Raw genomic sequence first — 72,089 nt, 5'->3', positions numbered from 1 at the left:
TTCTTTCCTGCCTTTCCCACTTCCTTACTCTTCTTGCCAGTTTCTTTCCCTTTCCCTTCTTCCTTTTTTCTTCCCCTGACTTATCCTTACTTTCCCTCTGTTCCTTCCCTTGCTTTCATTCCCCCTTTTCCTTACCCTGCCTCTCATTCCCTCGTTTCTTCCTATTCCCATATCACTTTCATCACTCACGCTTCCATTCACTTCTTCCTCCTTTTCTTTCTCTCTTGCCCCTTCACGTTCAGAGAACCTGCCTCCAACAGCCCCTTCTCCAAAAACACCCTGAACATACCTTTCACCATTTCTTCCACACCTTTCATCATTCCCTCCAACTTTTATCCATTCTCTCTTTGGACTCTTTCATCTCCCCTTTCATTTCTTCTTTTGCACTTCTTAGCATTCCCCCCCATCTCCAAATGACTCCTCAACTCCTCATTCTCTCTCCTCAGCCTCCCCATTTCTCCTCCTCCAGCCTACCCTGGGTTCCTAGCCACTCAGGTTCCTCTCTCCAGTTTCTCTATCTCACTCATCTGACCTCTTACTCTCCTCTACCCACACAAACAATCCCTACTTGGCTGTTATACAACAGCCCCACGTTGACGTTTAGCCATATATTATGTGGCGGGATTTTAAAACACAAAAAACAATACACAACACAGATACACCGAGCGTATAACCACATACAATACTCACTATGATCCTCGGTTGCTGGGAGATGGTTGAGGGTGTCCAGTCGCCAACACAGTAGACAAAATTCACAAACAACCTGGAAAACAGACTTCCAACCAAAAAAACAAGCAAAAAGAAAGAGACACATGCACAGACAACAATGACATCCAACAGAAAACACTCGACTCACGGAACATACAATAATCATACACCACCAATGTCCGCCTTGCACAGAACTCAGCTCAAGACTCTCTCTAAAACCAAAAAAACTCCCTCGACATTTGCACAGACAGACAGCACCGTAAACAACCTAACGACCTCATCCCTCTTCCAACAAATCAAGCACTCACTAACGACAATTACATCTCTCTCTCTCTCTCTCTCTCTCTCTCTCTCTCTCTCTCTCTCTCTCTCTCTCTCTCTCTCTCTCTCTCTCTCTCTCTCTCTCTCTCACAAAACGTTGGGAAATGCTAAATAAAAACAAATTTATTCATCCCTCTATAATGATAACAGTGGAACTGCAGAATTGAAGCAGATGTCACATAACTTCTTGTTTTACTTCAGATAATAAAAAAAAGAGAATGAGCTTAATCACCTGAGTGTAGCATCCCCAGAAGATGCTCACATATGAGTATGGGATGCCTAAGAAACCTCAAAAGCCAAGGCTGAAAACCGGATTTCGTTAAGTTAAAAGGAGAAGGAAAAGATAGCTATAATTCCAAGGAAGGTATAAGTTGCACGAGCACCAATGAGCAGTAATGCATGCTCAATGAAACTATAGTAGTACTGGTGGTATAGTAGCAGTCCAACATAAAAGTGGGTGTATAATATACGAGTATAAAAAACAAAAATATAAAAATGACCTTAATAGATGCTTAGCTCTTTACAGGGATACTTTCCGTACTGTGAATTTTTGCCAAGATATGGGGAAAAAAAATTTCTAGGATTACCACTAACCTAAATCCATAGCTCGTGTGTACTCATTTATATCTTTCGCAGCGACCAGAAAAGATTTCTTGGCATCCTCCAATTCACCGAAGTCTTTGTGGTTCTCTGGAGTTGCTTGGACCAATTCATACAGATATAACGGATACCTGGCAAGTGAAAAACTTTATCATTTTAGGTGCAACAGTATGAAACTGAACTATCAAACAAAAAATTACAAATGTGTGGATTTTAAACAGACAATTTGTTGGAATAACATTTCCGGTTTTCCTATCTCTACTGAGAATCAACTACCTACTTTCAACAAGTCTAATTTAATTTTTCTTCAAGATTATGTTTCATAGACACAAAAAACTGCCTAACTAAAGCCTATTCCACACTCACTTTCCCTGAAAACACCAGCAAAAAGGCACCAGTAAGAAGTAATAAGGAAGTAATTTTCATGAGATGTATTACTTCAACTGGATAACAACATTCTTGCACAAAATCATTATTAACTTTTAACAAAAACTTTAGCATGAAAAGGACACCAAAACAAGCAAAATCTAGAGCACCATTAGTAGTTAGTGAAGTTTTTCAATTAACTTTGAAAATGCTCCTCGTAAGACATTATCTCAAACAAACATTCCTTAGCAAGACTCTGAAACTAGTTTTAAATCTCATTTCAAAGTTTTACAACAAAACCACAATGGGTATAAAGTATATTCACCCTAAGATTTTTCAACTCAAACAGCTGCCAATTTGATATTTATACAGTAACTTCACTCTTCACAACACTTACTTCAAAATTCTTTGGACTGGTTTGATAAGAACATAATTCAAGTCAAGTAAATGTTGTTTATGAAGCTTCAACTCCTCAGCAAGCAGTTTTAGGGCAACAGATGTGGTTTCCTCACTTTCATACTGAAGACAAAAAGGGAGTGACAGAGTCTGGTTAGTTTATTCCTATCTGATTTTCCGATTACAGTACCCTTGATTTTTAATTGCTCTAATATCTGTCCCTCTCTTAGAAATTAATTCTTCAATTAAGCAATTTGAGTCTTAAAATTTGACTCTGTGGTCTAGTTAAACTACTTTCTAATGATGATAAAGTAATAATGTGAGTATACGATCTATAAATGAACATGAGTCATCATTTTTACTTGTAGCAGAGGTAGTACTAGTACTAGCACTTCACCTAAACATTTATGGTTCAACTAACAATTTTAACTGTACAGATCAAATGATAGAGACAAGTCTAAAAGTAATCTGCATACCATTTTTTATTACTGCATTTTACATTCAATTTTTCCTCATTTCCTTGTACTCTACTTTCAATTTCTGACATATTTCTTTATTCTTAACCTTTAGATTTAATTGTTTTCACACTAATGATGTGAACAGCTTTATATAAAAGCAACTGCTAGTGATGGTCAAGACTGCCTTAGTTTATAACCTATAGAGCATATTATATGTCATTTGCCTCCCAAATGCCCAAAATAATGTACATCAAGCACTACAAAGACCAATACTGTACCTTTTTCAGTAAGGGCAATACGTCCACGTTGTACGATGAGCAGTACACTTTATAAACTTCGGAAAGCTCATCAACAAACTGTAGAAAAATTTTCCCTACTACCATCTCCTCTTCTTTCTGATGAGCTACATCTTTCAGCTCCTGTAAAAACCTCCTAGCCACATCAATTACCTGGTGAAACCCAAAAACAAACAGTAAAAATAACCCACATTCAACAGCCCAAGAAATGTTTACATGAAACATATTTTCGTGTGATAGAGAATATCAGTGTTAAATACTTGAAACTAGGCACAATATACTCTCATTTTTCCTTATGCCAAAGGTGCATACCTCAGCCATGTTGCCCAATAAGACCTTCATGTCAAGTACATTGTACCTGTCCCTTGCTGTGTCTCCAGTGGTTAGTTCAGTGAGGAGCTCTAAGTCATGTACATACTCGAGCTCTGTTGCCACCAGTTCTCGAACTCTTTCTCCCCGATGGCCTGGAAGGTTTGTGGTGAGATGTAACCTGCATTGAAAAGCATCCTGCAAAGTAAATAAACATACAGGTATAGCACTAAAAAAAAAAATGGCCACACAAAACTTTAACTAAGAAAATAGTTCATTCTAACATTCCAAGCACTAAGTTAAAATATACTGTATTCTTGTTAACCAACAAGTATTAACAAATTTTTTTACACATTTCATGACAATGCAATTCATGATTACAAAGTAAACAAATATACAACTACAGGATTCAAGCCATAAAATCACTACACCATACTTTAGCTAAGAAAACTGTATATTCCAGGTGTTATATCCGTTAAATCTCCATACTGTATTTTAACTGTCCTAGAAACTTCATCAAAAAGTTTTTTTTTTTACCCCTTTTGGATTACGGAAATCAAATTCATGGCAAGGAGCTTTTTTATTATAAAAACTGAAAATTCAAGGAATCTGATAACTTTGGCAAAAACTGGTATAGTCATTGGAGCTTGCTAACAAAGCACTGTAGTTAATTAGCAGTAGGTGAGTGAAGGGGTTTGGGGCCCACTCACCTGCAGCTATGAAAAATGAAGGGTTGGTTATCTGCAATTATCTTGAATTTATCTTTATATGCAGACTCACTCCTTAGATGGGAGTATTATCCAAAGAACATGACTGGTTGTGTTCTCCTCACCCAGAAATGTCAGATTCCCAGCCACATATATGAACCCAGGAAAGATTACTACTGTAACCACCTGTGAGGTGACATGGCTGACAGAACCCTGTACCAGCAAGGCTTGCTTGTAACCTTACCCAGGGAACTTTAGAAGTATGGTTTCCATCCTGGATGGTAAGACCAGCTCAGAAGGTGGCCATAGAGCAAATTCAAGTAATAATGCTCTACCACCTATCCTCATCCCCTTTGTTAACCCTATGAGATTTTATGGGGTCCTCAAATATGAATCTGGCAAAGCATTAAACGACAATTACTCATTACTCACTATGAATTTATTCTTTTGATAGAGAGCTGGTTTTGCTGTTATTCTGAATTCGGATACAATACTTCATCGTACTATATTAAAAAATTAAAAACAACAAAGATAGGAAGTTTTGCTATTTAACTTACCCATACTTGGCCAGGGCTGTATCTACAGCTATATGCTACTGGGGATAATGAAGATAGATAAAGGAGAAGGGGCACCATTAGTGCAAAACTTGAGCCAAATGCTGTTCAGTTCCAACAAGCGTACCTTCTGTTCCGATGCAGTACAGTACTCCAAACCAAAATGGGTTACTCGCCATACAGGATTGAATGAACTAACTAAAGAATTGGAGTAGCATGGTCAACTTGAGACAGATAGAAAATAAGTCTCACATTTGGTTACATGTAAGTGAACAAATAAAATATGATGACTATAACAGAAACTAAAGTTATTACTTACAGAGCCAGCAGTTTCATCATCAAATTCATCAGATTCAAAGTCAGAAAAATCTGAATCTTCTGATACTTCTTCATCGCACCCAATTCCGTCACCTTAAAAAAAAAGGTTACAAAGTAAAATACCACAAGAATAACAACTATGTATACAGATCGCAAATTTTCAAAAGAATTTTTTGGATAGAAATGTATTACTTTTATATAAATCAATACTGAGCCAGGTATATACATCACACCCCATGACGGTAACAGTAGTTTTAATAATAAAATAAAACAATATACACTGGTACAAAGCTGGCTGGCACTTACTACCCCTGAATGTAAATATCAAACTGTAACCCACTTAAGTTATAGACTAATATCAGGGTTAAACATTAAAACACTTGTGAACAGTAATATACTGTAGTATGAAATAAACATTTGGAAATTTTAGTAATAAAGAGAAAACTATGTGCTGCAGCTGGAAATGCCAAAATCATCACAACCAGTTTTACAGTGAACATTTACAATACATTTATTTATAAAACTGCCAAATGATAGCCAAACGACTTCAAATCATCATCATTTTTAAACAAAAATTTGCAGATGATTGTGTATGGTGATGTAACATGAGCTGTTTACTGCCTCCAAAGTACAGTACCAAGATTTTTGCAGCTAATTTTGCAATAAATAAAACAAAGACTAAGACATAACTAATTAACTTCTTACTTCGACTGAACCAAATAGCACCAATCATCAATTGATTGTGTAAGAATTCATACATTTTTAAAGTTCCCATTTGTCTTCATAAATTTTGTAAGTTTCCATTTGATGTTTCTAACATCTTGCAGTGCTTTCCAAGATTCTTGCCATGCAGTGTCCTCTTTTTTTAAGACTTCCTCCACCCACTTTATGATCTCACCTCTTACATAATTGTTAAGTAATGTTTTTAGTCAGTGAAAAGCTGAAACTGCTCACCGTTATATTTTTATTTATTTAACAACTCACATTTTTCACAAATGTGGACAGAATAAAGTGCGGACGGACAGACAAAGCCGGCACAATTTCATGAACTGGTACTAAAGCAAAAGAAAATAAATAAATAAAAAGATAGCCTAAGCCACAACATAAGCCATAACATATGAACTGGCAAACAGCCGAAATGGGTGTATATAATACTTTGATCCTGAGGGGCTAGTGCTAAATGCAGCATCCTAGGAGCTTCCGCCATGCCTTATGGCCTAAACTTCATATGGCCTAAAGTTGCAATGGCCTAACAGGTTCATGGCTGAAAATAATACGGCCTAATTGTCCCGAACTCAATTTGACTACCCTACCTTAAGTTACTTTTAATGCACCCATCATTATCATGGGCCTATTAAGTATTTCTAAGTATTAGCTCTGCCATATGTTCAAGAAGGGATTGGCTAAGGAAATCTATTATAAAAGGAACCATACTAACCTAATGTACCCTAACCCAACCTAACCTAGGAGTCCATGTAACTTAGGCAGGGGACTGGGATAATGTTCATTTCTGGTCCTAACATCCCAACTCAATTTTTTATTATGTCGGTAAATCTATATATTAGCTCTGCGTCTGTTTTTATCTTTTCAACTGGTTTTTTCTGCACTTTTAGGGGTTCTGATACTGGCTGTGCATCTGTATGTTGTCGGCCAAATGGAATGTCCCTTCGCCGCGTTTAGTACTGGGGGGGTTGTGTACCCATATGTTAACAAGTTATTGCATATGCCGGACAGGATATGAACCGTTCGAAACAGACATACCCGCGCTCTGTCTTGTAAAGATCGCGTATGGAAACCCCTGTTGGATGGACTTCACAGGTTAATTACAGGTTAATTACACTCAAGGCACCAAAAATTAAAGGTGTAAATTCATAATTAGCCAAAAAAACTGTGAAAAAGTTAAGTTAGAAGGCAGTCATACAGCATGAGCTACTATATAGTTCTACCATTATATCTTTTGAATCTTCCTAAAGAAATTTTAAAAATGATCTATATACATAATTCTTGCAAACTAATATTTATCACAATAAAAAATAAAAAATATGTAAATAATTGAGGATTTTTTTTAAGTTTCAATGCGGTTAAAGTTCGTTTCCAGTCCGAACTCCAATTCCACATGAGGGCTAGTACTAAACAGTGATTCATGTACACTGTTTCACCGTGTTTAGTACTAGCCCATGGGGGTCAAATGTATTTTGCCATGTTCAGTACTAGCCCCTGGGGAATCAAATGTCCTTTCAAAGTGCATTTTGCAAAATTGAAGCTTGGCAAAAATCCTTACTCATTTACATGTATTTTATTTTTTATTGTGATAAATATTAGGTTTTGAGAATTATGAATAGAGAATATTTTTTTTATTTTTTAATGAAGATTCGATAGATATACTGAAACATCGAGTGGGGACGTTCAGACCGGAAACGAACATTATCCTTCAGTACTACGAAATGCACTCTGAAGGGACATTTGATCCCCCAGGGGCTAGTGCTGAGCGCGGCGAAATACGTAAGACCCCCATACGATAGTAATAAACCGGCAAAAGTGTAGATTACAGTCAAGCGACAAAAATTAACTGTAAATTCTTGATAGCCTAAGCAACCATAATAGGCCACTGTACAAAAAGTCAATTTCTAAGGTAATACCCGATGCAGAGCTAATGCTTAGTTCTACCCAAAGTAAAACTCCCTAATTTCGTGAGCTGGTACTAAAGCAAAAAAAATAAATAAATAAATAAATAAATAAAAAGATACGCTACGACATAGCCTAGGAGGCCTAGCTTAGACTATCCTCCCTGTGAGTTACTCGGCTGTCGACGCAACCATCATTGTTATAAGCCTACTTGCTTGAGAATCTATCCCAACCAATTGTAATTTTTCATCAGATACCCTAAAATATTCACTTAAAGGTAACGAATAGGTTACATCTAAGTTACAAACTGGTAAATAGGATACCCCAATAGGCCCACTGTCACGCGTTTACCTTGTTGTACCCATTAGTAACCTCGCCTCCTCCAGAAAATAAGATCCTATTTTCCTTTTGCTCTAAATTTGTTGTGTTCAAGAGCAAAATTCATTGTTGTATCATTCCCTTGCAAGAATTTTATGCCAGTAAAATATAATACTCACTCTAGATGGAAGCGTAAGTGTCAAAAACACCGGGTGATTGCAGTGATAGCAGTAGTATTAGGCTAGTACTATGGATGGGGAGGACGACGAAGGATCCGTCTCTGTAACGGCTCGTCCCTAGATAGGTTGATTGTTCTGTAGCACTTGAAGTTTAATTTTCTGTGTGGATGATGGGTGTTGCAATCATGGAGGAGAATATAGAATACGGAAGAGTGAAAGCGATGTCTCATTGCTGAATTAATTAGTGGCGAGTCAGATTCAAAATGAAAAAGTAAACTTACACATGATTAGGACAAAATGAACAAGACGTAGGCAGATTACACATAGAATAAACGAGGAGCTAATAACATCAGCCCAGATCCCTAGGCAGTGAAAAAGAGGTGACGAAAACGACGTGATGTCCGAAGTATAATACGTAGGATAATGATAAAGATTCTGTGCAACGTTGTAAATATGGCCAGTGGACATGCCAACAATGCGGCAAGCTGGGAAGGAAGGAAGGAAGGAGTAACTGTCCAGAAATTAACAGACACTGGAAAACAACATTGGTTTTGCAGTTTGAAAACTGTAAGAAAGTTTGACCAAGGGGAGGGCAGTATGACTGCGGAACTGGGCAAAGATGCCCATAGGTAGGATCATGGGAAACATGGAATAAACAGTATAACGATGAAAGAGAAAAGTATAGCTTATAGAAAAAGACCAATAAAATCTTGACTTAAACATCGAAGAATATGAAGAGAATATCAAGAAATACCTTAAGTACAAATAAAGTTAATGCTAAGATTAGTTTCTATTGGCTACTAAGAAACCAGAGGTCCACATCAGACTTCTTATCCCTGCAAAACCTCAACAGTTCGCCTTAGAGCAAACAACTTGAAAACCTAAAACCAATGACAGGAAACATTTCAGAATAAAATGTGCCGGGTAGATAAGATTGAATATGAAGATAAGTGATGATAAGCTATATATATACACCTAGTGAATTCTACTACGTAATACAACGCTTTAAATGGCAGACATTTGATAAAACAGTTCATTTTTTCATCTCAAATCCCTGAACATACTCCACGGTGCTTTCAAAATTGTTTTCTAAATAATAGATTATCCTTTTTTACATTTCTTTTAATCGTTGTTTAATTAATTCCATGAGTTCCGGCATACACTAACTGTAGACAGTTCTAATCCCTTACAGTGTAATACTCTCTATTAGTACTGTTATCGCTTCTACTGTTCTTTCTGAAGAATGACTTTGAACCACGCCATCAGCAGCATAGATTAGAAGCACAGTTAAGAAACGTTTTTAAAAACCTTTCTTTGTCTCCTCCAGATTTTTATGCAGTAAATTAACTAATATGAAGAATATAGTTGATCCATTGCATCTCACCCCACACCGTCTGTTAAATTTACTGTTATGTCTTCATGTTCTATATTATTTAAACAGTAGGCTACTGTTTTTATTGCCATAACATGTAATTTCAATTTTCTCACGACTTCTAATCCATTGGCGACGGGTCTTGTTTTTTTAATAATGTAAATCAAATTCATCATAAATTCAACTGTAATTACCATAATATTCAATTTGCTCTTTCAAGCGTGTAATTGTCATGCTGATCTTCATAAAAATAAGACTGCCTGCCAAGTGATTCACCGGTCCCAAGTGTTCAAGGCTAAAAGGAAATAGAGCAGTTTCATTCCATGGTGACTGATATTATACGTTACTTTCAGCATGCAGTGAAGTTTACTTAAGTTAAAACATCTAGGTTTAAGCTCACAGGAATTAGGGCTAAAAATTTGCATTATTGTTTACGTTTGGTGAGGCGTAGGAGTCTGAAGTGCTTGCCTTGATAGTTGTGGTGACAATGGAAACCTTGTTTACATTTTCGTACTATAGATCTAGATGTGAGGGAGGTCTTGATTCCTCTCTCTCTTTCTCTCTCTCTCACGACGCACCTATATTGGCAGTTGATTGCTAGTAATCATTACTACATTACAAAACATCGCTACACAATTATTGTAAAAATATCTCATCGTGCTTACCGAGGCCATGGGAACTTAAATATTTCACCTTTTTTCCGTTAACGGCACTGACGTTTATCAAAGTCTCTCATTTTGCTTACTAAAAAACCACGATTATGCATAACCTTACACTTGAATGTATACCACCACTAATTAATTATCACATTTACCTGCTGCATCGTTTCTTGTCCCTCTGGAGTTACTGAAAGTTAATATAGTTTCGATTTTTTTTTTCATATAGGGAAACAAGGAGAAGCCTATGTGATATGACCAAGTAAGTGGTTCCAGCAAATGATCTGGCAAATGCTTACAATTTGCGAATAGATTTTTGACATCTGGTGAAGCACTGTTTTTTATTTTTGATTCACTGAACATATGGCAACATAGGCTTCTTTTCACGTAAGTAGCTTAACTTGTTTGTAAAGATCTTAGCCTATAACCAGCACATTCTGAAAACGTTTGATATCTCTGGAACCGCATTCTAATCCTCTGATAAGGATTATTCAACAAAAGCCAGCTTTACGGCTTGGATTTGTTATCTTATAAGATAGTATCACAACTTCGATAACAAGGTCATTTTTTTAACATAAAATCGTTCTCCTTACTATTGCAATTCCAGATAAAATAGAAGACTGCGGACGAATTATGGTGTATAAAATGTCAAGGGAGAAAAAAACCAGCCATTTCTGTAGATCTAACGGAAATGCACTTCAATAATTTTTTTGTTTATAAGTTTAACATAATAGTCCTAATCCATATGATTTGACATCAGTATAATCGAAAAGACTTTATAGTGAGCCATATAACCATAAACGGTTTAAAAATTTAGTCCTAATTCAGATATTTAGCTGAATCTTCACAAGGTAAATGGGAATGTCCAGATTTACACGATTCGCACCTGGCCACTAATATAGTCTAACCCTGAGTCTAACAGACTTAATTATACCTAGTTCATAGAAATTGGATCTGTCCATCAGTAGTTTTACTGATTCAGTCCTGATCCCTATGAAATATGTGACCTTCAACGCAATCGAATACATCTATGGCCTTTTACGGGCTGCTGAAGAGCAAGAGCCCGTGCCAGCACAAGGATGGCAGAGTAACACCACCACCTATGGCCTAGATCACCAAGGCTGACATGAAAACGAATTTACTTTCCTTCGTCAGTCTGAAACGATCAGATTTTAAAGTAAAGGAAAACATGTGCTTTTTTCTTAATCCTGATAATGAAAAGACAAACAAGCATATGTAGAAACTGATGAAACAGGGGAAAAAAGCTTACTTGGCTATTCCGAAAATCGCGATAAATCTAGATCTGTGTACATAAAGTGGCAATATTCGATATAAAAACTCTACTTATTTTACGCCAGAAAATATATACTGTGTATGAAGCAGCTGGTATACTCTTTATAACAGTTCCTCATGCTTGATTCAGCAGTTACTGGGTGAATGTGGCAGTTACCAATATCTTTTTTTTCCTTGGATGAATCAATTATCTGTCCAGAAAAACAAAAGTGTGCATCTCGAAACAAAAACAACAATGTGCTGACCGTCATTAAAAATCAAATAAACAAATTAACGAAGTAGGACATACCCTCAGGTGTGACTATTTCACTTCGACGATGACTCATGTCGTTTCTTGCACCCCTTCTTGTTTCCACATTAAAAACAAAAAGTTTTTTGGGGGGCGAAGGTTCTTGAAATTCTATTTCTGCGAACGCCTCGAAATCACTGGGTGAGATTGAATGAAGCGTGAGTTATGAATATCTGCAAAATCCTCTCTTTAATATAACACCATCTGCTGTAACTCACGGTTGAGGGATAACTGCCAGTCTGCCACACTGCACAAACACACACACAAACACACATACACAGTTGGTATGATCAAGAGAACAAGTGTTCGTCCCATGGACTCCCTCCTCACTTGTGTCCCTCCCGTCTCGAGAAACTATGCCACGGCAACCTATCGGCAATAATGATAAGAAAGTGCTGATATCGGTACATGGTTCTTCACACGTGGATTAAATCACTTGCTACGGCCCCTGGGCCAACTTCCCAACATTTCCACCTCTTAAACATCAGGGGAGCAATCTCTTCTTTATCCTATCAAGATCGTGCTTATTCTCGTAAACTACTTGCAACAGAATGAATAACGCGTGCTTCCCACTTTGTTAAGGGGTTAAAAAAGTAAGATAAAGGCAAGGCATAAAGTGCGCACAAGAAGATAATGCATTTTATAGAGAAGGAAAGAAGGGAACATAGACACGAATCAAGATAACGGGAAAAAGAGTGAAGCAGCAACAAATTTGATAATATTGGGGTGTTTCAATGGCCATTTGGAATTCTTGAGATAACATGAAGAAAATTAAAAGGGAAGAATTGTACAAGACATTATAAATAATGGCAACGGAATATTGCCACAAAATATGATTAAATACCTATACAGTACCTGGGAATGAGGGAAACGCCATAGCCTTAGGCTAGTTGTTGTTAAGAAAATTATTACCTCTTCTTATAAATGGATAAGGGTGTAGATAAGACAAGGTATGTACTCTATCTAATCTTGTCCATATGTACGTAACCACAAAAACAAAGGTAGAAAATGGAAAGAACGGGTACCCCTGGTGAGAAAGTCATACGCCATTTAACAGATGAGCGCGCCTAAATGAATTAGGGAGAAGAGGGGAATGTGATAGAATTCGAAGAATGACAAGATGGAATAACTTGGTGGTGCGGAAAGCGCGACCAGGAAGGAAGCTACAAGCAGAATGAAGAAGAATGGCAGATTTTATATCATTAAAGCTAATCGGGTTCGTAGGGAACTCATGCTTACAACGCACCATTGGTTACTCGGTGTTATCGGTTGTGGATTTTTAACGTCATCTCCAAAATTTGCCATGTGAAGCTTCTATAACCTTTGGGCCTTTCAAATTAGTTCAAGATTACCCAAATTTGACCTCCACAAAACAGCTAATTGCTGAGACAACGGAATACACATTCAATAGCCTACGCAAGTAAACTAGAAAACACATGTAGCAATTCAGATTCTCAGCAATGCAAAGCACTGTTAAATCAGAGAGAGAGAGAGAGAGCACATACAAAGCTGGTATTTTATTTTATAAAATTATTCAGTTTAGGGGATCAATACAACACATCATTAGATATCTTTTTATTTCAATATAAAAATAATGCAAAAACATCAGTGAAATAACATCATGACAACTGCTTCATCTACTTACAATTACTGGTTTTAGTTTTACCCTTAAACTTTTATAATTAGCAGATGTTATCTGTCTACATGAATTTGAAAGGGCACTTCCAACAAGCACATTATAATATATATATATATATATATATATATATATATATATATATATATATATATATATATATATATATATATATATATATATATATTTATATACATTAATATTATATATATATATTATATATATATATATATATATATATATATATATATATATATATATATATATATATATATATATATATATATATATATATATATATACATTAATATTATATATATATATTATATATATATATATATATATATATATATATATATATATATATATATATATATATATTTATATATATATATTGTGTGCAACTGCTACAGTCCACTGGTATCAAGCTCCACATTTAGACATACCACCATTCAGCCCAAATCCAGCCTGTCTCACCACTAGCCTTTATCTAAGTATGCAAAATGGAGGTACTTTGGTCTAAGCTTTGGGAAGCCACGTGTGGGTCCCATAGCTGGAACTTGACATATCAAACCTCTCTCATACTATTTCCATATTTAATAGTTTGAGTAAACTACTGTTTTATATATATATAAAACGCAGAATAAATATTCTACTTTTATTGTATGCTTTTCCCCTTTGGATGGGGGCAGTATCAGGCATGAACAATTTCTTGTTCCTTTATTCTTCAGCCAAGCATATGCTGATTTCACCTTATTCAAAGTGGAAAATGGGGCCACTACATCCCTGTGGAATGTGTATTAGTATAAAGGTTCTGTACATATTTGACCCTATTTGACCTAGGCATACTGATGAAAATTACTATCTGCAACTCCTCTGCCCAGATGTATAAAAGTGTTCCCTATGAAGCAGGAGGGAACCTCCATGTGAATTGGCAGTTTTGATAACCTGTTATCATTGCATTCAATTTACATATTTTATGTGTAGTACAGTATTCTTTCAGTATTTGTTTTTAATAAAAAATTCAACTAAAATTACTTCTTTAAATAATGCATTCAATTCTACTTTCCTCTTAATACTGAGCATTTTTAAACATCAGGAGATGGGGCATTTTATTTTCATAATTGATGAAACTATATTTTTGCTGTGTCTAAGGTACATGTACAGTATTTTCTCAATTATGTTTGCATTGATATTTTTGTAATGACCCTTGTTTTTCTTGTTTTTATGGAAAGCTGTGGTTTCAAAGTGAACTACTTTCTAAATTGGTATATAAGTTGACTATTCTGCTAAAGAAAACATATTATACATAAACTTTACCCAATATTTTTTCATTACCCATACAGGCCACGAACGTTCTGTCAAGGGTCTGCGAAACCCATTAACTGGAAAGGTGGCAAGGGAAAAGATGTGTACATCCTGGGATTAAAGGATTTCTATATTTCATGACTGCATATTCTTTGAAATGTCTCCTAAACATGTCTTTCAAAAACAGTATTCAGAAAAGATTAATTCGGGCTCACACTACTTTTTCCCATATATTATCATCCCCACAAAAAATGCATATATCATGCTTATACAGCAGACTTCTGCATGCACATACACAAAAATCATATGGATTTATCATGGCATTCCTACATGGAATGGCTAAGAACTTGGTCTCAGTATTTACAAATCCTTCAGAAACAAACTTAAACTTTTTGTAACTGTGACACACCTGAGATATGGTACTAGCTTGCAAATGATTTTTCATCATTCATGCACATGTAAATGAACATGAAGTCTACCTGTAAAATAGTTTTTAGGTGGCAAACACAGGTAGACAAAGACAGCTTGAGCAAGGGAATTAAAATGGGTCTTATTGTAATTATGTCACAAGTTCAACAACCATCCCTTCTTAAACCAAGAGACTTAAAAAATTTCACTCAAAGCTCAGTAAGAGTAGGGATAACATTCAATATACAGATTACACAATATACATACAAGCAATTGTTGAGAAATCAATGATTCTGGAATATGGTGTGTGATAGTTATGCCCAGAATAAGACCAACATACAGAATGGAACACTATAGGCAACAGACTACGTAAATAAATAATGAACAAACATGACCAAAATAATGTATGTGGAACCATTGATGAGAAATTTGATTTTGGTACATTGGAGTACTAAAGTTTTCAAGGACCCTCAGAAAATGAGGACACATTAATGGACAGTCTTATAAAACAGTGTGACTTTCACATGTAAAATATTTCACATTACCCAGTGATCTGTCAAGCTGAGCTTCTTTTAATTTATGTATAAATGACAACTCAGCCCCCATCTCTCTCCCTCTATCATGCACAAAGCATAATCTGTCCACGACGACTAAAGTCAGTCTCCAGTGCCTTTCAGAGGGTCATCCTCATCTAGAGTGACAATTTCACACTCTTCATTATGAATAATTTCATCTTTCGGCTGTACACGCTCAGGTGCTTTTAATTCTTCCATCGGCTCCGGCAATGGCAGGCCTTTGCCATCCGCTGAAGCTGGAGGTGATGTGGACATTTTTTCCTCTGTCTCAAGAATAGGTTCATTTTCAATGCTTTCAGTCTTTATGTCATCAAGCCCTGCAATACTTCCACTCATGGATTTAGTTGTGGTGCTTTCTACACCACTATCAAAACCACTGTCCACACTGGCAACCTTTGTATCAGAACTAGATACCTCTGGCAACTTTGCAGATGCTACAGGCTCATACACTGAGGCTACAGGCTTAAAAGTAGGTGCTACTAGCTCGGGTGGTGTAGGTGATGGTGCAGCTTGCAAGTTGGTTATAATACCAATGTCATTTATTCTTTCTTCAGTTAATATCTTTTGGATTTTCGTCTGCACCCGCAGCGCTCGGCTGAGTGACAACTTACGCAACTGAGCAGAGACGCTCTTCCCAAAAGCATCAAATTCATCTTCAACGTACTCCTCCCTCACACTAACCGCATTAGGCCGCCTCCTTCTCTTGCTGCATGCAGGACCAGGGCGATAAGGACGTCTGGCAGAGGTTACACTTGTTGAGGGCAGAGATGTCATTTTTGATGTGTTTTTCACGTCGAGAACTGGTGGTGCCTTCTCCATCGAATCTTCATCATCTCCGAAGTCATTTTCATATATACTTGAACTGTCAAAGATAGAGTCAGCTGTGATGATGTCCTGGAAAAAATAAACACATAAAACATCCATACAGAGCAAAAGAGCCTGCATTTGATATTACTGTGGAAAAGGTTCAATGTTTATAAGAACTTGGAAAAAATGTCATCTTAATTCACTGCATTTATCCCATAATACATATATGGGAATACTTACACTAAAGTGCCTATCTTATACAACGCTGATGCAGATATTTTCCATCCCCTGATCATTTTTATAATCTTATTATGAACTGATCAGCTGTAAGGTGGGCTTTTTCTTCCCTTTCTACAGGTACTTTCTTGGCCATCATTCACTGAGCTGAAAGAAAGATTCTCTCCCTTTCAATCCACTACTCTCCACATTTACTCTTTATTAGCTACTGCAGATTTAGAATTCTCTTCTGTCTGTTTTCCTTGTAATATGTGTTCCATCCATTCCCTAGATTTGCAAAGGATATAAAAAATGGCGCAGGCTATATAGTCATTTTTTCTGTTTACAATTTGTATAATATTTTTCCAGTGGTCTGTAGGGAAATGCTGTATATATAATTATGTTAATTCTCAGATAAGGCAAAAAATACTCAGTGTCACAGTTTACCACATTCTTCATCAATTCTTAGATATGCATGGTTGTAATTCATACACTATGCTACCATGCCAAAATATTTCTATTCTTTATTCCAATGTCAAGTTAAAAAAGCTAATCAGATAACTTTTTTAATAGATTCTGTTTCCCCATATACATGCACCAATGTCTCTGAATTTATCTGAACCAAGTGGTCTGATTAGTAAACTGTTTGATAATACATAAAAGTCTGGCACCAAATTTTGACAATATATGAAGCCTGGGCTGCATGACAATGACAAGAAAAAGGAGGCAATGCACCATCAAGAATCAATTAATCAAATCCTTTCCACGGCACACATGCAAATAAAGGAAAAAACTGACTCCCCATTACAAAGAATAGTTTACAAGGGGCCCCTCTCTCCAACAAAAAACTGTAAACAGCACTCAATATAAGAATGGATAAGTCCTACAAAATCTGAAGCAGTTGCTTGAAGGAGCATATGCAGCATTTAAATAACACATCCAGTCTGTCTGAAACAGATTAAGTTATTCCGCCACATAATCTTTTCAGGATCTGCTGCTGTTTCTTGGCTCATAAGACATTAAGACCAGAGAGGTTCCATTTCGAAAACCTTAAAATATTCTTATGGAGATAGAAAGAAAATGAGACAAGGACTTAGGAAGGATATTAGTTTTGGAAGCCATAAAATGATCCAAGTTTTACCTACCCAATTCAGAGATACAGTACAGTCCAGATTGTAAAATCTGGAATGCCATAATTATGGCTAAATTAAGCATTCCTGCTCATGGTATGCACATTACTCAAGCATTGCTTCCACTTCCCTTTGCCAACTTCACAGCACTCTTTGGCTATCTGTCTCCAGAAACTCAGAAATTCATTCTAACTATTCATTTTGCACTGATATACATCACAGTTCATAGAATCTGATCAGCACAAAAGAGGCTTTCCTTCCTTTTTCAATATTTTTCCATAAAATATTTTACTTGGGATTTAATCATCATCCATAATTTTAATATGGCCCATCCAATAAAATCTTCTATTAATATAGGGACAGTGACAGTGAAGTCAGAATTTTTACTCTTCGGGACTTCCTCATTTGTTACTCTGTAATACCAACGAAGGATCTCTCTTAAGCAAAAGCAATGAAAGCTAATAGTCTCTTGTAGAATGTACATAAGTAGACCATCCCTTCATACCACACAAGTAGCATGACACAAAAGGAATGTAAACACTGACATTTATTCTACTGTAAGCATACCTGTTGAACCAAACTGCTTTACCAATTCAGGTGAATATTTCTCCATCCAAATTAAGACTTTTAGAGTAAAACCAACACAGAAAACAATAACTCCTTTACTGCACAACAAGTTTCTTAACCACTGATGAGGCCTGTGATTTTATACGGCACTGATATGTTGGGCAGCCTTTGTACGGATGAATCAGCATGTACAGCCAAACAGTACCATCAGTAGAAAGCAAACTGATCACTGTAAAATCATTATAACCTAGTATAAAACCTCCAACTATTATGTAATACCCATCCATTATAAAATGCAGGCTCTATCCTCATTACATTCAGAAGCAGACAGTATGGTAGGAAAAACAAATTTCTGCTTCATGCCACAATTTAAGTCAAAGTAATTGACTTTATATATATATATATATACATGTATATATATGGTACACACACACACACACACACATATATATATATATATATATATATATATATATATATATATATATATAATGTCTGAAGTGTAAACCATGCCTACAATTGAAAAAGCACTTCAAAAATTCCAGTGCCTCAGGGCCTACACTACTTGGCAAAATTTCTACCTCTTCACTAAGGAAGGAGATATGTATATCTACAACTGCTGCAGTCGTCTCCAGAACTTCTATTCCCATAGAAGTACAAATACTTGAAATCAATGTAATTCTGTGGCAGAGCTTTCTCTCTCTAGCTGCTTAATTACACTATAAAACTTTACAGCGATCATCGTCTAAAACCCAGAGGACTACAGCAAGCTTCCATCACTTCCATAGGATTCATCATTAGCAATTTCCCTGACAGACACTTTCACTTCACTTTTAAAGTTGGCGTGATTTCTAAATCAGCTGTCACTTTCAGTTGAAGCAAACAACTTGAATAATCTGTGAATGTATGTCATATACCAATGCAATTTTCGGAACCCAACTAGACATTTGCTTTTCCCTTCAAGATCCAACAATGGAATAAAAAGCTATTTTTACCCTAACAACAAACCAAAGCAACTCAGTGCAGCAGAGGGGAGTAAATTTTCAAATGCAGTCCATGCAAGCTGTTCAGTTGTATGCATGGTTTTAACTTCTGAAAATGTTTACAAATTTCTCCCTTTGAACTGCATTCTTCCCATCAGAGATGTCAATATACAGGTACTCGAGATATTTCTTACTCTTTGAATCTTCTTTAATATGCATATTACTATCTTCCAGCAAACAAAGTTCTAATCAGATATGTCACAACTGGCAGACTTTCTATACTAGCTGGAAGGATACATTTCAAATGTCTCTTTTGGGTGAAAATAACATCAGTTTGATTTCTACTTATTTTACCAGGGAAATATGTTTTAATTACACAAACACAGATACTGGAGCATATCTCATATATTCTAACATTCTTATCAGTTTCCCAACACCTTTTCCAAGCTGTAGTGGCCATTAATCATGATCAGAACCAGCCACAACATTAAAGTCTCCTATGATGATTAGACGTTGTCTCATTATTAACCAATTTATTTCACTTGACAGAGGAATAAATACTACTTTGCTTCGCTGTTGGAATTAAAGGTCATTCACACAAAGAAGGAAGAGGGTAGGGGAGACAACTGATCCTTGATGGATAACATTCGAAGCTGGGATAGTACCATCTATTAAAATACGTATAAACAGGTATGACTAAAACATTACATGATTTTGCAGAGTAAACCCATAATTGAACAGGTCTGGCTAATGAGAAATTACTACATACCAACCATGTTGACAGCCTTTGACATATCTGGAGTGATAACATTAAGTTCTCTGAGGTTCCTGAGAAACGATGACAAGGTATGGAAGGAAGGAATATAGAATTGAGGCCAAAGGCTAAGTGCTGGGACCTATGAGGTCATTCAGTGGTTAGAGGGAAACTGAGAACAGAAAGGTTTGAAAGGTATATCATGAGGAAAACCTCACAGTTACACTGTGAAACAATTGTTAGGAGAGGGTGGATAGTAAGATGGAAGAAAGAGAATATAGATGGAGGGGCAGTACAAGGAATAAAAGGGGTTGTAGCTAGGGGATGGTAAGGTATGTCCTGGTTACAAGAGATTGCCAGTTGAACTTGCTTTACCTGATTTATACTGATGATCACCTGGGCTGCGAGATTTTCTGTGCACCTACGTACAGTGATTAGTTTCAAAGATTTTAACTATAATAAAAGCACAGCAATAACATGATCTCTAATAAAATTAGAGCTGTCACTCTTTTCAAATCCTTAAAGGTTAAAGTGGAAAAGCATTGAGACAGAATAGAAAAAAGTGTGTGTGTGTGTGTGTGTGTGTGTGTGTTAAGCACCTCAAAAGCTAATAAAAACAAGTCCTCTCAAACTTACAGCAGCTTATAAAGGATCACATGTTTGCATGCAAAGATTCATATAACTAAGCATCACCAAACTATATCCGTACACTAGGGATACTAGGGATAACCAAAATACCCTGTGCTGGTTAGTTGATGTGTGCAAATGAATAAACAGAAACTAGTAAGAAAAAAACCTCTACACTGTTATGCTATCTACTGTATATGCTGTATACCTTTATTAAAAAGGATGTTCATCCAAACATTAAAACTCTAATTCTGAATAATCATTATCAAGAAATATCAAGCTCATACAGTATAAGGTTAAACTACTTGCAGGAAATGGAACTTCATACTAAAACTGTTATTGTATCTTATAATTTTTTGTCTATTACAATTTTTCAGTTTCTTACCGGCTGTAAATGTGGCACGTCACCAACGACATCTTTCAGAAATGAATCCATGATATCGAACCAGTAGCTAGATGGTACATACTTTTCCCCAACTGCAGCAGCAGCGCGTACCTTCTTTAACTCATTGTGGTATTTGGCGCGCATAAGCTTTATTTTTGACTTAACTGTATCAACATCCAAACCTGGCATCCCCATCTGGACGACTAGGTCAGCGATGGCAGCTTTTCTCGGGTCTCTTATATGGTAAAGATCACATTTGGGGTTCCATAAACACTCGTGGGATTTGTACGCATGTATGAATTTCACTGTCGTCACTACACTCCAGCGGCCTGCCATTCTGGCGGCTTGAGTCTTTTTGCACAATTCAGTTAATTGAAATTTCTGATAAAAACAAGGAAGGCTGGGTGAGTCACGACACATTCCCATCTGTGTGAACACTTAACGCTGCTGCACGAACACAACTGTCATCTCACCCTTCTTAGAGAATTGCCATGTGTAGTATGCAATATCTACTACACATCCACTCCAATACAGGTGCTACCTCTACATTATCCTGTCATAATTTCTAAGACTTAACTGATCAGTCACTATTTATATTAACATAACATCGTGCAAATTATGGTACATACATGCATTAGGTTTCTCTACAGTAAACATATCAATTCATATTCATGTACTGTGTAACTTGTATGATTTAAAGTGATTGCTGAAGGGATAGGAAAAAAATGTATCTTAAGCTGGTTTATGTTAGTTGACAAACTGATGCATGTTACTCAAAACATTACTCACATTTGAAGTGGAAAGGTTTTATTAATGTTTTCAAAATCAATATTCAGTCTTGCTTGTTTGTAGTCTTGCCTAAGATTATAACATTTAATAACAGATGTCACAGTGTGAAACATTGTTGAAGGATCTCAACTGAGAATATTTGGGTTTTTCTTGTTTTCGTTAATCTATCACACACGCAGTCAAAACTCCTTCAAATACCTATAAGTATTACAGTATTCGCCATACATGGCTTATAACCATTCTCTATTAATTTCACCAAGTCCTTCAAATTTCCTCAATTTTAACAATTATACTTTCCCCTCCCACTCTTGACATCTTACTAATACTGTACATACTTCCTCAATTACAGAGTGTGTCATCAGTACACAGCCACAAACATGCTGTCATGCGAGCATTATTGTAATGCTCCATCCACATGGAATTTATGTATTTTATGATTAAACCTCAGCACCTAGCCCCCACCCCTGTCCCCACTGGTTTTCCTTCAAGTTATAACGTGCTCCCAAAGTCACACATTTAATCCACACATGCTACAAATGTACATCTGGCAAAAACCAACAACCACCTCTTTTCAGTTTTAACGAACACCGCACAGAAATGTCACACAACAAAGCAATGTTTTAAGACTTTTATGTCTTATATTCAATTAATGCTGCTACATTTACCAAGTTTACTGTTTATGTACACAGATGGATAAATTTTTCTATAAAATAACAAACAGCTACACTGCATGGGAATTGCCATATTTATACCCAAACCTTATTGAATGACTGAAGTGATAATAAATGTGTAAGATTAGGTATACTGTAGTACTCCAATATATATAATGGTAACCTTCTACATATATTCCTGCAAATACACTATCGCGTTCATTTATTGGGGTTTAAACATGTCTAGTTTCGATGGCTGCTTCCTTACTTTCAGGTCAGTCAAGTGTCTTAATGCTGCACTTGTCTAAATAACGCCTCTGTAATTTTACAAAGCGTAATGCAATGTGATTTTAGTCTGCTAAACAGTCCAACATAAGGCCAGTAAGCTACACAAACAGCCTCTCTTTTTCTGTCAGGTAAAATTTCTGTGGCAAAGGCAAATACAGCGCTGCCAGTTGCATCAGTAGTTGTGGTAAAAAAAACCACAGGTTGTGTGAAGTTGCCATTGCAACCATCATTCTGCTGAGTTACAGACCTTCATGTCTTCAGTTACCTTGACAAAACCCCCTTGATTCTTGTTTGCAAGCAGACCTCCACCTAAATTCATATTATTGTCAGTAGCTTTTGTCATTGTGGGCTCAGAATTCTGTTTTCTTATGCAAACATCAGCCAGATATACACTGAATCACAAAATTACTGACACATCAGAGGCAGAGAAAAAGTGGAGAATTCAGTGCATCACAGTAGTTATGATCACCAAATCAATATTTCTATCATACTTTTCCACCTGGGTTGGGTACTGGATACAGGAAAAATCTGTGTTAGCTAAGCATTCTGCCTTCTGGTTCATGCTCATCATGAACAAGGAGTCTCTTGCACATAAATGTGAACTGAATTGCTGTTTATGCTCCTATTTATCAATCTAACAACAGCAAAAAAAAAACTTGTACAGTAAGTGGTCAGAAACTTCAGTTTTGGAGTTTCACAATTTGTGAGTGGGTTATACAGACTCTGTGCTAATGATTATTGACAGGAACTCAATTAATGGGTCTTCCTCTGTAAGAATACACCAATTGTCCATTGCTATGGGTAAAATGAGAGAGATAGCTGTAGTTCTGTTGCAAGATGTCTCACCAGCAAGTCATATTTCTTCTTGTGAGCAAGAGGATTCCTAGAATTCATCAAACCAAACATACAATCAATGTATCTAATGAATTGAAATGTAGCGTCCAACCCTCAGAACTGAGGAGTTTCAGATCTTTAGCAAAAACTTGACTGAATTCACTAAAGCTGATTAGTCTGCAAAACTGCTTTCATCCCACGTTCCCACCGCATGATGAAGAGTTTTCAGTTTGTTACGAAGGCAAAGCCCTTCCTTTAGTTTATGTGATGATCAGACATGATGCCAAACTATTTCTTATTAGTTTCAGCATATGGCACGTATCTAGAACAAAAAATGAAAGGTGCTCCTTCTCTCCTAGATGCAGGAATGATTGACTGAAATCAATAGGGGTCCCCCATGTATCAAGCATGATAAGAAGACAAGGTGGTATCGGGGAACACTAGACAAGTCTGGCCTTGCTACTGCCTTCCAAGTACAGTAATTGGTAAATAAATACCTAGTCATTTTTCAGCTGCTGTACAATGAAATCACCAACAGACTTCATGAAGGTTCCCAATTTCATACAGTACACATACACATCACAAATGTCTTTTGTAATGAAATCTTTAAATCACAGCCTGATTTAAACAGGGTAATTGCACTGGACATGGTGCATGTGCTTTTGAGCAATTACTGCATACATCTATGTGAGAAACGTACCTTCTGGAGATACAGTGGGTAATCAAAAATGGTCGGAACAGCATCTGGTCGAAGACGAACTGTTTGCCCAGTCTTGTCAAAACATGACTCCTCAAAATGGTCAGAACAGAGTCCCAAATTCTTGCTTGGATGAAACCACTTGTCACGCTTGATATTTGCTATCCGTGTCCTTAGTAGCGATCAACGGTTGAATGGGAACCTGCAGGAAATGTAACGATGAGGAAGGAGAAGAGAGTAATTCATGCAACACAATTAAGCGTGCCAGTGAAGGATGTTCGGTGAAACTTGGTCTACGAGTAATTTGTAGTGATCTGGTATACACATCTATGAGTAAAATGTTTACAACTTGCGTGCTTCTTTCCAGCCAAACAAGGTTCGTACAGAACAACACCTGCACACTCAACAGCCATTTTGGTTCCAGAAGTTGTCCCATGTTTTAGCGATACACACAAAATAAAATTTTTGTACTCAAGGCAAAGATAATTTTATGCTACGCATTTATAGAGCAATAAGTAAATCCATGAAATACAATTCTATCACATCTTTTTTTGTATTAATTTTGGAAAACATTTCTTACAGGTGTTTAATAATAGCAGTATTTTTAAATGTAGAGGCTTCCAGTCTTAAGAGAAACTTTCTACAGAGGGCATTCTCGTCTCAAATTGATACCATCGGTATCAACTGATACACAAGGAGTATCAAGGATAACTTCTGTCACCATTAAATATGGAACCTTCTATTGAATATAGAAAGAAGTTTTGCCTCTTTTTTTCGCCTAATCTTGTATACAATCGACCAAGAATGTGTTTCATCACCCATGAAAATATACTGAAGCCAATTTCATAATTATACCACACACACACACACAGGTTTTCTGAAATACTGCTAGAACAAACATTTTAAAAAAAGCCCAAAACAGTTTTGGTTTTAATATACATATATATATTATACAGTATATATATATATATATATATATATATATATATATATATATATATATATATATATATATATATATATATATATATATATACATATATATATATATATATATATATATATATATATATATATATATACTGTATAAAATTTTTCTTCTTTTGTATAATCAACAACAACATTTAATTATCGATGCACAAAATCCAATATCCACCAAAAGCAATCTATCTAAAACTGAAAGATATATATATATATAAACTGTCTTAATATAACTTTGTTCATGTCAAGCATGGGAGGGAAAAAACACAAGCTCCTAAAGACTCGACTTAGTGGAAGATGATAAATACATCACACCTCTCTCTCTAACTTCAAAACTTAAAACACCTCTTTCTCTCTCTCTCTTACCCCACTATCTCTCAACCAATGACCTTTCAAATAACTGATGCGTAAACTGGTATCCCAACTTTAAAATCTGAACTAACTCTCTTTCTCTCACTCACTCTCTCTCTCTCTCTCTCAAGAGAAGAGAGTTCTTTAACCTGCCCTAGTATTAATAACAAATTACAAACTCCACTTACTCATGAATATATGACAACGAAATGTTTTCATAAGCAGAAATTACAACTCATTTCAGACTCTCTCTCTCTCTCTCTCTCTCTCTCTCTCTCTCTCTCTCTCTCTCTCTCTCTCTCTCTCTCTCTCTCTCTCCAACAGGTTCTTCTCACACTTGATCTATTAGATCTCTATCATGTATTGTTCTGCAGTAAAGTAATTGACATGAGGATAATTCACAAATACGATGTGTGTGTGCATGTATGAGAGAGAGAGAGAGAGAGAGAGAGAGAGAGAGAGAGAGAGAGAGAGAGAGAAAAGGAACACTTCCTGTAGCTTATTCTCTGGATTCTATACTAGATTTACGTATTTTGCCTTCGGCAAAATTAAATCACACTGAATTTGAGAAACATGAAGCATATATGCTATTCCAAACGTTCACGGGAAATTATGGCTCCGCAACTTTGCTCGATCGATGTAAACATTTTACTTCTAAAGATGCTAATGGATGGGAGGGAAAACAGTATTTCATCCAGGGCCACTGTCACAACTTATTAACGCCTAAGCTTAATGTGTTGCTTAAATCTAGTACCATTACTGTGTCTTCCATGCCAGAAATACACAATTCCAAGACTAGGAAAGTTTTGTTTCTCACCACTAATATATATATATATACTGTACATATATATATATATATATATATATATATATATATATATATATATATATATATATATATATATATATATATATATATATAGCACATGCAGTGAGAAACTCAACGGCTTGAGAAGTTGCTACACAGCGGAATACTGATTTTACAATCTTGTCAGAAGGATTCTGAAAGGGTATTATCTCACATTAACTTACAGATGAAATGACCGTCCACATCCTTGGAAATATCTGTACATTTGGCTGTGGCACAGGGAAGCATTTTAATTATTCATTCACTCTCACTTCCACAATTAGGAACAATGAATGAAAATTACTGTGTTTATACTTCCCAAATTTGAGTTTACAAATCCTATTACCTCTTTTAATCAGGCTATTTTTTCTATTTCCGTTAAATGTTTCAGTGATTGTCATTTGTAGACATCCTTTTCTTTACAATTATTGTAAACTTAAGACATATATGATGTGGGACAATCAAGCACTCGATGCCTATTCGCCATATCTTGCCTGAAAAATGTTACACGATGCACTCAGGGTAATATTATAATGTTACCAGAATATCTGCAATCAATGGTAGAGTTTGCAAACACGAGTTAAATTCATTTTAAGGCCACATAACTGAACAACTGCAACCTCTGCATTACTGAACAACTGCAGCCTCTGCATTCATTGTCAATGGCAGGTATTAATAAACCTAGTAGAATTAGCCATGGGCCAAATCACTGAGTTTCCTTCCACTAAAAAAAAAATTAGCTGCATTGCCAGTTCGTTTTGTCTGTAATACATGAAGTTCCAGTATCAAATTTAATTCTGACAACAAATATTACACAATACTATGCATTACACAGCATAAATGAATTCCTGCTCTGATTCATTAACACAGTCTGCATCTACTGTAAGCATGTGGATTTGGGAGGTGTGTCAAGTGTGTGGTAACAAAAAATGTGCTTTATTTACCCACTATAATTGTTGTTTGTAATTCTACAGCTGGATATCATGACTTTTTCATAAATACAAAGAAGTTTTCAAGACTTTCGATGATAATTTGGAACATTTTGGAAGAGTGGAGTTTCTTCTGCTGGAGAAATGGTCAAAAACAATAAATACAAAACCCAGTTCCGTTATTTCGGATTAAATGAACTTTATACCATTTTTCATGTGATTAATGTGTCACCGGACATATCTCTGGTTCGTCGATCTACAAACCACTTGAAATTATGACAGGATATGGGAGGACGTATCGAAACTGAAGTTGTTAAAATATATGAAGTTTTTTCCTCGTGGCGGACACAGTGAACTCCCGCAGCATTCACAGCAAGGTCTAGACCTTATTTTGCAGTGCTCTGGGAAGGCTGTGATGACCGTCGTCTGCACAGCCATAAAATGCAGCCTTTCTCAACCAGCAGCACTGCAGAGATTGAGGAGAATAAGCAAAGGACTTCTGTTATGCCAGAACGAATTTTCAGTGTCGTCACTACACTTCGGCAACTCTGCCGGCCCTTATATTTTCACAATGAAGAGTCAGGGGATTCTCGTCAAAAGTTTTGAGAAAAACTAATACATCACATGATTAAAGGTTTAAGGTAAAAACCAACGTGCATAAATAGTCAATTCACCCAGTGTACAACCAACCTTTGACACAAATAATGACACACGAACTCAGACTCTGGAGGACAACAACAGATAATGAGATGCCTCAGGTCAGTTCGAACCGTTGCAACGGCTCTTCCTGTGCGCCTTACTTTATGGTTTCTTATCACTTTTAGTTTCTTTTCTCGTCATTTCCACATTCCTGGTTCCTAAGAGCTCACTCCATAAACACAATTGCGAGCACACTACACTATTTACATGAGGTGCTAAGCTTTATTCCCTTGTTGTTTCCAATTTTAATCGTCTTTAGTTTTACTTTACTTATAGAATTTCAAAGTGCTTTATTCTTTCCAGCAACAATAACCTCGAAATTTTAAAGATGTTTTTAAACTAGATATTGAAAAATATTTCCACTTTACCTTTAACTCTCCCTCTTTTATTTTCTTTTTTCTTTTTAACTTAGGCAGAGCCATGCTATTAACTTTGACATCCATCGCTTTCCAGGTTAAGAACATTCTTAATTTTCAGGGCTAACCTTATATATTCCCGGTTTTCTGTTAGGGGGTTTCAGGTTCTCTAAAGTAGTGTTATAACCTCTTCTTTTTTGTACTACTAAGCTTTTTGCCTTTCTTTTTAATCCTCCTTCTAGGTCTGTTAATTCAGTGAGAGCAATTCTCTTCTATTTTATTTCTTCTTCCCAGTGTCATCCTTAGTCGGGATCGCTGTTTTAATGGCAGTTGCTTCAGGGATGGATCCCTTCCTGACTCCAACCCTCCCTACCATTCCGGGCTTGGAGCCTGCACCGAATTGGGTTGACTTTTTCCCCCATATAGTTAGGTTGCCATTCCCTTCTGTTCATTGAATTTGGTAAAGAGAATTTTTCCTTTTATAATTTCCTTACGTTCTTTACAAGGGTATTGTAGATCTTTCTGCTTGCTTCGTTCATCGCGTTATTCCTTTCACTGTGACAGAAAATTATCTAGATTTTTCTCCTGCTCCACACGGCCATATTTCCCTCCACTTTCTGCCCACTTATCTGCCTTAGTTTTTTTTACTTCCTCTTTCTTCATTTTTCTATGTCCTGTTTTGTCTGAATTCTGCTAACACTTTTCAATGAATAATTCTCCCTTTGTTTTTTTCAAACGGGTTTCTTGATACCATAACCCTCGTTCTCATTACAGACTTACTTACCTTCCAATTAGAGCGAATATTGCAACACAGCTAGGAAAGCTTAGCATTTTTTTGTGACATACTACTTTCCTTCTGTTGCAGCCTTTTATTGGTTATTGCTGGCATTGCTACTCCTCCTCAGTAAGTTTTTCAATGCTATTAGCTTTCTGTAATTTTCTGTTATTACTGAGCTCACTATAATTGCTAATTTTCCTTCCTTTCTAACATTTCCATCTTCTGTTTCCTGGACACATGGCTTTCATCACCTCATTATTTCTTGTTACTTTATACCTTCCTTTATTTTTATTCCTTGTCTCTCCCATTTCATCGTTAATGCTGTTCTTGTCTTTAATTATTTCCAGTGCATAATATCTACATATCTGTACTTTGTTATTACCAGTCCTGCCGTCTGTGAAAAACAGAGATCCCTTAAGTCAATTTGACTTTCAATTTTCATACAATATTGGAGAAAAAATGTCCAATTCTTTTATCTGCTCATAACATTAGCTTATCACAGTCAGCGTTATTTACAATCATAGAAATATTACGAAGTGTTCTACGTTCCTTAAAAATGCTCACTAAGTGAAAGCATTTAAATTTACACCAGATATCTTGGGAATAATTTTCCTGTAATTGTTAGGACATCATAAAAATAAACTTATTAACAGCATAAATATTTAATTATATTTTTTATAAAGTAACATAGCTCCAAATAAAAACTAATTTTAATCCTCCGAACCAATATGTGGTTCACACCATGGCATCAATAGTAGGCAATCAAGGTGCATTAACATAGTTGATCTTTTACAAAAATACATAAAAAAACAAACATATGACTGTCTAGGCTGCATACTGTTTCATTAACCGGTTAAATTCCTCCTCTTTAGCTACAATACTATCAACAAATTTATGGGTCTTGTGTTCATCACGGAGTTGGGCCAGGTATCGGCTAGCCACCTGCAAAGAAATAACAATTTGGTACAAACATATCAAAATCTCTATCATTTCTACAACAAAAAGTTAGGTATACCTTAGTTTTACCAGACCGCTGAGCTGATTAACAGCTCTCCTAGGGCTGGCCCGAAGGATTAGACTTATTTTGCATGGCTAACAACCAATTGGTTACCTAGCAACGGGGTCTACAGCTTATTGTGGAATCCGAACCACATTATAGCGAGAAATAAATTTCTATCACCAGAAATAAATTCCTCTAATTCTTCATTAGCCGGCCGGAGACTCGAATTTCTACAACAAATTTTCCCTTTATGGATTTAGGTGTAAAATAATGCTCCATATCAAATCCTTTCATGCAGGCTTTAATAGAAATTTATGTGAAAAAAGAGTATAAATCTCATGTAATGGAGACCCACAAAAATAAAAGGGAGATATGGCCTGAAAATTATTAAGACCAAATATGATGGTATAGCTTTGGAACTCATCAGGATCTAGACCAAATTATTTTTATTTTAAACAAATGAACTTAACCATATTGATGGTGATATTCAAATCATAACTGCCATACATAGTTTTTGACAGAGCCCCTGAAATAATGCATAAGGACTTATTTGTCTGCATGATCAAAATTATATTAACACTAACAATGACATTTTTTGAAACCCTTAAGAACCATAGTTACCTCTTGCGGTTTTGCAGTGTGGTGTGCCAGAACCATAAGATTAATCAGTGTGTCTGGGTTGTTGGGGTCCTTATCCAGGGCTTCCTGAAGAGCTCCTTCTGCTTCCTCATACTTTCCTTGTCCAAGGAAACAGGCTGCTTGCCCATTAAGTAAGACAGCTGTACTGCTATTCTTATCAATCAATTCTTGGAATATGTAGTAAGCGTCTTGAAGTTTCTCACCGCCCTGTTTTATCAATAATAATCTTATTAACTCGCCAAACTGGTTTTATCATTATTTTTAACATTTTATGGATCACCAACAAAGAATGGCTGGAATCACCAAGAGCCTCATATGGAATCATCAGGTATACAATGCTCCTTGAATAGCACACTGAACTTAGTGCAGTACCAAAGGTTCTTTGCAATGACACCTTCTGACCCACCTGTACTGCTTTCTCTTTTTTACTTTTCATTCACCTCTCTAATCAACTCACAACTATTTGTCCAACTTTTGTAGTTGTACCCTGCTCCAATTTTATATCTGATTTAATAACTCAGTCAAGACTTAACATAAAGGGTTATTGAGGAGTCAAGAATCTTGAATTCCTTTGAAAGGGCAACAGAAAACAGACTTCATCACTAAGAAAAATATTTACTGTACTGAGGAGTCGAGAATCTTGAATTCCTTTCACAGAGCAACAGGAGTCAAGAATCTTAATTCCTTTGACAGAGCAACGGAACACATACTTCATCACTAAGAAAACTATTTGCTGTACTGCGGAGTCAAGAATCTTGAATTCCTTTGACAGAGCAACAGAAAACAGATTTCATCACTAAGAAAACTACGGTATTTATTGGGGAGTCAAGAATCTTGAATTCCTTTGAAAGGGCAACGGAAAACAGACTTCATCACTAAGAAAAATATAAAATTCAAAGCCAACCAGGTGTAACTGCAAAATTTTCAACCAAACATAAATTACTTGTCAATAAAATTACTTACCGTAGCAATATGAATCCATGCTTGTGCCATTTGTGTGAGGGTTGCATCATCATCCTTTTCTTGCAAAGTCTTTAATTCTTTCCGAGCAGCATCCACTCGCTCCATCAACAGGTATGTTTGAACCATGAGGGCACGGCTGTAGGTTAGTGTAAGGGTGTCATCGAATAAAATAAGATAGCCTACATCACATACACAGAACACAGCAGAGTTACTGCAGACAAGCTATAGCATAAAACATTTGTAAACTGAAATGTTCCTATCTGTTAAATAGTGCTTTAAACAGTGAGTATCACAGTACAGGTATTTCTTTTAACATTAGGTTCTACCTGTGTGTTCTTTTCTTTTATTAACCCTGGGTTAGATAAAATCATCAATTTGCCTGCTCGTCATTAACTTGACTTTCTATTTCCTCAGTATGTTATGTAAGGTGGCCAAATTCTTGCCACATTTTCTGTCCTTTACTGACAACCTAGTGTCTTTTCTGTTTAACAAAAAAAAATATATATATATATCATCGTAGCTGTAGAAAATACTCACCATTCAAGAGCATCTGACTGATTCAGTACTCTAAGTGCTGCCTCATAATTATCTTCATGGGAATAAATTGTGGCTGCTACAACAAGTAATGCAATGTTTGTTAAATCTACACTTTTGCTTAACTGTGCTTCCAATTCATTTACCACACTTGACCTGCAAAAATAAGTACATGGTATAAATTTCATGTGCAATAGAGGTAAGGGGTTATTGTGCAACTTCAGAAGATTAAAAATACCTTCAGACTTTACTTATAACCAGACAAGTTACCTATATACTGTACATTATGTGATAACTGACAGCTGTATAGAGTGTACATAATATAGGGTGTAACAATTTAACATATAGCATTGTACAAGTAACTTGCCAATCTTACCTCCCACTTGTAGACTGGAAATACTGAGCAAGCAGCTTCAAGGCTTGCAATGGGGGTGGTGCTGAAGCTTTAATCTCACTCTGAACAACTCCATACTTGCGCTGACCAATAAGTGCCCTGTACAGGAATACATCTCGCTCCAAACGCAATTCTGGAGTACTTGGCTGTTAAGAGATATCAAAAGCATTATTAATGTCCACAACAGAAAATGATCAAAATCTTCAAAGTTTTTCTAGCAAAAATTTTACAACTAATATCACGCACTAGGGTAAGGACCTTGGGTAAAACTGAAGACTAATACCACGGCCTGGTTCCTGCCACTTGCTGACTGGCATATTTACCGCCTTTGGCCTGTGTTATTAATGTTCATGTCTTCAGTCTGTTTATGATAAGTACCGTCTTTTGATTATGATTTTACGTTCCTCCCCTTGTACCTTGGACCCTGTACCTTGGGTTTGGTTAAGTGTGGTTGGCTAGGTCAGTTGCTAACAAAACAAGCGTCATAAAAGTTCAAAGAACATACTAAAACACAAGAAAATTATATTTTCATGTCCAAATTACAGTAATACTTTAAAGCAAAGGGTCGAGTGTGGAACGATGGGAACAGGTTCCTCAGAAAAAAAAAACCTAACTACCCTAGAATGTCATGTCCTGACCTAACCAGACCTTACCTTCCTAGCGTGACCTAGGGCGCCATACCCTGACCTGGCTGGGGGGGGTGGCTTCACTCCCCTAGATCCCCTAAGTAACACTAAAGATTGGAGACAATGGACTAAATTTCCATTCGGAGGCCCTGCAAACTAACCCCAGACCTTACCCTCCTAACCTCACTCAGGACGCCATGCCCTGACCTGGCCGGGAGGGGGTGGGTCGGGGCTTGTCCTCTTTACCCCCCCTTGGACCCCCAAAAGGAACAATAAACATCGGAAATGGCGGATCCCGTCGTTCTGCAAACTACCCAAAGCAAAATCTGACCTAACACCCACTTAGGGTAATGTCCCTAAGGTAGCCATGGGATACCTTTGGGTCAGCTCGGGGCACCGTAAGGTAAAACAACTTGCAGCACTTGCAACTTACCTGTAACTTTTGGGCTTCATTAATGCAGTGTTGGTAATTTCCAATGAAGAAAGAGTTTTTGACCTCAAACAGCTCGTCTACTTCTTGGCTGGCCATGTTGTATTAATTACCGGAGAAGATCAGACAGTTTGTTTTGTGTTGTCAGTGTTTTACGTCAGCTGTCCAGTGCTGACAACATGACGAATGCTTAAATAATGATTTAAATACAAATTTCTGATTTTTTAAAATAAACACAAAGTACATTGTTAATTGTTTTTAATTATATGATGTTAATTACATGGAATACATCAGTCAAATTTAAAAGTATACCATTTAAATATTACTTCGAGTCGTCATTGTTGGCATTCTTGATCTTTGACGTGTATGTTATATACATTACATGCTTTTCCAATTACAACATCCAAATGTCTATATTAATGAATCGAGAAAATAATTAATAATAAAATTTAATTGTATTATCGTATCTTGCTCTATAAAAGTATGAATTTATTTTTAGCAATCGCAAGGGACAGCTGTAGTAAGGCGCTAAACTTGAAAACGATCGCGGCCATTCGCCATCATTCAATAGTAATCATAATTTCACCGTCGTTTATGGAGACGTCGAGGAAGAGAGACCCGAACGATGATTTGAGTCGACTATTCATTAATCCAAGAATTAAAGATGGCCTGCGAAGGGGTAGACGTGAATGGTTAAACTTAACTTTTAGATTGATAAGTAACTTATTTTTATTTTGACCCAGAAGGTCGTCCATATAGGTGGTTTACTTTAGGAATATTGACGTAATTTTCCCAAGTATATGATTTTTAATAAATCACATCATAATTAGTCGGAAATAAGTTATTCAGTGGTCGCTCTCGTAAGGGGGTAGTGCTGTCAGCGCACCTGAAGCGGTGCACTGCAAGCGTTACTTATGGTTCTTTGCAGCGTTCTTCCGTAGGGCCCCTAGCTGCAGCCCCTTTCATTTCTTTTACTTTAACATTATTACTGTCAATTTATGTTTCACAGCTGAATGACCTCAAAGCCAACTGAATGGATGCTTCCTGACCTAACCTAACATAGGGTGACTAGGCCACAGGGGAGAAGTGAAAGTGGGAAAGCCAGTATCCTCCCAGGATTCTAACCTGACCTAGGGTGCCAGGTCCTGTCTGGCTGGGATAGAGCCTTTGTCCCCACTACGACCCCAGGTTATTCTAAGGAAGAGCTTTGCTCCGATATATTTTTTATCAATTAAATTTTTTGACGGAACAATGTAGAAGAGGATGTAGCCTATGTAGGCTAATGCAGTAAAGGTGCAATTATCGAACTATTTAGGTGTAATGAGAAATTTACCATCTTTTTTATATATATTTACTTTAATCTCTTAGAGCTGGTACTATAAACAGTGTGTCCCATTGATCTTCTGCCATGTTTAATATGAGCCCCTTGGGGATGAACATAAAAACGCAAAAGACGATAAATTTCTCATTACTGTATTGCAGTATACTTATCAGATTATCTCACGTGTACTTCATTGTATACATCCTTTTCTGTGTTATTCAGTAAAAAAATTCAATAAACAATGTCTCCGTGCAGAACTCTTCCTCAAAATTACCGCAACTTAGCTTGACCTAAGCTGGAGTGCCGTAGATCACAGAGGGATTCATGACATTTAAAACTAGTCTAAGTTTAGGAGACAGAAGTAACCTTGGAAACCAGGTTCTATCTGGCTGTGGACTTCTGGTTATTTACACATTTTATATTCCTTACCTTGAGTTTGGGAGATAGAAGTTCTGTGAGGTCACCTGTACCTGTTCGTTCTGAGTTATTGATCTCGTAACTTCTGACAAGCTAGCATTTGATGGTCATTCGGAATTCACTCTATGTCATGATTTAGGCTATTAAACTCAAAGTTAGATTTTGTTAAATTGAACTGATGGGATTTGTGATAAAATCTGCTTAAGGACATGCGCTAAAGTTTCAAGTAAGCTAAATCTATTGTATACAAGTAAATTAATCTTACCATCAAAGGTAGCATATTTCCTTTGTAGAATGAATACTAATGAAGATCATTGTTTGTTCTCACAGAATTTAATGAGGAGTATTATATTAAAGGGAAACAGTAAAATGTTTGTATTTTGCAACTGGTGGCATGAATAATTTACCTGCATGTGAGAAAATTAAGCATAAGGTAATCTAGCACACACTCAGGTTGGACTCCCTATGCTTCCTTGTATAATGTGGTTTTCCACACTAATTCAAATCAAATTGAGATATGGAATAAGTCAGAGGTGTGCTACAGTGTTTGGTAAATACATCTCTCTCTTTGTACTAACATGTCTTTCACATGCCATAATGAGAGAAAAATTCAAAATGATAATGACTGAAGTATTGTTGCTGAATTTAGTTGTGAAAAGAAATTGACATATAAAATATATTTCATTTTTAGAGAGTGGCTGTCTTCATTTCAGTTGTAATAGCACTGTACTACCGAAATAATACCTAACCTAATCTAAGGCACAATGCCTTACTGTGTGGGGTTTGCCATCATGGATTTCTCTTGAATCATTTTGTTTAGACTTGTGTAAGGATACCTAACTTCCAGTGATTTAGCTTTATATGGAATTTTGTCTTACTAGCCTAAGCTTACATTTCAGCCTAGCTTATGGAGAGTTAGCATAGAACCTTGCATGTAATCAGCCAAACTTATACTGTAACTTAACTAGAAATAGTCTAGAACAGACCTGCTCCTCAAATCATCATACGTACAGTTAACTGAAAGGCTATGTAGGTTTAAACCCGACCAGAAATATCGTAGAATAGGTCTGTTTCTCAAATCACCAAACTTATGATGTACCCCGTTGTCTGGAGCTTTTGTTGCGAGGGTTATAAAACTGAGTCAGGGCTGACAAAAGGTTCTTTTTTCAATTTATTTGTGTCTATAAAATATGGTAGATTGAAAATATAAGGGAGATCAAGTACAGTAAGTGTTCTTGAAACTCTGGACTATGCCTTAGCATTTACATAGTGGTCTTGCAGCAGGTGGAATTTCTAACTAGGAGGAATAATTGGTCACCCTTTTCTTAAGCCAGTTCTAATTTTTTCTTTCAAGGTTCGTTTGGGCAGGACAATTAGAGAGTAGACAGTGCCTGAGGATGATGCCTCCACCCCCGTAGGGGGTTAGTGCCATCAGTGCACCTCATGTGGTGCACTGTAGGCATTACTTAAGGTTCTTTGCAGTGTGCCTTTAGCCCCTAGCAGCAGCCCCCTTTCGTTCCTTTTACTGTAAATCCTTTCATATTCACTTTTTTCCATCATACTTTCCACCCTCTCCTAATGATTGATTCATAGAGCAATTGCGAGGTTTTTCAAACCTTTTACTGCCAATTTCCATTTCAGCGTTGAATGACCTTATAGGTCCCAGTGCTTGGCCTTTAGCCAAAATTCTAAATTCAATTCAATTCGATAATGCCACCACAAAGTATATTCTAACTTATTGTAGCTTTCTACTTGTAAACTTTAAATCTGATTTATTTGCTTTCACATATTGATCCTTATGATTCTAGTGTTTAATTTTTATCTTATTTTATTATTGTGCTTTTCTTTGGTTTTCATAGTTTTTACTCTGGAAGCTTAGTAATTAGGATGACGTATTTTCTAAGAAATATCTTTGTTTTAAACTATGTGATAATAATGTGGTTTCCTAAAGTTCATATTCTTTAGTCATTTTTTTTCCAACACATCTGGATGGGTTTTACATTTTATCATGATTGGGATAAGTGTCAATCATAAGGGTAATTTTGAATTTTGAGTTTACACTCTTTACAGCTACAATGTGGTAAGCCTACAACAGTCAAATTCAAGTAATAATTCAAAAAAATTGTCCAATATGTAAAGAAATGAAAGCAGTCTGAAAAAACCTGATTTTTTTTTTTAATTAACCAAAAATTACCTTTGTTTTCCCTGTCTTCCACAGCCATGCCTTCGAAAAATATCTTTCAATTTTCAGAGTCCAAGTTCTGCACTTTCCTTCCCCATTCCTACTTTCTTGATCTTCTCAGGCTTGGTCTAGATACGGCATTAGGCAGCCTGTTTCTTTGTCTTTGGTGTTGACCAAAGGAAGATGAAATTATGTGGAAGACAAGTTTTGATACAGAAATTTATGATAGTTTAATGATTCATTAAATATACATAACTAGTATGCTTGAATTGATTTCGGGAACCAATAACTTAAAGAAATTTATGTATATCTAGCAGTATGTTTATACTGTACAGTTTTGTTTTTACTCTGGAATTATATTTGTGTGGTAATTCAATGAACAATTCTAGAATTTAAATATATAATAGGTACCCATTTTAATGTTTTCCTTCAGTCAGAGTTAATGAATTTATTTTTCAGCTGGATTTTGTTCGGCACGTTCAATCTTTTCTACGTCTCATTTTGAGTTGCGGGAGAGAGCTGGATTAAGCAATGCTGACATTGAAAGCCTGATCAGTGCTTTGTCTCAAGTCATTCTTCCAGAATCAAGAACATGTAAGGCAAACTAGACACACACACATTCTTTCTGTCTGTCAATGAAATCTAGCAAAGATAGAATTATGTTTAGTTTTTAAGTTGATTAATTTGTTTAGCAGTATTGATTAAGCCAATTAGGATATTATACCTGTCAGATATTTAGCTACATGATGTGTGCTGTAGTACGTAGTTTATATTTTTCTTAGTTATGCCATTGTTAAATAGTTTATTTTTTATTGATAATGTGGCAGTTTTTGTCAGACCTGTTCTGTGATAGATGACTTTCATTTTGCTTAAACTGCCAGTTTTTCATATACAGTGGAGTATTTTAATTTGGTTGTCATATTTGCATACTTGCAGTAACTTAAGAAGCATTTCTGCTTAAATTTGACTACAACATCATGTTGTCAGAAGTGTGTCAATCTTTAATGAAATTTGCTCTTTTTCATTTTTAGAGGTGGAACACCGTTTTGGTCGTGCCTATTTATCCCCCTTTTATCTTTTATACAGTATACTGTAACTCACGACTAGGAGGATGTATTCTCTACAAACAGTCCTTTACTGTACTTGGTTTTTATCCCTTAGAACCAGTTACTTTCAGTTGGAAATACAGTAAACCCCCAGTATTTGCGTTCTCATGATTCGCGGACTCACGCATTTGCGGGTTTCTCTGTGGAACATATCTAGCCATTATTCGCGGAAAATTCGCCCGTTCGCGGTATTTTTCACTGAGAAATATTCACTAATTACTGTATTTTCATATAATTTTCATGAATAAATGCACTTTTTGTGATAAAACTATTAAAATACTCAGGTATATGCATTTTCACAGGGTTTTTCTGTTTAAACTATCAAAATGGGCAGTCCTAAGTGTTTTTAGGGGGGTTTTAAGTATTCACAGATTTTAGCTGTTTGCGGGGAGGTGTGGGACGCATCCCCCACGAATACGGGGGTTCACTGTATGTTTACTGTTTTAGGTTGGGAAGTACTTCAGGAGGAGGATGGCAGCACCTTAACTATTCCAACGGGGTGCCCTCAACTGGACAGAAGCCTTGAAGGTGGCATTCCAGTAAAAGGGATCACTGAAATATATGGAGAAAGTGGAAGTGGTAAAACCCAGTTAGCACTGCAGCTTGCACTTAATGCTCAACTCCCAAAAAGTCTCGGAGGATTTGGGAAAGGTACAGTAAATACATTATGGATCTATGTCCACAATTTTTTCAGTTATGGATAACTTTTCATACTTTGGTTGGTAAAAGTGATGTTTATGAATTCATTTTTCATTTTGTTTTTAATACAAAATACAGATTGCTCGGTTCATCACAAATCATCTCCCTCTCTTTCTGTCATCTTCGAATTTCATTCTCAACCTGTGTGATGCCATTATACAGCAATGTGAAACTGTATTGCATCTGAATGGTGGAAAAAATCTTGTTTCATTTGAAATCTTCCATGTCTAATATTATCCCTATTTCTTTACTGCATAGTCCACCTTCCTTTGCAAAAAAATATTTTTGAGAATTAGGAAATTGAACCTTTTATATATTCTAGTTTCAGGACAGTATGCAAATAGTAATGCACCTTGAAGGGTCATATTATGGGCTTATCCATCCCCTCTGTGTTCCTTCATCTTTATGAGGGAGTATTATCATTGGAGTATTATTTCTTATCAAGGCAAGTTCTTGCCCACTGGGAGGACTTCCACTGCATGTTATGCTGTAGAAGACAACCCCAACCATGCAAGTCCTATTTCTTTGAGGACAAACAGGGCTATGCTGTCAAAAAAAAAGGCATATTTAAAGCAATAGTTTTTAGTTTGAACATTACATTTCTTGATGCATACAACTTGAACCCATGACTGCCACACTTAAGACCTTATATGTGCATTCTTGTGCAAGATGCATGGGTACCATTAGTTGCATGTGCTGTTCAGTCACCCTCTAGAAAGAACCACATCCCTCAACAGCAACATAAACCATGGTAGATAAAGGATGGAACTGCTTTCTCATCTGCCTGCCTTGAGAGATTAAGATTCTAATGCCCCCATAACAGTGCTTACAGTTGTGCCTCTTCTTTTTGGGAGTGGTCCCTTAGTGTTTGACTAAATAGTCTTCCACAAGGCAGTACAGCTGCACCATGGCAAGGGCAACGGATTGGAATATTGGAAAATTGTTGCTTAGGATGGTTGTCAATGTTATCCTTTGAATTTTTAGTGTTTTATTATTGAAGAAAGAATCGAGAGCAGTGAGCCAGCTGTGGGTCTTAACCTTGCAAGTCTGGTATCTTTTTGACTGGAAATTATTCTTCTTAGAAATTAATGATTGTTTTACAGAAAACTTGAATAATTTTAAAAAAGGGGGATTTATCCTTAATACTAAGCTTAAGGTTTCTTTCTTTTTTTTTTTTTAGCCCTTTCGCCCTTAGTAGAAAGTGAAAGTCATATGGGAGTACATTGTTGTAATTGCACTATTTTAGAAATATATAACAAGTAAGGATTGTTTACATTTTATGAATCGTTTGAGTTACATATGAAATGTAATGATCATATTGCTGTGGATAGTTTTAAAACTATTGCTTTTAAGATTTTTCCAAAATTATTGTATCTTTTACTCTTAAAGAAATCTTACAACCATGAGATTCAATGTTTGTTGTAGGTTCGGGTACCTGAAATACATATTTTTTTCTTTGGTTACTTTTATGTAGGAAGAATGCTTTTAATAAGATGTCACTTATAATTTCAGTGTTAACTTATCTTTTTTAGTACGTATTTCATTTTAGACTTAGTCCTTTATTTGCTCTGTATTTGCAGGCGTTGTCTACATCTGTACTGAATCACAATTTCCCATTAATCGTCTTCATCAGATGATTGACTTCATGCAGAAAAGATATCCTCAAGGTCCCAAGTCATACAAGGATTGCCTCTTTATACATCACATACCTGATTTAGTAAGTGGAGTAATATACAGTCATGTATAATCTGTCTTCAGATTTTACCTAGTGTGCACTTACTTGCGTGCGAGATTCACTTGTTTTCTTGCCTACCACACTCTTGCATCAATATAATTTTGATTGAGCCGTCCTTTTTTTTTATTATACAAAGCTTGTTTTATTGTCAATTTAAAGCTTAATGGTTGTATAGTGTTTTACTGACTATGTTCAAAGAGAAAAAAAGGGCAGTCCAAGACATGAATTGAAGTTAGTTGTTGACTAATTTCCATAGTTTCTCATAAAAAGTATGGACGTGGCCTTGCTCATAGGAGCACCTGAAATCGTTGGCAGTCAGATGATTTATACTATTAAGGCGTTTATTGCTTTGTCCCTTCAGCATCTACCCTTGTGAATGACCAGTAGACAATGGCTGAAGTCATTTACTTTAGTCTGATAGGGGCTGTGTGCTGCAAGGAACTGGTTATCATTTGTTGTATGTAAATGAAATCTCCATGGATTCTGTCAAATAAATGGGTAGGCAGTATTTGGAAATGTCCTCCAGTCCCAGGCATATGAGAGTGCCGAAAACATCTTGGTTTATAAATACTGTGGTATGGGTGAATTGAAAATAGGAAATTGGAATGTAAGAGCCCTGAATGGAATTGAAAAGATAGGAATAATGAAATTGAATTCAAGTGGTACAAACTGGGCATCTCAGCTGTTTGTGAATTATGGTGCAAAGACAACTTTTAAGGTAGTGCAATATGAATTTTATCGGGTGCTGTGCACCAACAGATGTTTCTGAATTTTCTATAGAACTGCAGAATGTTATGGATGACAACCAGAAAGAGACATGAATGCAAATGTTGCCAGGAACAGTGAAGCTATGGAGGATGTACAGTAATGGGCAAAGAAGGCATGGAGGAAACTGTAAATGACAGTGTGGCTCAATGTAGTGTATCTGTTTTTGTACAGCAAATAATATGGTGACTGGAGGTACTCTCTTTCAACAAAAGGACATCTATAAATACACTTAGATTTCTCTAGATGGCAGTCATAGACACCAAATAGATCACAAGGCCATTAATCAAGAGAAAAAGAACTGAGGAATATTAGGAGCTACAGAGGAGATGTCAGCAGTGATCACCAACTTCTTGTTGCCTCACTCGAGTTGCAATTAATCCCTCTCATTTTGGTTTTTTTGCAATATGTGTAAAAAATAAGCAGGCTTTTAATCTATTTTTTAGATGTTCTGTACAGGAGAATATGCAGTGCCTAGTTTTTGTAGGTCTTCATAATTGTTGCTGCTAGTTTCTTTGTTATTTATTTTGATTGTACTGCAGATGGTAATGGGATTGCAAAATTAAGAATCAATTTTGGCAAGCATTTGGAGCATTTGACACATGAGACTTTCACAGAAGTAAGCAGCCATCTGTTTAGGAAAATATCCACTAAATGCTCACTGATGGGAGGGGAAAGATAGAAAACAGGAATGCATCAAAGAATAAGTAAAACCAGGATCATAAAAACTAAGTGGGGATATTTTAGGACAGTGAAAGAGTCTTCCGTGATTGTAAGAAGAATCATGATATGTGAGTATACATGGGATAATAAGGGAAGGTGTTAAAAGCACAATACAGTTTACTAATATAATTGCTTTGTCATGTCTAATTTCAGGAAAATTTGTTGTATTGTATCCAGCACCAGCTGCCCACGTTGATGTCAAAACATGACATTGGAATGGTAATTTTAGATACTGTAGCTGCAGTGTTTAGATCTGATGAGGGGCCAGAGATTAATAGGCTCGTGATGTTTAAAAAGCTACGGCACAGGCTGCATGAACTTGGTTCGCTGAAGAAAACCCCTGTTATAGTTTTGAATCAGGTAATTTTTTACTTTTTACTGTATCAGCTGCATCATTTGTACTGTAAGTAGAAATTTCCTGGTATTGAAGTGCTAATATGAATAACCAGTCCATTACTTTACATGTGCCTTCTTGCTGGAGTAGACAGAGGCTAAACCCTCTGTACTTAGTTGGCAACAAAGCAGTATTTAGATGGCACTCATGACCAACTGTTAAGGTGGAATCTTTCATGCTATGCCAAAGAAAATTATGGTGTGTTTCAGTTATAATGTCCATCCCACTTCAGTTGATTTCATCACAATTTTTAGAGGCCAAGCAGTTCCTGCACGAGGGAGGCTTTTTTTTTCAGGATGCTGCAAGAAGAATATACTGTATAAACCACACAGATGGACTGAAGTAAAACTTTACCAGTCAGATGGGTCTTCTTCTCTAATGTGTACCATCAAAGGAACCTCTTTCTCCACTCTCTGCTACTACAGTAGTCCTAGACCATTTTCTTAAATCTCTAGGACATTTACTGATATTTGAAGTGATGGAACCTTTTAAAAGCGTCTGATTTCTGGCTAGAGCCCAGGCTTTGGTGCCGAACACTGCTATTTGGCCTCAGCATGACTTTGACGATCTCCATTAAGCTCCCAGGGCTTAAAAGCAGGCTTCTTTGGGTTGTACATCAGAGGGGTACTGCCTAAAGTATGCCATGCAAGCCTGCTGCTAATGGCACTAAAGATTCTTTGTAACACTCCTTCAGACCCCAGTTACATGTCTTTCTGCCATTTGCATTTCATCTGTGTTGTTTGGCATCTTCACTCATAACTGTCTAACATTTTAACCCTATCTTGCTCTATTTTAAATTTTTTTTTTACATTCCTGAAGATTTTCTTCAAATTCTTCCAGAGAAATGCATTTTTTTTTTTTGTACTGTTTGAAAAAAGGGATTTTGACAAAGGAAAAATCTATTTCTGGGGGAAGACCTGTGTCACCCAGTGAAATGGTTCCATTTAGCACATTTCTAGATATAAGAATTGCTACATATACCAGAGAAAAAGCTATCTAGAATGCCGGGGTTACCACCCCCGGAGCGACCACCTATAAACGGTGTCGATATACACTAGGGGTGAGCGTAAACTGTATCTTATCTGTTAATGCAAAAGAATGCTTTTTCTAACTACAGATTCCAGGTACTTCCTAAAGATGATAACCCATTGACTGGATACAAGTCATGTTTGGTAAAACCTTGTTAGAGGTTCCCTGAACTGTAATCTTTCCAATAAGTTAATTGGGTTTGGTGGTAACCAGGGAAGGAAATTCCATACCTGACAATGTGGCTCCCAGACGATTTTCCTAAGATAAGTAGCCTTCATTAGCATGGAGACACAGGCAATTAGGGATGACTCCGTTATTTTACATGAGTATGAAGTTAATACGTACAGGGTAATTGAAAACTTAATGTGTATGGTCGAAAAGATTTTTGTATCAGGAAATATCACATTTTCCATGATTTGTTGATGAATGGCAAATTGCAAAATATTTGAGATATTTCAGAACATTCTGTATGTGTATCTTATGTTGATCAAGTTATTTAGTAATTAGAATATTAAACTTCAGCTGACAGTACAGTACTACTTTTAATGAATTTATAAAAGAACACATATAATTTTAAAGTTTGAAAATAAATATTAGGAGGATAGAATATGGTAAAAAATTTAATGGTTATAATTGAAATCTTTACCTGCAGTTTCTAGTCTTATCTACTGTATAATCAAAATAGTCCTGCACCCAGTGTTAACCAAATTAGTTTCATACAGTATTTTGACAGGATACAGTAGGTAATCGTAATTATTTTATTTTAGGTTACAACCTCTTTTGGTAACAAGCAGATGTCACTGTATGGTTTAAACAGCCAAGTTATGCCTTCACTAGGCTTGTCGTGGGCCAACTTGGTGACAACACGGGTGATGCTTTCACGAACAGAGTCCTGTATCACATCGTATGTGCCAATTCCTGCCGACGAGGGCTCAAGATTCAGCAAAGATGTTGCTGGAGGAGGAAAAGATTTCAAGTCAGGGCAAAGCAGATTGGTTCAGTACCGAATTCGAACTTTGCATGTCATTTTTTGTCCTTGGTTAGCTCGGAAGTCTGTGGAATTCTTGGTGACACACAATGGTATAGAAGATGTTCCCTCAGGAAATTTCAGTGTGTAGTTCCTTTCATCCTGAGGAGACCCAAGATAAGCGAGGCACTTGAATTTAGCTTGAGCCATGTAAGGAGGAGAGAATGTTAATATATAAAAAGGTAATAAACTTTCCTTATTAGATGTACAAGATTTTTATATAGAATATGTAGGTATTTGAAGCCTGACGTTTACAAAACGGACAAGTGGTAAATGTCATTATGCAATAAATAAACTGAAAAGAGTAGTAGTCAAAATAAAAATAGAAATAAAAATAATTACATCACTGATGAAACAAGCAGACGATTCAACCCCTGTAAATGAATTGTAAAAAAGAGAAAAAAGTTTTGGATATCATGGTAATCAAGGGAAGGATAAACAGGGCTGTTTGAACCCTGAGAAGTTGCTCAAGAGAGTACAAGTGACATTAATAACATCATACTTTCACAGGCAGATTTCCCTAATGACTATATACACTTACAATCATAATTTATGAGAATGGAAAATGTAAAATTAAAAGAGAAAGATATAACTGCGTGTATCACTGACATTCCTAACATGTGCCCACCATATGAATGATAACTCTCAATCTCTCTGGCATTGAGGATTATTTTCAGACCACAAAGTTACTTGTCCTTATTCTTGACAAGCATGCATCTCTTAAAAGTGTCTCTTGCATGGTTGTAACAGAAGGTCCTAATATATCCAGGAAGAAGAACACTGCCTCGTCCATCAAACAACTTTAACTGTTTCCCTGGTCTTAATTCACTTCAGCAAAACTAAAGGAACAAAACATGTTTATCACTTTGCCATATGCACACAATTAATCCTATTCACTGGTGGTCAATAAATTAAACAATGTTTTTAAAAGTTTTAAATACAAAAATTTATTTTTAAATTCAAAATTTATAATTAGAATTCACAATCTGAAAAAATTTGCTATTACTTGAAAACAACACAAAAATTTAATTAATTCTTGAGGTAAATTATTATACAAAACTAAATCACACAAACTTTAATTTATCAAGAAATTAAATTAATCAAGCAAAATTTAAACTATCAAGAATTTCAAGATTTGAAAAGAAAATCTTAGAAAATGAAAATTAAATCAAGTATGCAATGTTAAATTGTTAAGAAATATTAAAAATGCTAAGTAAATAAATGGTAGATCATCACAAATATATAAAATGTGAAAAATTAAGAGATTGCAAACACAAGAACACACAAAAATACACAAGATTTATCAATAATAATTTCACTAAGGCAAAATTTCCCTAATGTACCTTATACCATGGCAATAATAAGTAAAATTCACTTTACCTTACACAAGCTTGTGAAAATCTTTGTAAAATCACTTGCAGCTGCTTTAGATTCATAAAACACACTTTTTATTTGGGCCCCGTTATGATTATACAGTTTTACTAAATTCAGATCTCAAAAGCTAAGATTAATACCAGTGACCACACTAACATTTTACGTTAATAATTACTCTCTTTTGAAGAAAGTGAGAGAGAGGGAACCAAACTGATTGGTCTCTAAAATCAGAATGAATAAAACTGAGGATTCCAGTATGAAATTAAGGAATCATATGACGTCATTAAGGCATTTTGGGAACAAGATACAAGGGAAAGCACTAGAGAAAGGAAGGTAATGTCACTTTCAGCAAAACTTTTTGAACACAGTCGGGACAATACATGATCAGAGCAATGCAATCTTAAACATGATGCAATTGCCATGTGCTTCAGCGCAACACTTGTTCATATTTCTCAAAAGGTACACGTCTTATACCAGAAAATCGTATGGAGTACATGTACAATTGCGAAATCACTCGTCTTCTTCTCGTATTGAATAAAGCTTTTACAGAAATCTTTATACGATCAAACAGATTGCAACTGGCTAATTATGACTGGCATGTTTTAAAAACAAAATGAAAAACCAGAGTTGGTTTCCAGAACAGATCAGCAATTGTTATTCCGGCCTGTCATCGCATAACCCAAAACAAAGCGCTCTCTTATCTGAACTGATGACAGGTGACACATCTGGTCTAAAAGTCGAATTTCTCTCTCCTGCTACTACTCTATTATCAAGAAAGATATTAATTCTAAATTACGCTGTTAAGTTATCTGAATCACTAACTCTTTTGAGATCTGACACTACACTACATACAATATCTCAACAATTATTACCGTTACACATAACACATGATAAATAGAAGAGTATAAATATATCAAAAGTATGGGATGATATACATATTACAAGGCAACATCATGAAAAAAAAAATTATTATATATATATATATATATATATATATATATATATATATATATATATATATATATATATATATATATATATATATATATATATATATATATATATATATATATATATATATATGAGTGTGGGTGAATCCAAAATGAGAGCCTAGCGGACAGCCAAGGGGGTTTATGTGTAGAACTCATTTAGAAATAAATTACACATAAAAGAGTAAACAATTGTGCAGTAAATTGTGTTTATGGCCCCAGAGTGGGAAGATGTAAGGTCTCTCTCTGCTGTTATTCTTATGTTTTTATGAATGGCAATATAGTACAAAAAATAGTACAGTCATGCTTATTTGGTCATAGACACATAGTGTAGAAACCCCCTAGATTTTACTCAACTCCTCATTGTTCATTGGTATGAAGTATTTAAAGAATGTTATATACATATATATATATGCAATATATTTATGCATTGCATATATATATATGTGTGTGGTTTTGTGTATGCACATGCATGACTGTTTTGGTAGGCATTCAAGCATGTATATAATTTATAATTAAATGAGAAAACTTGAATTTAAAATGGTGTACAGCAAACTGCAGTTGCTATAGTGAATGCTAATGCAGTCTTGGAGGGTTTTTATAATGCAGAGAACTTCAATTAATGTTCATGTAAATCTGCATAACAAAGGCTGTCTTATGATGTCTTGTGTTGTCCTCTAACACAACGTCCCATTATCTGAGGTCCCCTGTCTTTCGTTGCTGCTTTTTGGATGTAAATAGTTTTCCATTTGCCAGTTTATCCTAATGAATTTGGAAATTTTGTTCCCTTTTTCACATTTATCAAGTACGGGCTTTCTATTTTCTGGAAGCTTGGCTTGCAAGGTAGTGGGCTTTTAGTTTTATGCCCAAAAGTTACTTTCCTATCTCTCCCAAATTCAAGGTATTATTATTATTATTATTTGTTTCCAGTCACTGAGCCAATCTTAAGAAGATCTTTGTGAAAATCTGACAAATTTCCAACAGTTAAGCGAGTCAGGCCAAAAGACAAGCAATTCCTGTTTGATCTTCGACCTCTAATCTGCAATCAGTATCACTGGTAGATTTGATATGCTAAATATGAAGTCTGTTTATTTTAATGCAAGATTTATGGCCAAGTTTAAATTCCTAGCACTGTCCTAAATTTAACCGCCTTAGGGCAAAGTACTTACTAACCGGGAAGCCTATTTTAGAAATTTTAAATGATGACTTTGAGGTGGTAGATAACCTTGTGGGTTTCTGAAAGAATCTGGTTATTGTAATGAGATATGATTTCAGTATATTTAATAAAGATTAGTCATATTTATTCTTATACTAAGTATATATTTTGAACATAAATGTTTAATATATACTTATTTTTTGTTGGTTCTACCTAATATCATTCTTCAATTTTTACTTTCATATTTTAACTCTGAATTTTACTAGTGTGTCATCATTCACCTATTCATTATCAATTATACCATTAATTTATATATTTCACTTTCATTACGGCACTGAACAGTCCTGATGGGTTCCAGCACTTGGTCTTCAAGACCTAAATTTCATAATCAGTCAATTTGATGTTTGAGCTAAAGTATTAACTTTACCTTGACCTCACCTCAAGGTTAAATCTTTATATGACCTTTGACCAATAAGACTGACCTTGACCTCACTGCACATAGTAAGCATACGATGAGGTTAAAAAGTCATGGTATGACTTTGATTTTGGTCTTGAGTCTTTGTCTCGCATACTTAGGAAATTATGGCCAAAATTGCACCCCCTTTTAGACCTTCAGAAGTTATACTCTTATATCCCCCGTTTGGGGGTAGTGCCGTCAGTGCACCTCATGTGGTGCACTGTAGGCATTACTTAAGGGTCTGCAGCATCCCTTCCCTAGGCCCTTAGCTGCAGCGTCTTTCATTCCTTTTACTGTACCTCCGTTCATATTCTCTTTCTTCCATCTTACTTTCCACCCTTTCCCAACAATAGAGTTGTGCAACTGCGAGGTTTTCCTCCTGCTACGCCTTTCAAACCTTCTGACTGTTAGTTTCCCTTTCAGCGCTGAATGACCTTATAGGTCCCAGCACTAGCCTTTGGCTCAAATTCTGTATTCTATTCTACTCTTATATCCGGCAAGATATCATCACTTTTTACTAGTCTCGTGTCTGACCAGTGGTAGCCTTTTTTTTTTTAAAGTTTATGCACAAAGCTGTCTTCGAAACCTCCTTCGACTTGACGAAGAACATACCCACCTCGTCAAAGGTCGTTAGCAGATACAGTTAGCCTCTCAGGAGAAGTGTTGAAAGTACTCTCTATAAACAAATATCTCCGCCATGTGTACCCTAGGTGGGGTAGCGCCGTCAGTGTACCTCATGCGGTTCACTGCAGGCATTACTTTGGGTTCTTTGCAGCGTCCCTTCCGTAGGGCCCTAGCTGCAACCCCTTTCATTTCTTTTATACCTGTAACTTCGTTCGTATTCGCTTCCATCTTGCTTTTCAATCTCTTCTAACAATTATTTCATAGTGCAGCTGCGAGGTCTTCCTCCCGATACACCTGTAAAACCTTTTTTACTTTCAGTTTCCGTTCCAGCGCTTAATGACCTCATAGGTCCCAGTTCTTGGCCTAAATCTTATAATCCAATCCAATCTAGCCACGTGAAGAAAAGGACTCATGGAGATTCTTTGTCCTTTGCTCGACTGATCGAAGATATTCCACACGCTGATATCTGTCCCAGGTTGACAATTGTTTGACTGTGACAATGTTTGTACCCTGGAAAGCTTGGGGTAACATTATGACAGGAAATTTTAGGCTTCATTCTTCGACAGGGATAAATTTATGGTCTAGTCTAGAAGATTTGAGTTGTATTTGTTCAGGTAGGTTAAGTTTAGACAATTGAAAATTGGAAGTTTGCTTCTTATAAAATACGGTGAATTAAAGACACAAAATTTGGTTTCTTCTTCATCAGCTAGTGAAACTGTGGGGTACGAAAGTAATTGTTTTTGTTTGTTGCAAGATGCCATCTCTCTCTTACAACTCTCTGAATCTTTGTACGAATGTTATTGCCGTCTTCCAGTGCTTCATAAGAATCGTGGGCATTGGTGTAGAACAGCTTGTACACTAGATATATGCAACATAATAGATAATGTTCATATATATATATATATATATATATATATATATATATATATATATATATATATATATATACACACTTGTAAGACAAAAGAAGTGAAAGGAACAACTCGTCCCGGGTGTGCTAAGAGATTAGATGTTGCTTCTCAGAAATTAGTGATAATTGTGGGCCACTTTTCTTCGTCGTGTCACGAAGCTGACGTAGGCTTGTACAGTACGAAATAATAAAAGTCTTACTGTCGTTCGCATTTGTGGAGATTCACTTTGTATGCTAATGTCTAATTGTTCCCAGGACAGATTAATGTGCATGCATTTTTAAACAGTTAGGTTGCTTTACGCTCCATTTGTAGTCAAAACTAATGGCTCTGTGCATCGCCTGTTCCTTTAGTCTCTCTACACTTTGCTATCCAGCTTCTTTAAAGTCTTTTTGCCCTAACTTTTACCCTATATTCAAGAACAAGTCTCTCAGCCAACCGCATGATGCACTGTGGATTTCCATGCAACTAACTTGAATTGTTATCCCGTTCCGTGATCAAACTCGCGGCTCATTCTTTGTGGGGTAATATTTTTACATGACCGCATTCTTACTTACACACAAACACACACACACACACACGTGAGCATGCAGAATTCATGAATGGCATATAGATTCTGGTGGTAGCGTATTTTTTAGGTATAGAAGGATAGAGAGAGGGAGTAGAAGCAATGATGTGGGAGATGAAATGTGAGGTTGGTGAAGGAGGAAAAAGAGAGAGAAATTACTTGAGGCACAACTGTATTACAGAAGAGATCTTTCATGAATATAGCAAATGTTTCAGGGAGGGAGAGGAAAAAGTTGATCTGTGTGGAGATAAATGCAGAGAGGAGGGTTAATGAGCAAAATGTTCCTTAAAGATAAGATCCCATTGAAGATGCTGTCTGAAATGAATGTGATTCAGGGTTGGAACAGTCTCCCAGAGGAAGTGGTGCTATTGGAACTTCTGAAGTTCAAGCGAAGACGCAGTGCATTATTACCCTAATACCATTCTCCTTACATTTTGATACATTTTTATCTATTCATTAATTTATTGATTTATCTTTTTAATAAGTGGGATCTCTTCTTTCTGCGTTTCCCTTTACTTCCTCTTACTTCTTCCTAATGAACACCATATATTTTGGAAGCTTGAATTTCAAGTCAGTGGCCCCGTTGGTTGGCTTGTTCCATATGAATAGGGTTCGTCTTCTGAATAATAATAACAGAAGACGAGCAAAATTGTCTGCCGCAAGACTCAAGACTGGAATGGGTTAGTGTAAGACAGATTACGGGTGGAGGCGATGAGTGAGGAAGTAAAGAGGACAACATACAGTAGATTTTGAAAAATGGAAAGCCACCAATAGGTGATGGGATTACAAGCGAAATGCTATGGTACAGAGGTGGTAATGACTGAGCAATTGCCCTGAAAGTGTGAGGTATGTCTGGATACGGGAAAGGTTTCAAAATTGATAACACACTAAAAGAGGAAGCACGGTGGGAGTCTTAAATTAAGGAAAGCGGGTGCGCATCACAGCATAGTCTAAAGCCGGTGCTACTTTGGCTTGTTATCTACCCGTCACCTCCGAGGTGCTAGTACTAAACATGGCGGAACCTCACTGGGGATCAAAGTATTATATACACCCACTTCTATATTGTGTGGTCGACAAATTATATTAATAAACGATATTTTTGATCCCCGAGGGGTTAGTATCATACTAAAGATGGCATCCCATTGAGCCCCCTTCATGTATATAGCCGTCATTTAGCACTCGTCATGTTTAGTTGCATCATAAAGTCCATATTATATGCAAAACTCAGTTTGCGTAATCACGTTTTGCATGCAGAAGAACATCTGTGATAGCCATAATCAGTCTAGAGCCTACACAGTAAATCATACACCCTCAATATTGGCGTCTTTTCTGTTTCCCAGTGAAGACCAGATACACCTGAAATATTTAAAGATTTTTACCCTTTCATTTCAGGCAATTTGTGACTGGACCACATGAATTTTGAATCATATATCTTGGGAATTGGAGGTGGCGTAACATCTGTGGAAGCAGGTTCAACTACCAAAAGCTCCAACGTGCTGAAAAAGTTAGGCTAAAGAACAGACAAATTTGATCAAAGATTAGGTAAGACTAGACACACTGGTGTTGGTTCAAATACAAAGGACAAGCCCTTGTTTTTTCTTTGTTGAAGATCACGCAGATGAGTAACTCCGAAGTCCAGAGACACACAGACCTTATTATCAAATTTAAGAACCTGCGCAATTTTTTGGGAAAACACTCTTGAGTAAGACATGAGTGCATTAGATTCTAGGTATTTTATCACCTGTTTAACATGTCTGATCCGTTGTTTTCAGAAACATTGCGGTGACCAGAGGCTGGAGGACCAGAAACGTAAAGTAAGTAGCCTTGAGCTTGCTGTTCTCGTTTCTTATATAGAGGATTACCGTCATAAAGACATACAGTCAGTCGTCAAAGTGACTTACGAAGGCTTCCTGAACGCAGGTTGAAGGAACAGGAATCCTGGTTTTCGCGCGAAAGTCGGTTCAGCCCTGTAGGGGGAAGTGCCGCCAACTTAAAGGTCTTTGCAGCGTTCCTTCGGCCCCTAGCTGCAACCTTTCTCAATAACTGAACCTCTGTTCATTTTCTCTTTCTACTTGGCCTTTGGCCTACATTCTATATTCTAATTTCAGTTCCAATTAAGTGACGGTGGATTTAGTTTTGGTCAGATTGAATGTTCCTTTAAAAAAAAAAATTATGAAAGAGCGTTGAAAACCTACATGTATACATACAGTACATGTTTCCATACCTAACCTAAACTAACCAACTTAACCTAACCCACCTAACCATTCTGCTGAAAATGTCAACTAAGTTTGTTACACAGTGGCTACTGTATTTCTACGGTTATGTAAGTGACGCCTGCGACAGAAGTGGCTGTGAGGTTTCTCCAGAAAGTGTCATCCTTCATTTGTAAGGGGCATGAGACTACTAGTACTTTGTTATTCATGATAATATCCTCAGCACCACACGCAATAAAAAGAAATTGCTTTTCATTTTATCTGGAGGTGAGATTAATCTCTCGCAGTTGACGATGTCTGTGATTGTGTTTGTGTACGTAGATATAAGTAGATTAGATCGGCATGTGTTACTTAGAAGGTTCTAGACGCGTATGTCGACGAGATGAGGGTCAAGGAATGTAGAAGATATGCGCTTGTCTTATTGTACACTGGCAATACAACTCGGGGTGCTATCAGCTATATGGTGTCTAACGAAACTGAAGCCAAAAATAAAGCTATCGTTTTGGTATGAAGTTCCTAACACCGCGTCCTCCTCCGCAGTGGATATGGTCATCTAGGTCAGCTAATTCTCAAATGCCAGTCATTGCTTATGCCAACGATTAAAATATGTGCTGCTGGATAATTCGGCAGGCCAACATTGCACTGTCCTCACTCAGGATCAGAAGCCTGACCCTCTCACAAGTGAATGAGTGTCTTTACCACTAAACCGGTAGACACACACATATATAATGAGAGAGATTATAAATAAATATATATGTATATAGGATATATATATATATATGTATCTATATATGTATGTATGTATATATATATATATATATATATATATATATATATATATATATATATGTATGTATGTATATCTTAGAGAGAGAGGAGAGACTAATGAAATCAAGTGGGCCTCATGCCGGCATGGGATCTTTCTCATCTCAGCAACTCACTTAAGCATGAGAGAGAGATAAATAATGAGTAATGCACCAATTGGGGGTAATTGCTTGAAAGGCTGCGTCATTGTATTTTTGAGCTTCTTTCCTGGTATGACTACGAGACACAAAATTGGAAGAACGCAAATCTTCTAAACATGGTGCAGAGAGAGAGAGAGAGAGAAACCTAGCTTTTACCGTTTTGTCTTTTACTTTGCCTCCAATCTTCTTCTCTTTTTTTTTTTTTTTTTTTTTTTGCATGTTGTCCACATAGCCAGTCTAACAGTCATATCCTTGTACTCCTAATTTAACTCCTTATAGGGGGTATAGTGCCGTCAGTGCACCTCAGTCGGTGCACTGTAGACATTACTTAAGGGTCTTCGGTCCCGAGCCCGCAACCTCTTTCATTCCTTTTACTGTACCTCCGTTCACATTCTCTTTCTTCCATCTGACTTTCCACCTTCTCCAACAGTTATTTCATAGAGCAACTGCGCGATTTTCCTCCCGTTACACCTTTCAAACCTCCTTTGTGTCAATTTCCCTTTTAGCGCTGAATGACTTCATAGGTCCCAGCCCTTGGCCTTCGGCCTAAATCCTATATTCTATTCTATTCATCTAATTTATTTTCTGGCTCCTCTATCTTTCTGTTCAACCACCCAGCTCCCTGTCTCCATTTTTTTTTATTTTATTTTAGCCATAGACGGCTGATAGTGATTTAAAGAGCCCTGGTCTATCTCCTCTTGTGAGCCAGAAGGGTAATGGAGCCCATGTTTTTACACTCTTGATTAGCGACACGATATTGGTCTAGCTAATACGATAGCAGAGTGCGGGGACGATTTTCCTCACTCCAAATCCTTCGCTACCTTATGGAAACTTAGGCTAGTCTTTTACGATTAATATCTAGTGCTGATTGATAACCAGAGGGGAAAATGGTTCAGCAGAATATAATTACGCAAAACACGACAGGAGACTCATTCCGACATTACACTTGTAAGATGTACCGTATATCCATCTAGCTGGAAATAGGATTTTGGGAGCACAAAAATTCGATGAAATTGGTTGAAAACGTTTTATTGCATTTTGCATACATGTTTATTTTTTTTTTTTTTTTTAGAAAACTAGAATTACATCGATCTTGAACACCCGCCTTTCAAGAAATTGTTCATAACCGTCTTATACGTGCATTTGGAGAAGAGAACGTTTCTTCTTCACGGGAGAGTTACGTTTGAATAGACTCGTTATACAGTTCCTGGAGGTATTCAATGCTGCTGGCCGTTAGTTTGAACATGAGCTTCTTCTCGATGAAAGGAGTGAAGTATTTACCATACCAGTACCTGCCGAAGCGAATTGTAAGAGAAATTCATGAGAAATTAAAACTAGCTTCCGCGTAGAGGTGGAAAGCGCGCGTGTGTGTGTGTGTGTGTGTGTGAGTTCATCTGCCACCATCCAGAAAATAAGTTTGATTTCCATTCACACGTATTTCCTGGTGTCCAGGAAATACGTTAACTATAACACTCGGAGAGAAATCTCAAGAGTGGCTTCTTTCACATTTGTTGTTGTCGTATGGCCAAAATTTCATACATTCATTCCTAAGTGATGTGTGTATTAGTTGATTAGATGCCTGGTGTGAACCAGAGAGAGAGAGATTCAGTGTTAAATCGTTCGTCTTCATTGTATGGAATTCTCGTCATAAGAAATGAAATAGTTTAGCTTATATCTTTTCTTTAGGCCGATCTGTAACGTGTTTTCTCGAAAAGCAAGACGCAAAAATATATGAACAACATCTTTTATATTCAACGCTATCGGGTGCAGACGTTCACACTGAAAGCTGCCCGGCTGGCGTGGGATTATCTCATACATTTCCACGACGGAACTTTTCAGTTTCTACGATTCCACCTCACCTGAGAGAACGAGAGAAGTGGGGGTAACTCAGATTATCATTTCCCTGCCTCAGCCCCCATAATTTGGTGATTTTGTAGTGGTCCTTCAAGCGTACAATCATCTGGGACGCGTCTTCCATGAATATCAGCGATGGGTTGCTATTCGTGTCGGCTAGCAGTCGCAGGATGAATTCCCAGAAGAAGGGCCCTCGAACTGTAGGAGAAAATGTCAAAATTAGTTTGGTAGCATTTTTAGGGTTTCTTGTTGTAGAAAAGGGTAATGTTCAAGACGATTAAAATTGTAAATAACAAGGGAATTCAGTGGCAGTTGTAATATGTAATAAAAGTATGAAAGAGAAAAGCTATAAAGCAAAACTGTTTAAAGCAAAGTGGCTCTGCACCCAACACGAGCATTGCAGTGTGCCCGCAACTGTGTTTGTTGAGTGAGCGCTTATTAGGAACCAGGAACTATAGCTGATATTTTTGTTTATGTTCGTTTGTTTCCCCGGTCAGTTATTTACAGCATAAATGCAGTTATTGCATTATAGTTATTTTCTCTTGATTCCTCCCCCCCCCGCCCCCTTTTTTTCATAGATGCTCCACATGAATTTGTATATTGCTGTCGGGATAAGAACAGAAGTATACAGTCAAAGTTTTCTAAAGGGCATTTCAACGTGATTACTGTATATGCAACGGTGATTTTTTTTTACCTACTCTAGACATGCCTTTTGCAGGACACAATCCAACGCTTTATGAAAGCATCGTTCGGACCAATGCGCGTTGAAAGGAGGAATGGGAAGGGGCATTTTCTTGACAGTGATTACCAATACCTTGTACGGGAAATGATTATTTCTCCCAAAACCTCTTCAAGAGGCGTGTTCTTCAAACGCTTTGAATCTACACATCTGAACTCTCATTTTTTCCCCCGTAGCAAACCCGTAACCTACTGAAAAATTTTTCTCTGACTCAGGACATTTCTATTTTTTTGCTTTCCCTGGGACTAGGCCGATACTGGTAACTTTTGTCTTATAAGGAAGGCATTATCAAAGTTAGTATATATATATATATATATATCTTCTTCTTCTTCTTCTTTAACGTGCTTTATTCCCATTTTTGTATGGGGGTAAGCACGATGCCTTCTTTTTGAAGGACTTTTTGATTTGGCTTTGGGGCAGACCTGTGGTCTCGATCGGCTGCCCTGCCTGACATCGCTTAGACCCCGGATATATATATATATATATATATATATATATATATATATATATATATATATATATATATATATATATATATATATATATATATATATATATATATATATATATATATATATAAAATTCGAAGTCACGGACTGTTGTTTTTCCTTCAAAACCCGTTGTCTGTACTGGTCATTTCTCAAACGAAGTTGTTATTCATTTGATGTTTCTTTTCTAAATCAGTCCATAATTAGTGCTGCTTCGGCCTAAAAAAAGGTTCTTGCTGTTTCTTTTAATTGCTCTGTGTCTTTAACCCCAAAGCAACCTCATTACTTGTTTGTCATTACTGTCCATGTTCCAAAAATAGTGCCAGCACTTACTGTGTCTTTTCCCGGAACTTCTTCATTATTTTGTTTCTTTCCCAAAACCGAGCCATTTCTAAACAGACTATTAGGTAATGTATTTTTTCCGTTACTATTTTTTTTTACCGCCGAAATAAGGCTTCAGTGTCGTTCTTTTTCCCTAAAAAGGAGGTTTAGTTTGAAGGTAATCCATTCTTTTCGTTGCGTATCCGTTACTTGTCTGTTACTTACTGTTTCTGCTTCCCGGAGCGTGCACGGGACGCAGGGGATTCATCCCGGTAGTAAAGGGCAAGGCGTGTAGTACTTCTAGCGATGGGAATAACTCTGGCTCCGGATACCCGGCGGCCCCGGCCGGGTTTTCGAGATGTGACCCCGTCTCTGTTTCTTAAGGGGGAAAAAGTATATAACATCGGTTATGTCTAAAAGAAATATGATTATATACGTACAAATTATATGTGTGTGTTTGCGTGTGAGTGTATTTGTAGACTTATAGCGTACGTTCACTGCGCCAGACAGTCCCCCGCGGTTCGTTTCCCAAAATTGTCTGGAGGGAACGAACCTTTCCGCAAGCACGTTCCGTTCAGTTCCACCGTGCCTCTGTTCATCTAAGCGGCGAATTAGTTCCGTTCAGTTCATCAAAACATTGAATTAGTTGCGCGGTAGTTTGGTTGACTGTGGTGGGTTGCAACTAGCGCGGAGAAGGGCGGGGGCTCAGGCAACTTGCAGAGATGACCATCTTGATGTACTGTATACTCTTTTCCATTATATGTACATTATATGTATATGGGTGTGTGTGTATGTGAATGTGTGTGCTTGTGCGCATTTGTGTACTTTTTGTACATTTACAATTCAAATATAACAAATGCTAGTAATTTTCCTAACAAGACCGTTCAGATTTTGTTTCAATTATTCTACTAGGAAGTTGATAAAAAAATATGGAATAAAAATCCTCGGCAAAGAAGGGAATCTAAACACTCTAAGAATGATTTGGCAATATACGTTGGACACGCGAATTTAAAAGTACAGACTTTAAGAATAGTTCACTGTAGTATCATAACAGTTATTTGGCTATCTACTGTACATTGCTGTTTAAAGGTCCAACATTTCAAGAATGAATTGGAATCTCTGCACATTTCGTATGCAGTCTTTATTGCACAGGAGAGATCGCAAAAACTGGTGAAATCTCTTACGCAGAGCCACAGAAGTTTTGCTGTCCACTGCGTCTGCCTGAAGAAGCTGACTCTTCCGGCGGTGCCTTCCTTTGGCTTGGTCGGTGTTCTTCTTCTTTCCTCTTGTCGCTTTTGCGCCTGGAAACAGAAGAAGGAATGGAATATAGAGTTTAGGCCAGAGGCCAAGCACTGGGACCTATGAGGTCATTCAACGCTGGAGAGGAAATTGAGAGTAAGTAGGCTTGAAAGGTGTAACTGGAGGAAAACCTCGCAGTTGCACTATGAAATAATTGTTAGGAGAGGTTGAATAGCAAGATGGGATGAAAGGGTTTGAAGCAGCTAGGGGCTGAAGGGAAGCTGCAAAGAACCCTTAGTAATGCCTACAGTGCACCCATGAAGTGCACTGATGGCCCCATCCCGCTGCGGGGCGAAATGGTTAGGGACCTATCTTACTGATTTAGTTTTTCTGGAAAAATTTTTTAGCGACGTTGGAATGTATTGAAATGATTTTGTACTTAATTCCAGTTTATCAACAAGGTATATAATTTTTTTTCATATCCTTTTGTACACGTCATTTGTCCCGTCATGCTGTGTACATGATACTTGTTTCATACGTCTTTACCACTTGCTAATACATTAAAAAAAATTTTGCAGAATCTCTAACCCATTTCTTTTTAATGTGACTTGTTGATTTTCCTGACATCTTGTTTTATTCCCCAGTGATAGAACAATATTACAAAAGAAATAAAAAAAACAAAATTTGAAATAGAATTATTGTCAATGATACAGAATAAGTACCAGTTAGTGATTTTTTTTTTACCTTCGTGGCTTGATGTGCCTCCCAAGGCTCCCATACCCAGCGACGAAAGCTCTGTGAACAGAACGTAAACGATTAATTAGCAGGAAACAGAGCCTGTCTAGTAAGAAATGAACTCAAACCAAACTCACGAAACAATCTTGCATGATTCTGCCTTGCACAGGATTGAATTATTTGATCGCAAACGTTATTATCGGATAGTAAACATTCTGACGTATACCTTCCGTAATGGCAGCTCGGCTGAAGGACTGGCACAGAGACATCTCGGGCGGCAGCTCATTTTGGTCGGCTAAATCGGTGTTTATTTCGTCTTCAGACAAGGGCTGGGTTTCTGTGGGACAGAATTGACTGGTATTCAGTATCAGTGGAAATGGAGTGATAAGTGGTAGTGAGGGATTAACTAACCAATTAGTTCTTAGCCACGTAAAATAAGTCTAATCCTTCGGGCCAGCCCTAGGAGAGCTGGTAATCAGCTCAGTGGTCTGGTTAAACTAAGGTATACTTAACTTAAGTAAATAGGAAGAAGAAAAAGTATAAGGACACGCGAGAAAGCTATAGAGATGGAGAGAAAGAGAAAAATTGTTAACTGAGTAAGGAAAAGTCACAAGGGTGGGAGAAAAGTCTAAATAAACAATAGAAAATAATCACTATGGAGACGTGGAAACTTGAATTAGTTGAAGTTGCCATTTGTTTACAGAATCCTGAATGCAATAATCAAATCGTTTTCGACTTCTGAATTCTCCCACATTCATAGAGCAGTACAGTTTTGTAAATTCTCTGTCGCTTTTGTAGGATGGAATTGTTACCAAAAAGTGTTACCTTGTGTCGGACTAGTGCAGTTGGAGGGGCCTCTTTCAATATTGTATTTGTCACCATTAAAGCCATCGTTCTTAGATTCTAGTAACTGATAGAACCAGATGATGATTTTGGTTGTAAAGTCATGTAGGCCTGTTACTGTGCAGATAGTCATTTCAGAACTGCGGGAGGAGATTCCCTTATCCAAGGTATATTTTGACTTGTGATTTACCCCAAAGCTAAGTGTGGGGGTCAAGGACTGTAAGGTTAGGCCAGCATTCCTTTGGTAGTCATGTTGAAGAAGAGGAGTTTCCACCAAAGTGACTCTCGAAATTGACTCGGATCTTACCTAATGATGTCCCAATGTCTTCGGCATACTGATCGTGGTGATATTCTGGAATCCATGGATGATCAGCGTTGGTAAAATACTCCCTGCTTGTCCCTGGCATGTACACACCCTACAATGAGAGCACACTATATATATATATATATATATATATATATATATATATATATATATATATATATATATATATAAAAAGATAATTAAAAAAGAAACTCAAATGGGTATGAACTGTCAATTCCAACATCTGGTCATTTCAATAACTGTTCTATACTGGCCGTTCCATTTCTTTTTCCGTCTGCTAGGAGACAGTGTCGTGAGAGTACATTTTCAGGGGGTAAACATTCGTCACCGGGAGAAACACGAATCGTCGGGCAATTGAAAATTACCTCCTGGATGAGCAGCCGTTGTGTTTACATATGAAGTTGGTGAGGCGCTGTAGGGAAAGGTTGCGTGCGACCACAGATCGCGAGAAACATCGTTGATCCACTCTTGTACGTCATCGTCTGCCGGGCCTGCGACGAGAAGAGAGAGGGTGAGAGAGAAAGGAAGAGAAGAGAGAGAGAGAGAGAGAGAGAGAGAGAGAGAGAGAGAGAGATGGGTCAAGCAGCAAGTTTCCATCTACACGAAGAATGAAGAATTGTTAGTAAAAATGTTGCAGGAAATCCTTTGGGGAAAATCAGCGAGGAAAAGTCAAAATATGGAGGATGTAATTATTAAAGTTTTGAAGGTCATATCTCGAGGAAGAAAAAGAGGGCAGGGTATTCCTCGTGCTTTGGAAAAAGATGAGGAAGAAATATACCAAATAAAGAAGCGGTTAAGAGAAACAGTCTATAGGTATAAATGACGACATAGAGGAAAAATTAAGTGATTTACTGGAAACAGAAACAAAATTATAAACAGCTGAAACTTAGGAAAAAATGAACGAAGAAACATGTTTACGCTCCATGAATAATTATCTTCTTCCAAGTAGAAAAGTTAGAAATTGACCAAAGTGAAATGAACTTGTAGGAAAAGAGAAAGATGAGAAATTTGAAAAACGGTGATAAGTGAACCAAACTTGACTTCAAATCTCAGAAATGTGGAAATGAAACCCGCCAACTTGTAAATCTTCATCTTTCATACTTGTCTCACAGACTGACGCAAATTAAGAGGAATTGGGGGACGACTTGTCAAGTTAAAATGGTCGCTCAGACTTCAGATTGTGAGAATCGGTGAAAATTGGCGGGAATCAGGGAGACATGTAAGAAGAAGAAGAAGAGTTCGGAGAGAAATGTCAGATTTACATTTATGCGGTTGTAAAACTCTACAAAAGAAATAAAAAACAAAAGAATATGGCAGTACTTTAGAGACTGTGAAACCCCCTAACAAATTTGGGGGAATATATAAGGCTAGCCCTGAAAATTAAGAATTTTCTTAACCTGGGAAGCGCTGGTTGTCAAAGCTAGTAACATGGTACTGCCCAGATAAAAAAAAAAAAAATGAAACGGCGGTGGGGGTTGGCTTAAAGGTAAAGTAGAAATTTATTGACAATATTTGGTAATAATTAGTTTAGAAACCTCTCTTAGCTTTTTGGGGTTCTTGTTGCTGAAAAGGGTAATAAAAATAAACAGTTTGATGTACTATTAAATAAAGTAAGCTAAAGACGTTTTAAATTGTAAGAGAAACTAGGGAATTCAGTTAAAATAATGTTGTTCAAAATAACAGAAAAATGCATAACCAAAAGCTCACCTTATTAGACTTCGGTACGGGGCACCAATTCCAAAACAAACTTACAACCTTAAGAGAACAACCTATGAAAAAACAGGCTGGGAGGTCCCATTAACCACAACCTATCTCTACCACAACCGCCATGGACTCTCTCCTCCCGACCACGCTTCCTTCACCTACACCAACCCCCTCCCATCTTTACCTTTACAAACCCCTTCCCAATCCCCAAGACCAAATGAGGTAATAAACAGTATGAAAGAGAAAGGGTATAAAGTAAAACTATCGAGTTAAATTAGTGCTGCACCTCACGCGAATAGTGTAGTGGGCCCGCAACTGTGTTTGTGGAGCGAACGCTTGGGACTCAAGAACCAGGGTTTTAAAAAGTTGAGGCGCTGGACTAGGCCTACTAACGACTTTGCGCATGATTCAGCACATGGGTTTTAGGAACGTGAGTCACAGAGAAGGGCTGACGGGCGCGTAGGACTGGATAAAAAAAGGAGCTTACTAATGGGGTTGTTTGTCAAGAGACACAGCCAAAATCACCAAGAACTGAAACCTCCACTTCATCCTCATAAGCATTAGCAGCTGCTCATGTTTTTATCATTTTATCTTCTTTTCGACCTCCCATAGATTACCTCCATTTATCAGCTTAAATCTCCACCCATTTTGTGTTTTTTTTTTTATTAAGCAGTGATAGTAGCTCCATCTAATTTCCCAAGAAGAAAATAGTTTTACTTGGGAAGATTTAAGATATCAGTTATGAAAGAAAAGGTCGTGAGTCTAGCTTACAAGAGAGAGAGAGAGAGAGAACATTGAAATGAGCTAGACAATGTCTTTCTCAACAAGTATACATACATACGCGTGCAGCCATAATTTAATGTATATCCATACGGTGATGTTCATTCAACATGTAAATGGCGGATTACCTACCCATCTTATTCTGTGCGTGTTTTCGATGTTCCATCCTCGGCGTAGTCTAGAGCAACTAAGAGAGGACCCTGGAAGTGTAAAGAAGCGTTTTTATTTCATTCGACTTCTCTTTCCTCGGTTTTAACGCATATAATATATTACACTCACTCTTTTTAAAGTCCAACTTACTTACAGATATGTTTAACCTACAACACAACTATGGCTTCGGGCATATTACTCTTTCCAATTGAACACAGTATTTAACAACGTCATATTTTAACACTATTCTATATAGATTTCTCAAACAACTATTAGGTTTATTCAAGATTCTACAGTTACCTGACATCATATCAATAGCCTTTTTTCAAATCTCCTCCCCCCTCCTTATGCTGCGGACAACTGCTGCACAGACTATTTCTTGAACTCTTTCAGAGATACTTGGAAGATTCAGCTCCATTCTCATGATCTCTGTGCGCGTACTCATGGTACAACCTAGTATTATGCGCATTGCTTGATTTTGTATTATTTCTAACTTCTTTAATTCTCTCTCCGGATAACACATTAACACTGGGGCTGCATAATCAATAACTGAACGAACTGTGCTTATGTACATCATTCGCAATACAGGTATACCGGCACCATTACCTCGGTTAGCCAGTACCTGCAAAGGTCTTAACCTTGCCAGGCAAATATTTCTAACATAATTGACCTCATCCATACTTTTGTGAAAACCAATATACATACCAAGATATTTATAAGTTCCTACCATTTCCAGCTCCCTCCCATTTAAAGATATCTCATTTTCAATTGGAGAACGTGATTGAATTTTACTTTTATTCTCATAAATAACTAATCCCATGTGTATGCATAAATTATGTAGATCAGCTAAAGACTATTTCAAAACAAACTCATTTGTGCACTGAATCATAATGTCATCAGCATATATTACAACTTCTGTACCACTAGGAAAGGAATGCTTTGCAATACGATCCATTAACACATTAAACAGAGTTGGACTTAAAACTCCCCCTGTGGCGTACCCAATTCCATATCCATTGCTTCAGCGTTAAGACAGTACTTTCTTAGTAAACTGAATACGTTACCTAAGTGTAATACCATTCATATATACTGTGATGGCTCTGTAAATGGGAACAAAGCTGGCTGTGGTGTGGTTGTTCGTGAATATTATGAAAATGATGTTAGTGTGGATGAAATGATGTCTAAGAGGATTGAAGATGAAACATCATCTACGGTAGCAGAGTTACATGCTATACATGAGGGACTCAAAATGGTTGTTAATAAAATGAAGGATATGTTTGTATTTGTTGATTCCCAGAGTGCTTTGCTAGCCTTAAATAGTAAAACACCTACTAGTTGTGAGTGCTTGCTCTCTGTAAAGGTTTGGTTTGTCGGTTACAGGAGAAAGGAATAATTATCAAGTTCATTTGGGTTCCATCACATATTGGTATTTCATTAAATGAAGTTGCTGACAATCTAATGCCAAGGAGGCCATACAGAAAGCCTCACATTGACATAGAAAACTCTATGAGCCTTAATAGAATAAAAAGAGGAATGAGAATAAAACGAGAGGTTTGGGGAACAGAGAAGGCTATAAAGATTTTGGAAGAAGGCAGCGTCAGTATGAGGCATTATTTGTTTGTTAATGAAAATACTAATGTTGCATACGGCAAGGTCCTTTCGAAAATTGATACTTTTGTAATGAGGATGAGGTTGGGGTATAATTATTGTTGGCAATATATTGATGGTGATGGTATACCCTGTAGATTGTGTGGTGAAACATACTCACATACTTTGCATCATTATATGTTAGAATGTGATAAATTTAAGGAGTTTAGAAATGTTTCTATTAATAATGTTACTGAGCAAGTTTGTTTTATTTTGAATAATAGTTTCACAAAAAGAATTGTTAACAAGTTTCCAAGGTTTTACTGGAATAGATAAGAAGAGCATAGTAATAATACTTTTGTTAGGGATGCATTAGCAGGTTAATGCATCCCAATTGATGTGTCAATAAATTGTTTCAGAATTAAGAAATCTCCTAATTTATTTTGGAAAAAGTAATTGTGAGTCATTTGCCTTTGTTTCAGTATAAAATTTTGCTTAACTTTTTAAAATAAATTTTCTTTATTATAACGTTTAATTTTATGTATGACACTTGCTTATTGTATTTTTTTTTATTTGTATGACATTTGCTTATTGTATTTTGGTATTTGCTTTTGCTACATTTTTTGCCTGGAATCTATTTTGAATTTCGTTGGTGGGTATAGCAGCATGTTGCTACACTCCATTTGATGTATGTCAATAAACTTTTTTGAATTTGAATTTGAATTTCCTCGGTTTTAATTAGCTTCCTTTATTGTATGATCATTCTTTATTTTCTCTTAACAGTTTGTTTCTAGTGAGGTTTTGCATGCTGCAGTTAACATTAACAGACTGATTCACATTGCAACATCACGTCACCGACACATCACGTCACGTCAAAGTACTGTACGTGAGAATATCTTACATATAATCAAATGGACTTGTTCACACCATCACGTCACCGACACATCACGTCACGTCAAAGTACTGTACGTGAGAATATCTTACATATAATCAAATGGACTTGTTCACACCATCACGTCACGTCACCATCAAGCACACGGCATCCACCGTCACATCACGACACGTTTTCTTGGAAAGAATATCTTGACGTGAGGTGACGTGACGTGACGGTGCTTATGCAAGTTTCTTAAAGCTAAATCTGAGTCGCTGAGGTTGGCCACGAACTGAACGGGATCGTGATGGATAGTGTAAATACAAGACACGTACTGATGGGACGGTGACGTGACATGATGGTATAATGTGAATCAGCCTAATGACGGTTCGAAGATAATACGCGAGATATACATTCTTTTTGTCAGGAGGGAAAAGGTTTCCGATGATGATACAAGTTGAGTAAGAGCCGATGAAATTGAAAACCAGAGGAAACTCTCTTGCGTTTCAACATTCGTTCCGCTTTTTTTTTCCACATGAAAATCCAGTTTTAAAAGTACTTTTACCTTCCGAATCTCGCCATCACAGACAGGAATTAAGACAGTGGACCAAGGCCGGGCCATGCTGAGATTCTCGCTTGGGACAGAGCCGGTTAGAATAGGTCTAAAGCCAATCACGAGATACTCTATTATTATTATTATTATTATTATTATTATTATTATTATTATTATTATTATTATCACAGACAGGAATCAAGACAGTGAACCAAGGACCAGGCTAAGATTCCCGCTTGGGACAGAGCTGATGAGAATAGGTCTAGAGCCAATCTCGAGATACTCTATTATTATTATTATTATTATTATTATTATTATTATTATTATTATTATTATTATTATTATTATTATTATTATTATTTACTGATTGGAAGATTCGTATTCTCGTAAATAAACGGGATTTTCAGCAGTACTGTTATTTTATATTTTTATCGGAAATTAAGCTTTATGGGGACGTATCACTTGAGATTTTTCGTGTACTTAGTAATGGTTCTAAACCGTACACGTGCGGTAGAAAGTGACTGAAGCAGGTAAAAAATAGTTGTCTATGTTAATAATGTCAGTATGAAATCAGACCATGAAATAGGACCCATATTCTTTGGAAGCTCGAATTCCAAGTCAGTGGCCCCTTTGGTGGGCTTGTTACATACGAATAGGTTTCATCTTCCGAATAATAATAATAATAATAATAATAATAATAATAATAATAATAATAATAATATTCTTTTGAAGCTTGAATTCCAAGTCAATGGCGCCAGTGGTGGGCTTGTTCCATATGAATAGGTTTCATCTTCCGAATAATAATAATAATAATAATAATAATAATAATAATAATAATAATAATAATAATAATAATAATAATAAAAAACACAGGCCACATCAAACGTATTAAATGCATTTTTATGACCTGAGCCCTATCTAGACCGAGGAGGGTCTGAAGGAAACAAGATTATATCGACCGTAAGCCGATGGACGTTTTGGCCCCACGTTTTTCAGCCGAAGTAACAATGAACTGGTTTCTTTTTATTCCTTGAGGGAAAGCTACTCAAGTAATGCGCCATACGCCGGCTGGAGAGAAAGACCATTCGAAAGATTTCTAAGAACAAATAACGTGACATAGAATAAACTTCTACGTGCTATTAAAAAGCGAAAATATCCAGCTAAAAGAATGAAGAATAATATCTCTGAAGCCGGCAGACATTAATCACGAAAATTTAAAATACTTTTAGATTGTTGTGAAGTGTAAATAGAACAAAATGAACCCTTATGAAGGACATGATGTACAGTGAAACGGTATATTGTGCTTCCAATAATAAAGTAATTTTCATACATTGCTTAGCTTTGAAAAAAAAAAATAAAATTTGCGCTCGCAAATACCTCCCATAAAAGGTTATTATCCCTCGTTTCAATACAAATGTTAATATGGCATCGTTTCCTCTGTTCTTATATACTGGGAGCAAATATCGAGAGTCACTCATTTAAATCGGATAAACTTCGTAGGATCTTCGAAAGGAAGAAAAAGGAGAGTTGGACTAACTTTCGAATGCCACACTTCCAAGCTACGGCCGGACGTTGGTCCTTGTTGTGCGTGAGCCGACCTTGAGCCGCGTGGGATGCTGTCTTCAGAAGCACTAAGCAAACGAAAGGGGACAGTCTCCTTTTATTTGGTTAGCTTGCAAGGCGTGACGTAGGTCTTCGAGTGGTCAGCTTGCAAACGCAAACCCTCTTTGTGGGAGCTGAGATATATTATGGCCAGCTTAATCTAGACTGAGTTGGCTTTTGCATGAAGAGGGTGAGGAAGGGGGAGGGATGAGTTACACACAGACACGCAGCCACACACAGAAACAGACGGAAAGGCAGCCAAGGAAATTAATACAATAGATTATTTTTATTATTATTATTATTATTATTATTATTATTATTATTATTATTATTATTATTATTATTATTATTCAGAAGACGAACCCTATATATTCATATGGAAGAAGCCCACCAAACGGGCCATTGACTTGAAATTCAAGTTTCCAAAGATTATGGCCATTCATTAGGAAGTAAGAGAAGGTAAAGTGAAATATAGAAAGATGAGATCTCACTTATTAAAAAGAAAAAGTGAATTAATAAATAAATATGTATTCAAATGCAAGTAGAATAGCATTAGGGTGATACACTGCATCTTCGCTTGGAACTTCCGAAGTTCGAATTGCACGACATCCTCAGGGTCCTCTGGGAGACTCTTCCACAGTCCAACGGTGTGAGGAATAAAGGACCTCTGGAACTGAGAAGTTCGACAGCAAACATTTATTGCATACTGGTCCTGCTGCTCAGCGAATCTGGTTAGGGTGAACGGCCGGAAAGCAAATGGGACAATCTTGGCGGGAAAGGGGGCGACTGTTGTGAGCAGTAACCTTAACTCGACGCCGAATCGATGTTCGACCAACTTTGGCTGATTGAAAACAAACAAATGGTTTTGAATGTTAGCGTAACGACTTTTGGTTGAAATTCTATGGATATTTCCTTCACTTGTCAAGAGTTGGCATAGTCTTAAACTAGACCTATATACCTATATGCCGTCGGGCTGACAGAGCTTGGGATTTTAAATAAATAAACGAGGGAAATATCAGGAAGTGTCGGAAAAGGGACGAAATGTAAATCTATAGAGAAATCAAGTATTAAAAGTAAAAATCTTACGTGCTTATGTCATGAAGGCTTCTGATACTAACTACCAGAAAATTTACACACACACACACACACTATATTATATATATAAATATATATATATATATATATATATATATATATATATATATATATATATATATATATATATATATATATACATATACATATGTGTGTGTGTGTGTGTGTGTTTGAGATACATACATATCGCCACCATCACAGCTAAATAACCTTTACATCAATGACATTCCGTGCTAAGGTGGAAAATGATAGGAAATACATATTGCCGTCTTAAGTACTGTGGCATGTGTAAGAATGCTGTCCGCAATTGGAAGCTTTGTCCGTCGCCAAACAAGAGTAATGTTAGGCCAGTCACAACTCAGAATTTTGGTAGCAGTGCGGACCCCACACTGCAGCATTAACCGATCAAGATACCGAGCCAGTGATTTACATCGCGCCGGGGGAGACGCGAACCCGTGACATCTGAGTGGCACTCCACGACACTAACCACCATACCAGCGGACCAGCTGAAATTCTTCGTTCAATTATTTATTGGAGAACAGAGTATAGAACTTAGACCAAAGGCCAAGTGCTGGGACTTATGAGGCCATTCAGCGCTGAAGGGGAATTGACAGTGAGAAGGTTTGACAGGTGTAACACGAAGCAAAACCTCGCAGTTGCATTAGGAAGCAATTGTCAGAGAGGGTGGATAGTCAGATGGAAGAAAGAGAATATGAACGGAGGTAAAGCAAAAGAAATGAGAGTGGTTGCAGCTAGGGGCCGAAGGGACGCTGCAAAGAGGCTTAAATAATGCCTACAGTGCACCGCACGAGGTTAGAGCAGTAAAGGAAAAGGAAATTCATTTGTTTTATTCCGTCGTGTGTCCTCCTCCGCCTATAGGTGGCCTTAATCAGCTAAGTGAACTTCTACCGCCGGGGAAGTTAGACCCCTGTTAGTTTTACTGCACGTTCCATGGTTGTGATTCCCATTCCAGGTGTATAACGGGCTTTCAGGAATCCTTGAATGACGTACACACACACACACACACACACATATATATATATTATATATATATATATATATATATATATATATATATATATATATATATATATATATATATATATATATATATATATATATATATATATATATATATATATATATTGTGTGTGTGTATGCATTTGGACATACATGAAACCAATGCAAGTCCAAAATGTTTCCCCAGCTGCATAGAAAATGGATAGGCGCCTCCCCCCAACCCCCAACAAGGGTAAAAGGCTATCCCAACAGTATCCCGCCCCACGCCCAGGGCAGCCTATGCAGTTGGTGAGACTTCTTTCACCCTCAAGGTTAATCAGTGCAGCCGAAGCGTGAGGTCACTTTACCTTCTACCTGGGCAGGTTAAAGATCGTCTTCTACCTACCTTTGTAAAAAAAAAAAAAAAAAAAGTAAAAGATAAATTTAACAATGGCAACCTCTGTCAGTTAATGCCATTCTTAAAAAAATTAATAAACAAAATAAAAAAAAGCGTGGGGTAGGATGTCGCGGGTGCAATGTCTTCAGTATTTTCAAAATACTGGAAGGTTAAACCCGCCGGATGAGCCCCTTGGCAAGGGCGAAACCTCATAATAATAATAATAATAATAATAATAATAATAATAATAATAATAATAATAATAATAATAATAATAATAATAATATAATAATAATCCACAACAAATCCACAGTTATGTATATGTACATATATTGAAAGATAAATCTGTACAGAGCTTTTGGGAATCTGTTCGATTCCCTTTTTCAGTCTGAGATTGAAAATGGGAATTGAACGGTTTCCCGAAAGCTTTCTCTACAGATTTATCTTTAAATATATGTACATATACATAACTGTGGATTTGTTTCTCCATTTCAGGACTCATGCTACTATGAGCATTTTTAATAATAATAATAATAATAATAATAATAATAATAATAATAATATCAGTGTCTCAACATCCTTCCCAGTGGGATTCGAACTCAGGCATGTCAGATGAGAGTCATCTTTCCTGATCCAGAGTATACCTTTATATCTAGATGCCTTAACGTGCCTGAGTTCGAATCCCACCGGCAAAGTAAGAATGTCTTCATACACACATACTCACACATACATATATATGTGTGTGTGCTTGTATGAAGACACGTTAAGGCATCGAGGTATATAGGTACATTGTGGGTCAGGAAAGGTCACTTCAATCTGACATGCCTGACTTCGAATCTCACCAGGAAGGATCATGGGAAGCCGTCTTTAGCTCCTGAAGAATTCCTGGAGAACCGCCCATTGGATTATAACGTCTTCTTGAAGACGCCTTCACGACTCCAGGGTCCCGGGAAGCCGTCTTCTTGAAAACGACGCCTTCACGACTCCAGGATCCTGTGAAGTCGTCTTCTTGAAGACGTCTCCACGACTCCAGGATCCTGCGAAGCCGTCTTCTTGAAGACGTCTTCATGAATCCAGGATCCTGTGAAGTCGTCTTCTTGAAGACTCTTCACGACTCCAGGATCCTGCGAAGTCGTCTTCTGGAAGACTCTTCACGACTCCAGGATCCTGTGAAGTCGTCTTCTTAAAGACTCTTCACGACTCCAGGAT

At 36.8% G+C, this 72,089-nt stretch overlaps 5 protein-coding genes and 2 long non-coding RNA genes across 15 annotated transcripts in view; 1 reads left to right on the top strand and 6 right to left on the bottom strand.

The window, feature by feature from the left end:
- LOC136825783 (dynamin-binding protein-like) overlaps positions 1-12,148 on the bottom strand; it is a 39,430-nt gene extending 27,282 nt beyond the window's left edge. For 4 of the 6 annotated variants that reach the window (XM_067082648.1, XM_067082651.1, XM_067082649.1 and 1 more), the window contains exons 1-6: positions 11,766-12,148; positions 5,035-5,126; positions 3,458-3,652; positions 3,128-3,298; positions 2,393-2,514; positions 1,624-1,760 (exon numbers count right to left, since the gene is read on the bottom strand). In XM_067082648.1, coding sequence (XP_066938749.1) covers positions 1,624-1,760; positions 2,393-2,514; positions 3,128-3,298; positions 3,458-3,652; positions 5,035-5,126; positions 11,766-11,802 — 754 coding nt within the window. In that variant the 5' untranslated portion in view covers positions 11,803-12,148. Of the gene's footprint in view, positions 1-1,623; positions 1,761-2,392; positions 2,515-3,127; positions 3,299-3,457; positions 3,653-5,034; positions 5,127-8,155; positions 8,274-11,765 lie in introns of those variants that run through there. The other 2 variants (XM_067082652.1, XM_067082653.1) reach the window with 1 other exon arrangement.
- Positions 12,149-14,221: 2,073 nt separating this feature from the next.
- LOC136825779 (uncharacterized) lies at positions 14,222-28,370 on the bottom strand. Its single transcript, XM_067082641.1, has 3 exons — positions 28,218-28,370; positions 21,162-21,542; positions 14,222-16,586 (listed from the first exon to the last, which is right to left on the bottom strand). The coding sequence occupies exons 2-3, from the start codon at positions 21,495-21,497 to the stop codon at positions 15,774-15,776; spliced, it is 1,149 nt and encodes a 382-aa protein (XP_066938742.1). The 5' UTR covers positions 21,498-21,542; positions 28,218-28,370; the 3' UTR covers positions 14,222-15,773.
- Positions 28,371-30,003: 1,633 nt separating this feature from the next.
- epsilonCOP (coatomer subunit epsilon) lies at positions 30,004-34,258 on the bottom strand. The gene is made up of 6 exons (XM_067082647.1): positions 33,950-34,258; positions 32,873-33,036; positions 32,500-32,652; positions 31,963-32,098; positions 30,982-31,206; positions 30,004-30,302 (listed from the first exon to the last, which is right to left on the bottom strand). Exons 1-6 carry the CDS (start codon positions 34,043-34,045, stop codon positions 30,186-30,188), a joined length of 891 nt encoding a protein of 296 aa, XP_066938748.1. The 5' UTR covers positions 34,046-34,258; the 3' UTR covers positions 30,004-30,185.
- Positions 34,259-34,286: 28 nt separating this feature from the next.
- On the top strand, positions 34,287-45,936 carry LOC136825781 (DNA repair protein XRCC3-like). Of its 4 annotated transcripts, none has more exons than XM_067082643.1 (6): positions 34,287-34,625; positions 38,326-38,460; positions 39,420-39,623; positions 41,252-41,388; positions 43,048-43,254; positions 45,085-45,936. In XM_067082643.1, exons 1-6 carry the CDS (start codon positions 34,430-34,432, stop codon positions 45,433-45,435), a joined length of 1,230 nt encoding a protein of 409 aa, XP_066938744.1. In that variant the 5' UTR covers positions 34,287-34,429; the 3' UTR covers positions 45,436-45,936. The 4 variants fall into 4 exon arrangements, with proteins under 4 accessions (XP_066938744.1, XP_066938746.1, XP_066938743.1 ...); XM_067082645.1 differs by having other exon boundaries at positions 34,461-34,631; positions 39,420-39,551; XM_067082642.1 differs by having other exon boundaries at positions 34,461-34,631.
- Positions 45,937-54,514: 8,578 nt separating this feature from the next.
- Positions 54,515-58,513, bottom strand: LOC136825582 (uncharacterized). Its single transcript, XR_010849380.1, has 3 exons — positions 58,226-58,513; positions 56,458-56,650; positions 54,515-55,890 (listed from the first exon to the last, which is right to left on the bottom strand). It is a non-coding gene; the product is annotated as an uncharacterized lncRNA (long non-coding RNA).
- A 570-nt stretch (positions 58,514-59,083) lies between these two features.
- Positions 59,084-61,228, bottom strand: LOC136825615 (uncharacterized). Its single transcript, XM_067082202.1, has 4 exons — positions 61,125-61,228; positions 60,201-60,311; positions 59,984-60,034; positions 59,084-59,301 (listed from the first exon to the last, which is right to left on the bottom strand). The coding sequence occupies exons 1-4, from the start codon at positions 61,222-61,224 to the stop codon at positions 59,084-59,086; spliced, it is 480 nt and encodes a 159-aa protein (XP_066938303.1). The 5' UTR covers positions 61,225-61,228.
- Positions 61,229-61,456: 228 nt separating this feature from the next.
- LOC136825581 (uncharacterized) lies at positions 61,457-68,413 on the bottom strand. Its single transcript, XR_010849379.1, has 3 exons — positions 68,325-68,413; positions 63,759-63,826; positions 61,457-61,633 (listed from the first exon to the last, which is right to left on the bottom strand). It is a non-coding gene; the product is annotated as an uncharacterized lncRNA (long non-coding RNA).
- Between the last annotated feature and the right edge of the window lie 3,676 nt (positions 68,414-72,089).

This window comes from Macrobrachium rosenbergii, chromosome 39 (genome assembly GCF_040412425.1).
Source record: "Macrobrachium rosenbergii isolate ZJJX-2024 chromosome 39, ASM4041242v1, whole genome shotgun sequence".
NCBI lineage: Eukaryota > Metazoa > Arthropoda > Malacostraca > Decapoda > Palaemonidae > Macrobrachium > Macrobrachium rosenbergii.
This window is presented reverse-complemented; position numbering and strand designations above follow the sequence as displayed.

Bases quoted from the DNA above. Each gene is read 5' to 3' on its own strand.
- epsilonCOP (XM_067082647.1), bottom strand. From the start codon at position 34,045: ATGGCCAGCCAAGAAGTAGACGAGCTGTTTGAGGTCAAAAACTCTTTC. The intron at 32,653-32,872 runs GTAAGATTGGCA...TTATTTTTGCAG, and splicing joins TTCCAGTCTACAAGTGGGAG to GTCAAGTGTGGTAAATGAAT. The intron at 32,099-32,499 runs GTGAGTATTTTC...ACTAACCTACAG, and splicing joins CAGTCAGATGCTCTTGAATG to CCGTGCCCTCATGGTTCAAA.
- LOC136825779 (XM_067082641.1), bottom strand. From the start codon at position 21,497: ATGGCAGGCCGCTGGAGTGTAGTGACGACAGTGAAATTCATACATGCG. The intron at 16,587-21,161 runs GTAAGAAACTGA...TATTTTTTCCAG, and splicing joins ACGTGCCACATTTACAGCCG to GACATCATCACAGCTGACTC.
- LOC136825781 (XM_067082643.1), top strand. From the start codon at position 34,430: ATGAATTTATTTTTAGCAATCGCAAGGGACAGCTGTAGTAAGGCGCTA. The intron at 34,626-38,325 runs GTAGACGTGAAT...TTTATTTTTCAG, and splicing joins TAAAGATGGCCTGCGAAGGG to CTGGATTTTGTTCGGCACGT. The intron at 41,389-43,047 runs GTAAGTGGAGTA...GTCTAATTTCAG, and splicing joins TACATCACATACCTGATTTA to GAAAATTTGTTGTATTGTAT.
- LOC136825615 (XM_067082202.1), bottom strand. From the start codon at position 61,224: ATGCCAGGGACAAGCAGGGAGTATTTTACCAACGCTGATCATCCATGG. The intron at 60,035-60,200 runs GTATACGTCAGA...TTCTGTTCACAG, and splicing joins CCGAGCTGCCATTACGGAAG to AGCTTTCGTCGCTGGGTATG. The intron at 59,302-59,983 runs GTAAAAAAAAAA...TTCTGTTTCCAG, and splicing joins AGGCACATCAAGCCACGAAG to GCGCAAAAGCGACAAGAGGA.